This window comes from Dipodomys spectabilis, unplaced genomic scaffold (assembly GCF_019054845.1).
Source record: "Dipodomys spectabilis isolate Male_0828 unplaced genomic scaffold, ASM1905484v1 ptg000087l, whole genome shotgun sequence".
In the NCBI taxonomy this organism is placed as follows: Eukaryota; Metazoa; Chordata; class Mammalia; order Rodentia; family Heteromyidae; genus Dipodomys; species Dipodomys spectabilis.
Window position 1 is genome coordinate 1,474,369 of NW_024870764.1, and position 68,465 is coordinate 1,542,833.

Below are 68,465 nucleotides of genomic sequence, written 5' to 3' on the forward strand. Positions count from 1 at the left end.
TGAATCATTGGTGGAAGTCTTCACAGGTGATTTGTTGCAGGAGATATCAGTCAAACTCAGGAGTGATGCTTCCCAGATCCACCCATAGTGTTTGCACCTCTGCTCTGACTAGTCCTGGAGGATGGGTAGAATTTGAAGCTGTGAGTGGGTACTTAGAAAAGGAATCTCAGACATGGAAATGAACAGAAACATAGACCGGATTTCACTGATCACAAGCCATCCAGCAGTCAGGAAGCTTAAAAAAAAAAGTGCATGTTCTTTAAACTAAATATCTGTTGATAACTCAAGGTCCCGTGACAATCACTGTGGGATATGCTCTTTTGGGGGAACGTACAAAGCGTATACTCATTGTTCAACCAGCCTTGCTCCCTCCCTCCTCTTCTTCCTTTCTGTCTTTCTTCTTTCCTCCTCCTCCTACCTCTTTCTTTCATCTCCCTACTCCTACCTCTTCCTTTTCCTCCTCCCTCTGCCTTCCCCTCTTCCTCTTCTGCCTCTTCTTATCTCCCCTTTCCTCTCTTCACGATTCTGCATTATGTTGACATTAAGATCTTCCAAATGATATCCATGCACTCTCTAAGTTAAATCCCTGCTTCTTACTCTATTTTTCAAGAAAAACTGTACCACTTGTGGGATTTGAACTCAAGGTCCCAACATTGTTCTTCTCTGCTCAGGGTTACTGCTCTGCCTCTTTTGCTACAGCTACACTTCCAGCCTTTTGGTGGTTAATTGGAGATGGGCTCATGGACTTTCCTGCTTGAGTTGGCTTGGAACCGAAATTCCAAGATCACAGGCTCCTGAGTAGCCAGGATTACAGGGGTGAGTAACCAGTACAGAATTTTTCACATTTTTTATCTTTAAGAAAGTGATTCTCCTTTCCTCAAAATGAAGGGGCTTATTATCTGGATTACTCGGAAATCCAGTGATGCAGTTTGGGGGGGGGGGGACATTTCAGTTATTTAAGAGTCCCAACATGCAATGTATCCCAAAAAGTTTCAAGACATGATAAGGAAAGGGTCTCAAAGTCTACCATCTGTACATGGGTGCTCTTTTACAATGCAATGGAAAATGTCCAGAAGGAGGGAATTAGAACAAATCCTCAACTCAAAACTATTGCAGAAGACTGGTGGAGTCAGGGAAAGACACAAAATACTTGATGAGGCCATGAAAATGAGAGGATGGATGGTAGAGACAGTGAATTTCTTCTGCTCTGTTGCCTCAGAACAAAATTGGGACCATAACCTAAAAATCAATCTCACAGCAGAGGGTGGTACTGAACATCTGTAAAGTAGTTATTTAGCAGTCTGAAATCTGAGTGTTGTGGTTCAAAGCCACCCTGGGCAGGAAAGCCCTGAGACTCTTCCCTCCACTTAACCATCAAAAAAGCTGGAAGTGGAGCTGGGTCTCACGTGGTAGAGCAGTAGTAGCCTCAAGAAAGAGAGACGGAAGGAAGGAAGGAAAGGAGGGAGGGAGGGAGGGAGGGAGGGAGGGAGGGAAAGGGAAAGGGAAGGGAAGGGGAGGGTGGGAGGGCGGGAGAAGGAGGGAAGGAAGAAGGGAAGAAGGAGGGAGAGAAGAAAGAAGGAAAGAAAGAGAGATAAAGAAAGAGAAAGGAAGGAAGGAAGGAAGGAAAGAAAGAAAGAGAGAGAGGGAGGGAGGGAGGGAGGGAGGGAGGGAGGAAGGAAACCCATCCTTATGTTTCCAACATCAAACATTCCCTCCTTTTTTTGCAGCTGCTTGGAGGTCCTAAGTCTGGACTCTTGGTGCTAGATGAGTGAACATGTCATTTACTGAATAGTCTCCTTGCTCTCTCTCAAAAGAAAAACTGATGGGTTTTGTACAGCTTGTTAGACACAAATAATACTGATTTGCTAGTTTAGTGATTGTAATAAATGCTTGTTAAACATATGATATGGAACTTTCTTGTTGTAAAATAATTAAAATTACTATCTAGGAGGTGTGTGTCAGAAGTGGAGGCTTGTGATCCTAGCTATGCAGCAGGATGAGATCTCAGGATCCCAGTTCAAAAGAAGGCAAGACAGTCCATTAAACCCTTATCTCCAGTTAAACCAAAAAGGCTGAAAGTGGAGCTGTGCGTCAAGTGGTATAACACTTGCCTTGAGTAAAAAGCTCAGTGACAGTACCTTGGTCCTGAATTCAAACACTACAACCAGCACACACACACACACACACACACACACACACAATCTAGAAGGAAAAAAGCACAGAGATAAAAGTAGAGGAGACAGCTAAGTTGCAGAGAGTAAATGAGGGATTAGAGAATGTGGAGCCGGCCAAAGAGACTAAGCTTCAAAGAGGTAGGAAAGCTCAATGTATCATACACAGGACCTGTTGGAAGATGCAGTAGGCAGTGAATACCTACGTGGTGGGGTGTTTTGAACAAGGGTAACTGACAGTGAAAATGCCACAAGGAACAAATATATGCCTACCAAGTAGGTGCCAGTGGCGCACATCTGTAATCCTAGCTACTCAGGAGGCTGAGATCTGGAGAATAGAAGTTTAAAGCCAGCAAGGGGTTAGGAGAGAAAAGTCATAAGACTCCATCTCCAATTACCCAGCAAAAAGTAGGATTTGGATGTATGACTCCAGTGGTAAACCACCAGTCATGAGTGATCAAGCTAAACAAGTGTGAGGCCCTAAGTTCAAATCCAGCTGCCAGGTACCAGACATAAATCACAAAACCAAAAACACCTAAGGACCTTGACAAGATTAGAAGCCCCTTCTGAAGTACAGGTGGCATGGTCACAGATAGCATTCTTCTGAGAGGAAAAGGAAGAGGAATGCACATGAGCAGCCATGAAAGTTGTGCCAGCTGACTTGCTGTGTGTTACTGCTTCCTGACCCTTTATCATGGTGGACTTCACCCTCACCTCCTTTGGTCAACAAGGAAACTTCTTCCTCCTTGGGTCCCAGGGCCAGTCTATGGTGTCAGGTGAAAGGTCATCTGATGTCAGCTGTCTCTGATGAGAGGAAACTGATCCTCTTCCTGAATTCAGTTCCAATTAGTATTTAGAAAACTTTCCTGTCATTCTTTTTCCTAGACACTGAGACTCCTTTGTCTTTTGCTTGTCTACTACTTCTGTTTTTGTTAACATTAATTTTAAAAAGGAAATCTACTTACCCAGTTGAAAAACCAAGAGTCTATACAAGGTAGAAAGTTCCATTCCCATTTCTTTTTTTCGTATTTGTCATTGTCATTTCTGACCCCAGCTTGCTTCATACAAGTGCATGTGTTGGTTTCTGATTCATCCTCTCAGGGGTCTTTGTGCAAAATTAATCACACATACAATTGTTCTCTGTCCTTTTTTGCAGCTGGCACAGTGTTCCACTCTCTTTCTTTGTGTGTGCTGATACTGGGGCTCGATATCAGGGCCTTGAGCTCACACTTGCTGTTTTCACTCAAGCTTGCCTCTCTATCCCTTGAGCCACAAGCCACTTCCAACTTCTTTCTAGTTAATTGCATATAATGGCATACCCTAGTTAAATATATCCTAAGTCAAGTTGATTCCATCCTTAATAGACTCCCCAGTGCCTCACCTCAAAAATGTGTCCCTGTAATGTGATGTTAGGAAAACGAACCCTTAAATATGTATTTTAATGTTTTTTTTCTTTCATGCATGTGTTTCTAATGCATTTATAAGATTATTTCTTTGTTGCTTTGTATATCCCTCCCCCACAGTGTAACCCCCGCTTTCACTATATTTGATGTCAGTATAACTTGTGGAGGAGATGGGGACAAACAAGTCGTTTAAGGATTCAGGTGGACCTGTTGCAACAATGAGAAGTACAAAATGTCATGTCAAAAATGAGCTTTACAATGTCGGTGTGGGGGGGGGGAAGGATTGGGGGGGAGGGGGGAGGCTGGGAAGGGAGGTTAAGGGTAAACAAAGGAGGAGGCTGCAATGCTTGGTAAGAAATGTATGCATTATCCTGCCCATGTAATTGTAACCTCTCTGTACAGTATGTTCTCAAATAAAATAAAATAAAATAAAATTTAAAAAAAAATGTGTCCCTGAACAAAGGTCTTTCAGACTTTGCTGCCTAGGCTGCCTTTCATTTCCATCCTCATATCTCAGCATCCTTATTAAATAGGATTGAAACCCACACACTCTAAGCCCATGCTTGAAGATGGAACTTAACAGCCACATTTCTCTTCAATATGAAGAGATTGATCTGTAGCTTTGTTTTGAACTTGATGCTTATTTAATGATATTGTTCCCATCTTTAATCTGTTCTTTCACCTTCAATGCTTTGTATATACCACATCTGTAGGCTTTGTGACTTCCTGATTTAGATATATACATCCAAGAGTATTTGATACCTTGCTTCCTTTGTAGTGGTGGTGAAGAGGACAGACATTGGGGTACCCCATATCTCACAGAGTTACAGGCTCTGGTAATGCTGGTCTTTGGGGGGAAATGTAGTGGAGGAGTTCTCATCTCCTCTCCCCAGCTCCTTGCCCAAAGGGAACATTCAACTGGATTGGGAAGATGCCATTACTATAGAGTGAACCACAGTCATGGAGGGCTCAACTTTCAGAGGAATAAAGAGTGAATGCTGTCTCCATCTTCTGTATGGAAATGTCCTCTTGCTTAGCCTTTCCTTTGTATTCATTATGCTTAGAAGCAGAAGCACCTAGGCTTCAGGATAAATTTACTTTTCATTCTTTTTCTCCTTCTGTAGCACTCAATGTTATTGTCACCTTTATAGAGGAGGATTCACACTTAGAATGTGGGCTTTGCTGGCCTCAGGCTTCTCCAGCATAGGAGATAGCTATCACCAGTCTCACTCCCCATGGGTGTCTACTGGAATTTGAGACCATAGCTCTAGATAATGATCAAGGGTCTCTCCCTGAGGCCTCATGGAAATGGATGGAGTCAGGATTCACACTGGCTCTACAATACCTTAGTCAAATTTATCCTAAATCACTATGATTTCATCCTTTAATAGACTCCACAGTACCCCACCTCAAACATGTGGCCCTGAACAAATGAGGTTCTTGACCTAAGTTTCTGCCTCTTCAATTGGTAGAGTAGAACAGATACTATGGTCTTCACACTTTTGATAGGAAAGTTGAATGACTTACAATATAGTGTTTGACAACACCAAACGAATGCCTGGCTATTCTAGCAAGTGTTCAGTAAAAATCTGGAATTTGACTATTGTTACTCTAGAGAAGTCCAACAGAGTAGTTTCATGTAGGAGTTTTGGAGTAAAACTGCCCTTTCTGACTATAGGTCCAGTCTCTCTACTTAATATCTGTTTGGGCATAGACATCTTAGGTAACCTGTCAGAGTTTTAATTTCTTCAATTATAACAACATGAAGAGTAGTCATGCCTATTTGCTGAGAGATTGCAGAACTACAACACTTAACAAAATGCTGACATATAAGTAGCTACTGTGTATTAACAGCATTTTAAAACCTAAACCCAATTATCCTTAGATGCTTGCTACTCTTGCATCTAACGTGAAAGGTACCTCTTCACACTTGGAGGTGCACACTCACTTAGAGAAGTGAATTCATAGCATTATACACCAGCACATGTGCTGAGATCCTCTTTGTTTTTCCCAGAGGCAAGCACACTGGAAAGTATATGATCAGCAGCCTTAGCTGAACCCTGCCCTCAAGTACTTCTGCATTTCTGCACGTGGAACTTGGCCTGAAAAGACCACTGAAACAAACAGTATCCATGCCCTAGTTGTCCTAGCTGCTGTGTGAGTGTACTTACATTCTGACTGGGAAAATGGCAGACACCCCTCAACCCACTGTATTCTCTCTGTATGCTGATCTCCCTGTTAATATACAACAGGCAAGGGGCACAGAGACAGAAACCACACACTTTTGCTCATACAACTCAGTATGTTTTGAGGATGTGTCCCTAGATTTTACCAAAGAGGAGTGTGTTTTATTGAGTTTAGAATAGAAAAAGATATATGGGGATGTGATGTTCAAAAACTATGAGAACTTATGTCACATGGTATTTTACTTCAGCAAACCTGTCATGCTTAGTGAGAGTGAAGAACAGGACAGAATGGAAAGAGAAATTCTTTCAGGTTTCTATTCAGGAAGGATGAATCTCCTTACATCCCAACAAGCACAACTTACTCAAAATAGTTTGCAACCTGAAACACTGAACAGCAATCAAGAGTCAACACATGGACTCAATCCTCCCAAATGTAACTCCATTAGTGAAGCCCTGGGCACAGATTATACCATAGCTCAGAGTAGGAAAATGGGTAGTGGAGGGCAAAGCCATTCATGGGATGACTCTGAGACTGATTCTGGAGAGTCCTCCCATGGTTCACCATATAATAGCATTCATGATGAGGAAGAATCCAAAGAGAACAATGGAGATACAAATCCCTCTGGCGTAAGCCCTTTGGTAGATGAGCAGGAATAGGAACCAGATAGGAGAACAATGTTATGAATGCAGGGACTGTGGGAAACTCCTTCATAGAAACAACTTACAGAACATAAGAAATCACATACTAGCAAGGAATTGCTTAAATGTAGTCAATTTGAGAGAACATTTCAGTGTCTCAGAGCTTTGCAGTTGCATCTCAGAGTCCACACTGTTAACAAACAACATAGATATAATAGTTGTGAAAAATGTTTCAGCTCAAGCTCTAACCTTAAAAGACATGTAATGATTCATACCGGGAGAAACCTTATGAATGCCCAGAATGTAAGAAAACCTTTAGAGATATCTATCTTCTGAGACAAAACAAAGTAATTCTTTCAGAACACACACACACACAAAAATGAATGTAATGAATGTGGCAAAGCTTTTCATAGGCGTGCTCATCTTACCAGCCTAAGGTGATACATACTAGAGGAAAATAGACTGCCCTGCAATGTGTGTCCTAAAACATTCAAAACTGTTGCGTTCCTTAACAAACATAAGATATTCCACATCATACTGAAAAAAACTTTATTTAGCCACTGGTGAAACATTGTTAGCATTCCATCAAATCTTAAGAAACACCTGAAAATACACAAGGAGGGGAACACCTTTGATGTGTGTCCATTGTGGCAAAGCTTATTGAGCAAATTGTGATCTTTTTGTACACACAAAACATCATGCTGCATAGAGACCCCCATAAGAGATCCCATAAGTGCCCTTGCTGTTAGAAATACTTCAGGGAACACTGCCATGTTAGAAGACTCCTAAAATTCATCCTGGAAAAAAATCCCTTTATATGGAGCAGTGTGGGGAAGGCATCCAGTATAAGTCTTCCCTGACTTGTCAGGGAAAAAAAATCCATCAGACTGAAAAAGTGTCAAAGTATGTGTAAGTGTTCAGGGATCTTGTACCTCTCTGGGAAACAGAGCCTTTAGCAATAATGCACACTTTCTTTGAAAAATCACCCTGTCGAAGGTGGCTCAGTGGTAGAGCGCTTGCCTTGCATGCCTGAGGCCCTGGGTTCGATTCCTCAGCACCACATAAGCAAAAATCTGGAAGTGGCGCTGTGGCTCAAGTGGTAGAGCGCTAGCCTTGAGCTGAAGAGCTGAGGGACAGCACCCAGGCCCAGAGTTCAGGCCCCACGACCGAACCCCCCCCCCCAAAAAAAATTACCCTGTCATCTGTTGGTGAAAGTGGTACTGCTTACCAGAGAACATATCTTGAGGAAAATTCTCTAAGTGCAATATCTGCAGGAAGTTTCAGTAAGCCCTTTTATTTTGTTAGGAATCCCATGCTGGGAATAAAAACCCTTTGTGATGACAAAATGTGAGTGGTTAATTTTAATGATATGTATGAATGCTGATGGAAAACATGATTTATAGGTGAATGTGAGTTCATTGTTCTGAGAAGAGAAATTTCTGGGAAACTCCTTTCAAAACATACCTAGAAGAGTCCTTAACTCTAATTTTCTCCATGGGAAGCAAGACATGTTTTTATCTTTTTCTATTTCTTCTCCATTACTTTATCCTTACATTGAAAATCCTTAATTTTAAGGAAACAATACATGACGGTTCAATGAAAAATCCAATTCTTTATCACTAAAACTTTCTACCAGAGAAATTTAAGCCCTCAAATTTTTCAGTGGTTTTGAACGTGTGTGCTGTAGTCTGTGTGTGGGGGTGCATTTTTATTTCTTTTTTAAATTTTATTGTGAAACTGATGCACAGAGAGGCTAGTTGACAAGTGAGTACATTTTTTTTGAATAGTGTCACCCCTCACTCATTTTCTCAGTTTTTCCCTCCATACCCCCTACCCCCAAATTGTATAGTTAATTGCAACATAGTGTCTATTGTTCTTATGTTATTGTAGTCAAAAGCTAGTATACATGAGTTCAGGTTTTAAAATTTGTTATGTAGTAGATGTATGCTCTTGGCTCTCACTTGTAACTCTAGCTACTGAATAGTCTGAGATCTGGAGGATTGTGGTTTGAGGCAAGCCTGGAAAGGAAAATTCACTAGACTTCATCTTTAAAATAAATATCAAAAAGCCAAGCTGGATGCATGGCTCAAATGGTGGTGTTCCATGCATGAGCAAGGGTGAGATTCTATGTTCAAACTGCCACAAATAATACATACTGTTGATAAATTGGGTGAATTTGGATTTTATGTCTAGATTAAAACTTTTAAAATAAAGCATAACATGTTCCAGTCATCCCACTCCTGAGTGTATATTTGAAGAGAGATTTGAAGAGGGAATATGTAGGTTGTCTGGAAACGGGTAGAAAGGACAGTGAAGGGAAGCCTAAAAACCATTGTGCTTCAGGGACCTGATCTGAAAGAAAACTAGGACATGAGAGGGCTGGAGGAATAGTTCAGCAGTAGAAGCATAAGGTAAGGAACTCAAAACCACATTACTGCCAACCAAAGGAGATAGCAATATATTTATACTGAGGAAACAGAAAGGAAATCTAAATTAAAAGGGTAAATATAAGATTTTACTTTTAAATTTTGTGTATCTTTCACAGAAAGAAAAAAGTCATTTTTAATCATCATATGCAAGACTCCAAAGAAAAGCACCCTTCCCTAAAAGTTCATTGAAGCCACAGTGAACACTTTTGAGGCTAATTCTTTACAATTTATTGGTAGTACCTAAGCTTGAATTGGGCAGATGTAAATAAAGGATAATAATATCTGAGGTGATTGAGTGGCCCAAATGGCTCACATTCCTCCCCACAAGCCCACAACAATCAGCTGACTGCTTTTTATTTTACTTCTGTCCTAGCATTAACACATTTTGGCTTAGTGCAGTGTTTTCCAAGTGAATGAAAACAAGCTTATATATGAAAACACATTAGATGAGAATTTAAGCCAGAAAAAAAAATCTATTTTGAGTGACCACTACCAGATGTTCCTCAGTTTCCCCAGAATCTTAGGGGGAAATTTGCTACTTCAATAGAAAATAAGGAAACAGAAGCTTCATATTTAGGATTTTTTTTCATTCCAAAACCAATCAAGAAAAATATATGAATAGAGGAATTACACAAGTTTAAAGTCTGGTTTAGTATAATGAAGTACTGGGTTGTGAATAATTTCATTAACAAATTATTAAATATAGATATTACTGGATCCAAATCTCAGGAATATAGATTTCTGAATCCTGATTCTAGAGCTTCGAGACTAACAATAGAGGATGGATTTCTCAACCTTTAATGTGCACATGAGTTATATGAATATGTTTTAGTGAATGTGTAGTGAACAGATCTGGAGTAGATCCAACCAGTTTCTAGATGATGCTGATGGTGCTGGTCCCACTGTGCAGGGAATGGGCTTTTCATCCTCTGTTCAAAAAAAAAACAATGCACAGAAATGGGAGCCAGTGGTTCATACCTGAAATCCTAGCTACTCAGGAGGCCGAGATCGGAGGATGGTGGTTTCAAGCCAGCCTGGGCAGGAACGTCTATGACAATCTTATCACTGATTAACCAACCACAGAATAGAATTGGAGTTAAGGATCAAATAGTAGAGTGTTAGCTTTGAGTGAACCAGCTAAGGGACAGCAATCAGGCTCTGGGTTTATCTGCCTAGCTCAACTTTTGGAGAAAAGGTTTCTTTTGATCCACTGTTTCTGAGGTCTCGGTCCACTCTTGATCAGCTAACTACTTTGCCACTTGTGACATGAAATTTTTACTGGTTAGTTGGGAGATTTGTATTGCATGGACTTTTCTACACAGACTGAGGCAGTGTAAAGTGAAGCCAAATATCTCACCTCATGGTGGCTCAGAAGTGGAGTAAGACAGGATGAGCACACTCCCAATGAGCTAATCGCCTCCACACTTCCCAACAGTTCACAGACTGGTGACAATACTTTTAACACATGGAACTTTGCAGACCATCCCAGATCCAAACTATAGCACAGTGCTCTACTTCACATGAGCTTTAGCTTTTTTTATTGTTATATTTTGAATGAAAAACTGTTTCTAGAAAGGGTTTGTAATAAAGCTTGCTTCTGGATCTTGAAGACTTAACAGAATAGGATGAGCCTCTCAAACTTTAATGTATGAGCCAGGCACAGGTGATTTCTGCCTCTGAATCCTAGCTACTCAGGAGCTGAGATCTGAGTACCCTGATTCTAAACCATTCCAAGCAGGAAAGTACATGAGACTCTTATGTCCAATAGACCAGCACGAGGCCAGAAGTGGAGTTGTGGTTTAAGTGGTAGCCTTGAGCAAAAAAGCTCAAAGACAGTGCCCAGGCCCTGAGTTCAAGGCCAAGAATAGCAAAAAACAAACATCTGACAATTCCCTTTAATGTGTTTATGTGTCCCATTTTCTTTCTGTAAGAGAACTGTTAAAATATCTCATCTAAGAAAAACAAATTGTAGACACCAAGAATTAGCCAATAAGAAGTCATTTTATTGGAGTGCTGTGAGTTCTGTTTTTCCCAGTGCGCGCGCCAAATGTTCTCAATGTACATGTAGAACCTTTATAAGCGGAAATAAAAAACAATCCATGTTATTTACAAAACAAAACCTTCTGTACTTACAATATTTTTGCTTTATGGGCTAGGAGAGGGAGAAGGGGGACACAAATTTTCTCAGCATAATTCTTGTTTTAAATATAGATGAGAAAGATGCCTTATCTTAGCAAGTATTCCCTCAAAGAGAAATGTGACTTTTGTTTTTTTGCAAAGGAAACCTCATATTGGAAGTCTCTTAGATCTAAATCTTTTTGTCTGGCATTACTAGGAAGCATGTGGAGTCTTAGGCAAATTCTTTTCTCTCACACAGTCATTAGCACATGTTAATTGAACTATGTATGGGGTTTCTTCAGAGATGTATTGTATGTGTGTGTGTGTGTGTGTGTGTGTGTGTGTTGTGTGTGTGTGTGTGTGTGTGTGTGTGTGTGTGTGTGTGTGTGTGTGTGTGCTGTTTGAACTAAGGATCTGGGTGCTGGCCTTTAGCATCTTTGCTACCACTTGAGCTCTGAGTTCACTTATGGCTTTGTTCTGGTTAACAAAAGATAAGAATCTCACAGACTTTTCTGCGCAGGCTGGCTTCAAACCTCAGTCCTCAACCTCAGCCTCCTGAGCAGCTTGGATTACAGGTGTGAGCCATCAGTGCTTGGAAATAGGTGTTTTGTTTACTTAATTTGTACCTCTTCGATATCTTTCTCTCCTTCCTTCTCTCTCCCCCTCTATCTCTGTGTGTGATTCTATCTCAGTCACTCTCTGTCTCTCTGTCTCTCTATCTCCTCTTTCTCTGTCTCTGTCTCTCTCTCATACACACACCCATTTAGCTCATTTCTCATTAGTAGAAGACATAGACTAGAGCATTTATTCTGCTTTTAACATTAAAAAACATTCAATAATCAAGCCTTGGAATATTTGCCAACCTGGTGGCTCATGCCTGTAATCATAGCTACTGAGGAGATTGAGATCTGAGGATGGTGATTCAAAGCCAGCATGAGCAGGAAAGTCTATGTGATTTCTATATCCAATAAACTACCCCTGGGGGAACAATCCTGGAAATGGTTCTGTGCATTACGCAGTAGAGCTCTAGCCTTGAGAAAAAGAAGCTCAGGGATAGTACTTAGGCCCTTAGTTCAAGCCCCAGGGCTAGCACAAAAAAAATTGTCAAATTTTGGCACATGTTAGAGTCAATGTATGTCATAGAAGTGCTGTTCAAAAATTAGAATTAAGTGCTGTTCAAAAATTAGAATTAAGCCATTTTCATTTTTATATTTATTACAAATTACATTTTATAAACACTATATAATTTACATATGAAAGCTACATACATACATGGACTTATAATAAAAAAACAGTACCACTATTATAAAAGAACAAAATAGGATTTTAAACATCTATATCATCATAAAATCATTAAGTATTCATTGCTAATCATTTTTTATAATTCAAAAGCTATTCAGAAATGTCATACATTCTGATTTTTGCTACTGACATATAGAATTACAGAAAATCATCATAGCATGACTTAATTATAAAAATCTATCAAACATTTAGAAGCCAAATGACTAACTTTAAAGACAACTCACACTCGGGTTTAACTCATTCTAACTAAAGTATACAACATTTTATGTTTTTCTTAACAGATACTAAATTTAGTAAATAAATTGGAACTCAATGTTTCTGTTATGTGTTCTATTCCTGAGGTTTTTTGCTAAAATACCATAGAAAAAATTAATAACTCAATTTATAGCTTTGTATAACATTGTATTTTAGTTTGCAAAACAATTACTCTGATTATTTTAGCTGGGATCAGTGGTGTTCGATGATATAATTAACTAAGGGAAATGTTACCTCTGGCCACTATTTGCAAAGATTGTGTGTACAATATAATTAAAATTACACAAAATCTGTCAGCAATGTTTATTTGCACCTTATGAAATCATATTAACTTTATAGAACAGAATGCTTTTTCTAACAGTAATGGTGCAATGCTAACAGTGAGCCCAAAGCCAGGCTCAGAGAAGCTGCCAAAAGTCAAAAGTCTTACCAAGGATGATTTCTGTCCATGAATCAACAATTCAATGCAACAGTTACAGGTTCAATTTTAAATAACCTCAGAATAATTTCAGTATGAAAATACATTTTAACTAGCCATCATAAAAAGAAGTTTTACAAGTGTCCACTTTCAGAATAATTTTATCAAAATAGAATTGTGGACTCCTTTAAAATATCAGTCTCTAAAAGCTGTTTTCCCCATTAGCTGTCAGAATGCCATGCACAGTACCTGTTCATATGATCAACCTAGTGACACTTTCCAAATAGTTTACTTGGGATCAGACCACCCCCCTGTTAGTTTCCCCGGCAGACTGAGTATGAGCATGCCAGGGAGAAGCTCCAAGAACAGGCAGTTTTAAACAAGTAGTACTCTCTCCCCTGATTGGCAAAATGTTGTCATTATACAGAATTGAGGAAAAAATCCTTGAAGAAATCAAAATATTATACTTGAACTGTATTTGATATGAATGACAAGTCTAATCAGGTCTATCAAGATTTTTTAATAACCTGCATAGCTCATCATCATGATTAAATAACTTTGATATTTTTTATCTAAAAGTCACAACGTTTTTTCTAACTCTGTTTTGTGTGTGTGTATTTGTGTGTGTGTGAGAGAGAGAGAGTGGGGGGTTCTGGAGCTTGAACTCAGGACCAGGGTGCTGTCCCTTAGCTATTTTGCTCAAGTCTGGCACTCTACCACTGGAGCCACAGCTCTACTTGTGGACTTTTCCTGGTTAATTAGAGGTGAGAGTCTCAGGGACTTTTCCACCTGAGCTGTCTTGGATCTGATCCCACAATCACAGCCTTCTCAGTACTTAGGATTATAGGTTTTAGCCCTGTGTCTGGCTCTAATTTTCTTGATAGCCACAAAAGCTGATCAAACAATAATCACCTATGGAAAAACTGTTGGTGACTGGGCTTCTGATGTTTTCATATTGCATGCACCTTTCCTTTTCAGGAAGCAGAAGAGCCATTTGGTTGTATTTAAAAAAAAAAAAAAACTAAATAGTGTCAGGCACTGGTTGCTCACCTCTATAATCCTAGCTAATTTAGAAACTAAAATTGGGAGGATCATAGGCAAGCTGAGGCAGAAAAATATACAAGATCCCTTCTCAAGGAAGTGCTACACCTGGTGGTGTACACCTGTTATCCTAGCTACATTGGGAAGACTAGCACGGGTACATCATACCCAAGTGCACATCCAGGCAGGACATGACACCTATCCCAAATAGGGAGTCTCATATCTCAAAAATAGCCAGCAGAACATTGAGCTGGAGCCTAGCTCAACAGCAAGAGCATCAACCTGGCAAGTATGAGTCCCAGTGTTCAAACTCCAGTACCAACCAAAAGAAACCTAAATAGTGTGGAATTTATTCAAATAGCAATAAGCCTTCTGAAGTAGTTTTTACATAGCTACATTGACAGAGGTATTTGCAAAACTCCTTGTGAAATCCTTATTTCTTTTGAGATGTGGTCTCACTATGCTGCCCAGGCTGGCCTTGGACTTCTGGGTTCAAGTTCACACTTGCCTGTGTCTCAAAAGTAGCTAGCATGACAGGTGGATACCATCATACCCTGATTTCAAATGCCAAAAATTTCAAATAATGAAGTGAGTTGTGGCTCAAGTTGTAGAATGTCTGCCTGGCAAGCATGAGGTCCTGAGTTGAATCCCCGGTATGGCTCCTCAAAATTAGATGTGCAAAGTATTATGTCAACTCCATGTCTAAAATCTCATTAGGCATATAATAATGCAAGCAGGAAGCAATGATTATGTATTCCCAAAAATGTGCATAGATTTTCATTCTAATTCATTAACTAGTAATAAATCCAAGTGAAAAAATAATCAGTGAGATGGATTCTCAAACAAATATGGAGCACTGAGGAAAACTGGAGATTAAATTGTTAGATTTCAAAGAACATTTAATTGGGTTTAAAATCTTGAAGTGGCAGTCACTTCTATTTTCTAAGAAGAGTGTCCAATGAAGAGAAAAAAAAAAAACCTGTAAGCTAATTGGAAGTGGATTCAGTAGTTTGTAAGCTGATTAAAACTACTGAATTTAAATGAATTATTTTTCAATCAAGTTATTAAAATACCCTTTAATGACTTTAGCATTAGTAAAAAATCAATGATGCACAAAACCATATTATTAAACTCTGCATACAAAAGCTGAAAATTGCTGAATACCAAGTTCTTGGTCCCACTGCTTCACACTCCCATCTGAATGTCTGCAAAGTTGTAGAAGTTGTCTACATCTCCACATGCTGTGTCCTTCTTTTCTGACACAAACATCTATTTTAAATAGAAAACAAACAAATATTAAATATTGTGGCTTCATAATTTCAAAGCCCATGTGTCTAGGCCAGAACAAAGTCACAAGCTTATTTCTAAAAGAAATTCAAGTATATCATTTACACTATTTAAACTGTAGTATGTATTATTTGTTTGTTTGTTTGTTTTCCATACTCCCCCTGACCCCTTCAACTTTCAGGCCTTATCTTGTTTCATATGTACTTGCAATGTTCTCCAAAAATTTTCACCCTCTATCACTATTTCCTTTCCCCTTTTCCCTTCTCCTAAGTTGTCCCTTAGATTCTGGCTGTGCTTATCCACACATAGCATTATATATATGGATGTATGTATCATGTGTACATGTCCTTGAATATGAATTTGTAGGTTTTCTATACAATCAACATTTATAATGCAAATCAAGCTCTTTTTATTAGGGTTTTATTTATGTTGTGATAGAATAGGTGCCTGGAAAAAACACCAACACTGCTAAAAACAAAAAATAACTTTTACAAATGTGAGCCAAGAATTAGGGGAGCCCTGAGTGTTAGTCCAACTTTACCATATACTAATTTCATGATGTTGACAATTTTTTTTATCGGTCGTGGGGCTTGAACCCTGGGCTTGGGCACTGTCCCCGCGCTCTTCAGCTCAAGGCTAGTGCTTTACCGCTTGAGCCACAGCACCACTTCCGGTTTTCTAGTGGTTTATTGTAGATAAGAGTCTCATGGACTTTCCTGCCTGGGCTGGCTTTGAACCCTGATCCTCAGATCTCAGCCTCCTGAGTAGCTAGGATTACAGGCATGAGTCACCAGCGCCAGCTGATGTTGACAATTTAATAAATCTCTTGGGGCTCAAGTTCCACACTTATAAGTTGGATTAGGTAACTTTTAATTAACTATAAGAAGTTTGAAGCATACAATCTTTTTATTTCCCAATTTTCTTTTCTACTGAATCTTGTATTTGACATCTCAGGACAATTGTGATGATAAAATAAGACAGAATACCATGTACTTTAAAAATCTGCAAGTTTAACAGGCTACATGAGGGAGAGATTAGTAGGATTTTTGATTCAAGGCCAGTGGTTCAAAAATTTAACCAGATTCAATTTCAATAAACAGGCTAGGTATGGTAGTCCACACCTGTAATCCTAGCTACATCGAAGGGAGTAGGAGGATTATAATCCAAGGCATACCCTGGGCAAAAATCAGACCCTAGTTGAAAAATAACTAACAGAAAGAAAGAGCTAGATAAATAGTTCAAGTGGTAGCCTTGTAAGTATGAGTCTCTGATCACTAAACCCCCATACAACCCTAATATTTTTTTTTTGCAAATTTAGTCCAATGCAGATCAGACAAAAATCAAAAACATTTCCTCTCTTGTATTCATCAAAAATGGTCAATAATATGCTCACTTAGTCCTTTATATAGGTATGGTATTTAAGATATATAAAAGTATTTAAGTCTAAAATTCTTAGATGTAGCAACCTCAGTAACATATTTGGGAAGTAACCAAATGTAATAATTTCTAGGTCGACCTAAAGTTCAATTTTAGGCAATAAATTAAAGGAGCAAGTAAAACTGAATCTTGGACATCAGGATTCTCTTTCTGAAAATATAACATTAGAAGTAATTTTTCAACATATCACTGTTTAAAATAAGCAAGGCCTTGAAGAGACAGACACCTGAAAGCTCTTTGCTTGAGAACCTGTACTATAGGAGGTTGTTGGGATTTTTGTACCAGTACTAGAGCTTGAATTGAGAGTTTTGTACTCTGTTTTTTGTGTTTTTGTTTTGTTTTGTTTTGTTTTTTGTCGATCGTGGGGCTTGAACTCTGGGCTTGGGTGCTGTCCCTGAGCTTTTCAGCTCAAGACAAGCACTCTACTGCTTGAGCCACAGCACCACTTCCAGTTTTCTGGTGGTTAATTGGAGATAAGGGTCTCAGGGACTTTCCTGCCTGGGCTGGCTTTGAACCATGATCCTCAGAGCTCAGCCTCCTGAGTAGCTAGGATTACAGGCGTGAGCCACTAGTGCCCGGCTTTGTACTCTCAGTTTTTTTAGCTCAAGCTTAGTGTCTATCATTTGAGCCATACCTCCAGTTCAACATTCTGCTAGTTAATTGGAGATGAGAATCTCATGAAATTTTCTGCCTGGTCTGGCTTTGAGCCTTGATTCTCAAATCTCAGCCTCCTGAGTAGATAGGATTAAAGACATGTACCATTGGCAACCAGTTCTATATAAAGTATATATATATATATATATATATATATATATATATACTTTATATATATATATATATACACACACACACACACACACACACACACACACACACACACACAAACTATATATTTTTAATAAACAGATTCTTCTTTCCTAATTATTATGTCTGTGTGTGTGTGTGTGTGTGTGTGTGTGTGTGTGTGTGTGTGTGTGTGTGTGTGTGTTTCAGTTCCTGAGGCTTGGAGATAAGAGCCTCATAGACTTGCCTGCTTCCTAATTATTTTTTTTTTTTGGTCGGTCGTGGAGCTTGAACTTTGGGCCTGGGTGCTGTACCTGAGCTCTTCAGCTCAAGGCTAGTGTTCAACCCTTAAGCCACAGCACCCACTTCAGGCTTTTTCTGTGTATGTGGTGCTAAGGAATTGAACCCAGGGCCTCATGCATTCGAGGCAAGCACTCTACCACTGAGTCATCTTCCCAGCCCCTCCTATTTTTAAATTAGTTTTTTATTGTAAAAATACTGTACAGAGGGGTTACAGTTACATGAACAAGGTAATGAGTACATCTCCTATCAAGCATTGTTGCCTCCTCCTTTGTTTTTCCCCTACCATCCCTTCCCTCCCATCTCCACAACTATGCTTACCACCCCCACCCTCACACACCCCCATCCCCGCCTAATTGTAAAGTTCGTTTTTCAACATAGTGTCTTGTACATTTCAATGTTACAATGGGTCAACCTGTATCCCTATTTAAATGATTTTTTTCCCTTCCCCTCCCCAAATTTGATCTACATGAAATATAGTGAAAACATGGGTTATACCATGGGGGAGGACTCCTAATTATTTTTAAACAATTACACATTTTCCATTTGGCAAGGAAAAACCATAGCTTAGTTCCCAAATGTTTATTTTTTTTGGGGGGGGGGTCCGGTCGTGAGGCCTGAATTCTGGCCCTGGGCACTGTCCCTCAGCTCTTCAGCTCAAGGCTAGCTAGTGCTCTACCACTTGAGCCATAGTGCCACTTCCGGCTTTTTTCTTTTTGCTTATGTGGTGCTGAGGAATCGAAACCCAGGGCCTCATGCATGCAAGGCAAGCACTCTACCACTGAGCCACCTTCCCAGCCCCAAGTTTACAAATGTTTTAATATCATGATGTGCTAGGTTAAGTAAAGGATACAGCAGAGATAAAAATGCAAGTTGATGGTGAGGAAAAAAAGAGTAAGTGAAAGGTGAGATCAAGGTACAATGATATAATCTTATACCTTTGTCCCATTGAATGTTTCATTTACAATATGGTGGCATTCTTCCACAGCACCATCTCCATTAAACTCCAAGGCAATCACAGGACCTAGAAACAAAATCAAGAAGTCTTTTCTTAGCATGAACATGAATATCTTCTAATAGTAATCTTTGTATTCTCCCTGAAGAATAGGCAGCAGCTTTATTTTGGGGGCAAGGAATATAGAGAAAAAGGGAGGGGAAGGAAGACAGACTGGATACATCACCTTGGCTCCTTCTTCCTACTATAATCACAAACAAGCAGATTACTATCCCAGGAGAAGGGACTTTAAGGCTACTGTTTGGATTAATGACATATTTTTACAGTGCTGTAAATAGTCTGGCATCTCTAGTTTTCATTTCTCTATGAAACTCAAGGAATCTGTATTCATTTAGCAATAAAAAGAATAGTTGAAAAAATAGCAAAATCTAAAGCAATCCACATCAGCAGAAGTAGGTCCGGCCATCCAGTCTGGCTTCCAAGTCCCCTACTTACCAGCCAAATTCTGGACCAGCGACAATGGAGCTGAGCCAACCAGGTCAGGCACCTAAGTCAGGCCTGTCTCAAAGTGTTTGTCTTGAGTGTGTCTTAAAGGTAGTTTCTATTACGCTTTTTTTGTCCTCTAAACAGAAGTATTTTTGGCTCCTTTCCCATCAATTAACAAATACACATCAATGTGTGAATACTAATTTTTTATTTTGTATTCAAATATAATTTTGAATATGAATTACAGGTGTGAGAATGAGAACTGCAATTTTAAGCCAGCCTGGACAGAAAAAATTTTAAGACTGTTATCTCCAGTTAATACCACAAAAAGCTAGGCTAGTGATGTGGCCCAAGTGGTAAAGTGCCACCTGTGAGCAAAATGCCAGCTGTGAACAAAAATACTGAGTAGAAGTGCAAGAATGGGTTCAAGCCCTGGTACTGCCAACAAAAGAAAGAAAAAGAGAAAGAGAAGAAAGTCTTGAAAAAATTATCTATGCATATAACTTAGATTATATTCTTTGACTAGAATATGATAAACTTCTGATAAGTGACCTAACAATTCTTCAACCAAAGAATATACAAAATAATTGTAAAAGTATATCAATTTAGACTACAATGAGGATAATTCTAAATTTTGAAAAATCACAATGTTGAGGATGCATTTATTCTTTTAAACAGGGTCTTTTTATAGCCAGGTTGACCTCAGACTCTCTATGTAGCCTATGCTGACCACAAACTTTAGATTATCCTGCCTCCATTACCCACATGCTAGAATTACAAGTGTGCACCCTCATGTTCACACGTATTTTATTTTATATATTTATCTTTTCATTAACATATTAGTTGTGTAATGGAGGAGAGTTATGCTGTGACATTTTCACACATGTACAAATGTATTCTAGTCTTTCTTCTTCACTCTCCATTACACACTCCTACTCTCTTCTTAAAGCAATTTCACTGTTCTATTTTCATAAACACAAACTACTTAGACCATATTCATCCTCATTTACCGAGGGGTTGGCCCAACTAGTTCCTGCAGGTACCTCCCCCACCACAGAGCCCGTTAAATATTTTTAGCTAAATCAAAGGCCAATATACTTTGTAAAGGGCAAAATGGAAATATTTTAGGTTTGTGGGTTATACAATGTCTGTCACTAATCAACAACTAATCAACTCTGCTGCTGTAGCCCAAAGCAGCAAAATATAACAGGTAAAAGAATGAGTATAGGCATGCTCCAATAAAACCTAATTTCCCAGCTGGGAAACTATTGAAAATGCTAGCTGTAAGAGCACATTTTCATTTTTGTGCTAGTCCTGGGGGCATAGAAGTAGGTTCACTCATGTGTATGTTTGTGTGTATGTTGGTCTCTTAGGACTTGAACTCAGGGGCCTGGGTGATGTCATTGACCTTTTTTCTCCCAAGGCTACTGCCCAACCTCTTGAGCCACAGCTCCACTTCTGACTTTTGGGTGGATAATTGAAGAGAAGATTTTCATGGGCTTTCTTGCTTATGCTGGCTTCAAACTGTTATCCTCAGATCTCGGCCTCCTGAGTAACTAGGATTACAAACATAAGCCACTGGTATCCAGCAATCATAACACTTTTTGAACCATTCTTTTGAGGAGAGGTCTTAGAAATTTATGCTTAAGAAGCACCCTAGATGAACTAGTCAGTCAGGTTTGGAATGGGTTCTCTTACTAAGCAATCCACTGGCTTCATTAAGAAAAAGTAAATAACTTTGACTAGTTTACCTTAGAGGAAACATTTAGAAAGTCAGGTGCAAGCTGTGATAAAAGTGAAATTTTATAAATAAGTTAGAAACAATAGCAAGAAAGAAAAAACCATTTGAATCCTTATCTTGGGGTTCATTTCACCTAACATCAACTTATCTGACCTTTTCTGCTTGTCTCAGACATATACTAGTTATTGCAAATAAGGGAAACCATGGGACTTATGTTTCTTTGGTCCTGGCTTATTTCACTTAATAGAAGGGAAAAAACAAATTGTTTAAATAGGGATACAGGTGGACCTATTGCAACAATGAGATGTACAAGTCATTATGTCAAAAAACGAACTTTACAACTTTGGCCGGGGGGGGGGGGGGGGGGGGGGGGGAGAAGGAGGGGAGGCAGGAGATGGGAAGGGATGGGAAGGGGAAACAAAGGAGGAAGCAACAATGCTTGATAAGAAATATACTCATTGGGGCTGGGGAGGTGGCTCAGTGGTAGAGCGATTGCCTTGCATGCATGAGGCCCTGGGTTCCATTCCTCAGCACCACATAAGCAAAAAGAAAAAAGCCGGAAGTGGCACTGTGGCACAAGTGGTGGAGTGCTAGCCTTGAGCTGAAGAGCTGAGGGACAGCACCCAGACCCAGAGTTCAGGCCCCACGACTGGACCCAAAAAAAAAAAAAGAAAAAAAGAAAAAAAAAAGAAATGTATTCATTACCTTGCCCATGTAATTGTAACCCCTCTGTACAGTATTTTCACAATAAAAAAAAGTGAATTTTTCAAAAAGTTAAGTCCACTCTTAGAACATCGTTTGCAACTGGGAGTAATTTTGCCCTGTAGGAAATGCCTGGCAATAACTGGAAACTACCAGTGGAGCAACTGGTCAGAAATGCTATCCAACATTCTCAAGTGCACCCATAACAACAAATTATCTGACTTAAAAAGTCAGTCGTGTCATGATTGAGAAATTCTGCCTTAAAATGAGTGATAGCTACCTTCAGACAAGGACCAACTCCTGCTAGGGTATCTATTCAAAAGCCTGCTTATTATTCTGCATAAACCAATCTGGTTGATCACGCCTATAATCCTAGTTACTCAGGAGGCTGAGATCTACCTGAGTATTAAAGTTAATGCCAGCCTGGTCAGGAAAGTCTTTGAGATTCTTATCTCCAATTAGCCAACAAAAATCCCAAAATGGAGCTGTGGCATAAGTGGTAGAGTGCCAGCCTTGACCAGAAAAAGCTCAGGGACAACATCCAGGCGCTGAGTTCAAACCTTGGGAATGACATAAAATTAAAAAGAATCAAAACTAATAGAACACATAATAATGGCAGGTGACTTCTAGAATATAGAACAGGAAAATAATTAAGGCCTAATTTCTAGATGGTTCTATATGGCTTCTTGAATGATGTGAAAATTTGACATTTTAACCAGTAATGGAACAAATGATATAAAGAAATAGTAAAGATAGAATTTAATTGAGAAATAACCATAGAAGTAAACCAATCACCCAGAAGGTACCTTTGTTCAGAAGAGGGAGGAAATCAGAAGCTTTCTCTTGAAAAACCCTTTGAGCATCCTCAGGCTTCATAGTCACTTCCTTTGTTTGAACTAGGGAAAAGCCTTTACCAACCATCTGTAGAAAATAAAATTTCATTGAGATTTCAAAATGAGCAACAAAAGCAATAGGAAGACTCCTGCTAATCACTTTTCTGTACAAAATTCAACATAGCACTCTGAGTTTTATTTAGCTCTGATTCTAATTCAGGTCATTGACTGTAACACATTCTCACAAACACAAAATTCTTCGAGTTGGGTGCTTCTGGTTAAGAATTAGTTCCATAAGGCTGTGCAATGGTGACTCATGCCCATAATCCTAGCTAAGCTACTTAGGAGGATGAGATCTGAAGATTGCAGTTCAAAGCCAGCCTACTCAGGAAAATCATGAGATTCTTCTTCTTCTTTTTTTTTTTTTTTTTTGGTCAGTCATGGGGCTTGGGCGCTGACCCTGCACTCTTCAGCTCAAGGCGAGCGTTCTATCACTTGAGCCACAGCGCCAGCGTTTTCAAGTGGTTTATTGGAGACAAGAGTCTCACAGACTTTCCTGCCCGGGCTGGCTTTAACCACGATCCTCAGATCTCAGCCTCCTGAGTAGCTAGGATTACAGGCATGAGCCACCAGCGCCTGGCTGCATGAGATTCTTATATCCAATTAAGTGCCAAACTGCCAGAAGTGGAGATGTGGCTCAAGTAGTAGAGAACAAGCTTTCAGCATAAAAGCTCAGGGATAGGCCCAGGCCCTGAGTTCAAGCCCCAGAACGCTCCCCCTACCAGTGTTTCCTGCTCAGCTTGAGCCAAATAGACCTGGGCATAGTGATACATATATGCCTACAGTCCTAGCATTCACAAATCTAAGACAGGAGGATCACAAGTTCCAGGCCTGCCTGGGCTACATAGGAAGACCTTGTCTCAAAAAGATCAAATAAATGTGAATTATTCCTTAATTTATCACATAACAAATGTTTTCAATGAAACAACCAGATGGAAGCTTTATTTTGGTGATAATGTAAATGTCTAATGATACCAGTATGATTAAATAAATGATGGTACATTTACATGATGAAATACTAAGTTCATTATATTCATCACAGTTTATTAAAATAACAGATGTCACAGAGAATGGAAAATATTACATAATAATGTTAATCTTGAGCCAGGCCTCTAGTCCCACATTTAGCTGGTTAATTGGAGATGGAGTCTGGGAGACTTTTCTGCTTGGCATGGCTTTGAATTCCGATCCTCTAGGTCTCAGCCTTTCTGAGTAGCTAGGAATAGAGGCTTGAGCCACCCGTGCCAGGCTGATAATGTAAATCTTAAAAGGCACAATATAAACTGGGCACCCATGGCTCATGCCTATCACAATCCTACTCAAGAGGTTGAGATCTGAGGGTCAAGGCTCAAAGCTAGCTTGGGCACAAAAGTCCATGAGACTCAACTCCAATTAACCAGCAAAAAAGATGGAAGAGAAGCTGTGGTTCAGGTGGTAGAATGCTAGTGTTGAGCAAAAAGTGCTAAGGGACACTGCTCAGGCCCTGAGTTCAAGTCCCAAAGCTGGCACCAATAAAGGGAAGAGCATAATACAAATTTGTATGGTACAGCACAGCAATGATAGGTCACATTCATGGAGCATTTACTATGTATCATGTGTGGTAAATGTACCTTTCACACAAGATAGGTACTATTACTACTCTCATTGTACAGATAAAATGTTTAAGGCAGAGTGATCATTAAGTAACAGAGTTATGATTTCAACTCAGTCTGATTGCAGACTACAAAATTTAAATTTATTCTTATTTAGAATGGCAAACACATAAGGGAGTGTTTAGCATTCCTGGTCATAAAAGAATCATAAATCAAAACAACATTGAGATCTCATCTTACCCCAGTTAGATTGGCCAACATCAAGAATTTGAACAATAACAAATGTTGCCAGAGATGTCAGGAAAAAAGAATGCTATTGTACTGTTGGTGGGAATATAAACTAGTACAACCACTGTAAATTGTGGTTTGGAGTTGCCTCAAAAAACTTAACGTACAACTTCCCTACGATCCAGCCTTATCACTCTTAGGCCTCTACCCAGAACATCACAAGCCAAGATACAGTAAAGACACTTGCACTACCATGTTCATTGCTGCACTATTCACAATAGCCAAGTTATGGAAAGAGCCCAGATGCCCTACAATAGATGAGTGGATCAAAAAATATGTGATACATATACACAATGGAATTTTACTCATCTATTAGAAAGAATAATATTTGTCATTTGCAGGGAAATGGGTGGACCTAGAACAAATCATGGTAAGTGAGGTAAACCAAGCTCAGCGGATAAACAGTGCATGGTTTCTTTCATATGTGGAAGCTAGATCTAAAACACACCTAGTCATGACAATATTTTTTGTTTGGTTTTTTTTTTTGTCCTGGGGCTTGAACTCTGGGCTTGGGCGCTGTCCTTGTGCTCTTCAGCTCAAGGCGAGCGCTCTACCGCTTGAGCCACAGAACCACTTCCGGTGTTCTAGCAGTTTATTGGAGATAAGAGTCTCACGAACTTTCCTGCCTGGGCTGTTTTTGAACCTCGATCCTCAGATCTCAGCCTCCTGAGTAGCTAGGATTACAGGTGTGAGCCACCGGCGCCCGGCTTAGTCATGACAATTTATACAGAGCCATATGCAATTACAGACTAAAGAAAGATATACTTAGGGGAGGAACTCAAAGGCATAACTCACCTGGACTTCTAAAATATTACTTACCAAAATAAATTCCAGGAAATGGAAACATGGTGTTTTTTGTTGGTGGTGGTGTTGTTGTTTGTTTTTGTTAATCTTTTTAGAGATGGGCAAAAGGGGGACACCAAGAGTGGAGGGAGGAAGGAGGAACAAATGCAGTCATGATATTCAATATACACTATGTCAAAAAATAAACTATGTAACTTATAGGCTGGGACAGGAGGAGAAAATAGGGAAAAGCTCATTATTTGCTATTCACATACACAAAATGACAAAATTATGGTTGCTTCACAATACCTAAAATAAACCACAAACTATGACACAATATCTACTTCAATATTTTGCCCTACATATTTGAAGAGTCCTTCTCATGAAAATGTTCCTCCTTTTAAAGACCCAGGTAATTAATGAGCTTCATTTATGAAATATACTCAAATAATTCAAGCTACTTTTACTCTATTCTGAATACATCTGTGCTAAATATAAGAGCAAATAAGAAAACTGACTTTGGTGTGAGAAAACCAAATGTCTAGTTAGTAAGTTCTCTTAACTCGCTATGAAATCCGCTTTTTGCTTTAACCACTATTTCTAGAGTTTCTACCCTCTCAAGTTTTATACTTTCTACTAAAAAATATGATATGATAATTTACATAAAAAGTGAAATGAACCCAGATGCCAATGGCTCACACCTGAAATCTGCTACTCAGTAAGAGCCTAAAATCTGAAGATTTTAGCCCAAGAAGATTTTAGCCCAAGAAGAAAAGCCCATGTGACTCTTATCTCCAATTTACCAGCATAAAGCCAGAGATGTAATTCAAGTGGTAGAGTTCCAACCTTGAATGAAAGAAACAATAGAAACAAGAGTATAAGGCCCTGAGTTCAAGCCCAAAAAACAGCACCAAAAAAAGAAGTGAAATGGGATTTAACCAAACCAGAATTTGCAATCACATTTGGCCTGAAAACTGTCCTAAACTTAACATTATGATGGTATAATATGAGAAACTCAAATTTTATTTTTTTCAATCTGCGAATTAGCTAGTTTCTGTACATATTTCACTGGAAACTAACACTTCATTTCAAATAATATGTAATCTCTTTTAGATATGTCTTTTTATCTTTCCATATGTTTTGATACTTGCACATTTGCCTAACATTTGCCTCTCCAGTTTTTTTTACACCTTAATTGTGTGCTTGCAGAATTAGAGGACTACCTTTAGCCAGAGTCCCTGGGCTGAAAAGCCCTGACGACTCTGTGTGTTTTACAGCACATTTCCACCAGGCTTCTCTGGCTATTCCTTCATCATCAAGACAGCATGAGGGCCCCATGTTCAAGGTCAAGACAGGAGGACACAGAAGACCTGCCTGGGTATGAGTCTGCACTCTGCTGTTTACAAGCCTACTAACACTTTATGAGCTAATTATTCTCTGTGTTATTTTTTTCTCTGCAAATGGCACATAGATCATGGAGTTGTTTTCAACATTTAAATTCTTATAACAGTGACTGACATATAGTAGACACTATTGTGTTTACTGTTACTATTATTGCTGTGGGGTGTTTATTTTAACCTATTACATGTCAAAGGTCAAATGAAGAGTGTCTGATGGCCCATAAAGGGAAACTGACTTCATGCTTCTTTTTCATTAACCATGTTAAATATTTTTATGTCCATTCTTAATTATCTACCAGAAAAGAGTTTAATCTCCTGAAATCTTTTTGAAAATATGTAGATTTAAAAAGAAAAACTCCCAGCTGGGTACTAGTGGCTCACGCCTTAATCCCAGCTACACATGAGGCTGAGATCTGAGGATTGCAGTTCAGCCCTGACAGGAAAGTCCATGAGACTCTATTTCCAATTAACCACCAGAAATAGAAGTGACACTGTGGCTTAACTACTAGAGCGCTCACTTTGAGCTGAAGAGCTCAGGGACAGCGCCCAAGCCCAGAGTTCATGCTCCATGACTGACCAAAAAAAAAACAAAAAACAAAACAAAAAAAAAGCTCCCTACCCTGTATAATGAAAATATTTATCTCTCAGTTATTGAACTATCGTCTCATTATATAGTTCAAGGGCCAGAAATTCATTTTTGTATATTTTGCCAGAGTTTTCATGGCAAGGTATTATGAGAGTGGCATAATCATAAAAGAAAATACCCAAAGTCTTTAATTTTTGTTTTGTAGATGTCAGATGTGGAGATTTCTCTACGGTAGACGCATAGCTATAAAAATGTAGCCATTTTTAGTTTTTTTCCTCAAATCTTTAAGATGTCCCAACTGTGTGTGTGTGTGTGTGTGTGTGTGTGTGTGTGTGTGTGTGTGTGTGTGCCAGAGTTCTAGGGTTGGAACTCTTTGCCTGGGCACTGTCTTTGGGCTTTTTTGCTCAAGTCTAGCACTCTACCACTTGAGCCACAGCTCTACTTCTGGCTTTTTGCTATTAAATAAAGACAAGAGTTTCATGGATTCTTCTGCTTGAGCTGGCTTTGAACCACAATCTTTAGATCTCATCCTCCTGAGTAGCTAGGATTACAGGTGTGAGTCACTAGCACCTGGCCCAATTTTTTTAAAGTCCCTTCAAGCCAGGTAAGGTGGCTCATACCTATAATCCAAGCTACTTGAGGGGCAGAGATCAAGACATTTGAGTTTCAAGGCCGTCCAGGGCAAGAAGTTAGCAGAACTTCCACTTCAACCAATGGTGGTGTGTACTTGTCATCCTAGCTATGAAGGACATACAAATAGGAGGCTCTTAGCCCAGGCCAGCCACAGCAAAAAATATGATCTTAGCCAAAAAATAAGTAAAAATGAATAAGAAGTGTGGCTTAAGGGGTATAGCACTTATTTAACAAGTGTTCAACCCCTAATACTGCAAAAACAGATAAACTAACTAAATAAAATTTAAATCCCATGAAAAGGAACTGGATACGTTTTCCATTTACTACTTCTGGGAGCTTGATTTTAACTTTAAAAAGATTTTTTTCTGAAGAAATCCTGGTTAATAAGTAGCCAAGATGTCCTACTGCAGACTCTGACCAAAACACCCACCTATAAAGGAACTGATGCTCGTGGAGCCAGGATGGATAATTTTTCAGGCAGAAGTTGCTACCCAGAGAACTGGTGCTCCCTAAGAGCTGTTACTCATAGCCACATAACTTTTCCCATCTTGACTAACTCATTCTTTTGTTGCAATCTCTGGTCCACAGCAACATGAAAATAGAAAGTAAATTGCCTAGTGGGGACAATGCTCACACAGCCATAACTTCTTCAAAAGCTGTATCTTGCATTCAGTTCCTATCCTTTAAGCAGTTAAAATGCCAAAGACATTTTTCTGGTAAATTATTATAAAAAGCTGTGCTTTACTATCTAGTGATGTTGTTGTGAGCTCCTCTGTAAATACTTCCTTATAGAGAATGAAAAGTCTTAAAGGGAAGAGAATTTTGTCTATGTGTCTCTATTTCTAGCAATATTGTTTTTCATTATTGCCAAGATGCAATTGATTATAAGCTATCTGCAAGGTAAACAAAGGTGGGCAGTGGTTGCTCAGGCCTGTAATCTTAGCTACTCAGCAGGCTGAGGTCTGATGATCCTGGTTTAAAGCCAGCTGGGGCAGACAACTCTATTAGACCTTTATCTCCACTTATCCAGCAAAAAGCTGAAAATAGGTCAGTGACTCAAGTGGTAGAATGCCAGCCTTGAGCAGAAAAAGCTAAGGGACACCATCTAGGCCCAGTGTTCAAGTCCCAGGACTAGCACGCGCACACACGCACACACACACACACACACACACACACACACAAATATGTGGGAAACAAATATGCATCATCACCGAAATATATTAAGAATAACTTGCACATAGCCGCTAGTTAATAAATGCTTACTGAATGGAATTCTATGTTTCAAAGGCTTCTTTGGTTAAGTATTTTAAAGCCCAAGCATCCTGCTTCCAGATAAGTCTTGTGGGTGAGGAGACAGAGAGTTACAAATATTTCTACCAGGCAATTTGCAAAGAATAAGTGCTTTCTAGAATGTCATGTTTCTAGTCAGTTCCATATCTGTTTCTCTCCTCTCTCTCCTTACCTCATCAATTAATTTCCTGGCATTTGCAATAGTATAATCCCCAGCAAATAACACCACCAAACATGATTCATCACTGTTCTTCTGTCTCTGACCCCGGGATATTGGAACGATGCTTCTATTGGCTTCTGTGGAAACTCGAATAGCTTTGAACTCTTCCGTTGTAGGGACAGGAACAAAGTCCTGGATCTTGGCATTTTCTGGAAGAAGGCTCCAGTTGAGCTCTCCTGCCACAGGGGTAAAGTCATGAATGTTACTCCATGTGTTATTGAAGATACTCAGCCCTGCATCTTTAAACTGGAAAGCTAATTCAGGGTAATACCACTGAAAACAGCCAAACTTGATGTTTGTGGAAGACTCGATGATAGGTTGAGTAGCACAGCACAGAAAGACTTCCAGCTTTCTGCAGTCTCGCACACGAAATTGTTGGCAGGCTAACAGGCACCTACAATCTCTGCAATTCCGGAAAAACACACTGGTTTTCACTGGCCCCAGAAAAATGACACAGCTAGTACAGTCATCAATGGTAACTGTAGCACTGTGATCAAAAATATAGATTTTACAGTTCTCACAGTCTTGAATGATAAATTGTTGTCCTGCCACCTTTCCAGGTAAACGACCTACTGTTTCATTCTTCAGCCCACTGAACATGTAGTCTTTCAGGTCAACCTGCAAGGACAAAACACAGACCTTGAGTATTATTAACATTAATCAGCAAAATTCAACGATGCATCTGTAGGTGCTAGGAACAGTTCTCAAGGCTAAAATGGAAGTTCTTAATCTTATTGACTTTGTAACATAATAAGAAAATAACCAGGAGGTTTTGTTTTTCTCCCAATAAACAGAAGGCACAAAGGAGGAGGGGAAAGAAAAGGGAACTATTCAAAATTCAAGGACATATCCACCACAAAGTTTGTCTAAATTATGTTTCAAAAAAGTCACTGCTGGTGGCTTGCACTACCAGCTACTCAGCAGGCTGACACTTGATAATTTAGAGCCATTCTAGTAAAGAAAGTCCAAGAGACTTCATCTTTAATTAACCAGCAAAAAGCCTGTGCTGGAAGTGTGGCTTGAGTGTCCAGTTCCTCTGGCAACTATAGCTCTCATTATAGTAGAAAACTGAGGCTGTGGAAATACCTATGCAGTTCACAAGAGACCCCACTCTAGACAAGTACCATCTTCATAACAGTCACAGCCTTGGTCAACTCTGGTATAGTAATAGTATTGTATAGTTTCTTTCCTGGGTGTGGCTCTAAGAATGGTGTCTCCACGAGTCTAGCCCTGGTCTCATTGGATATTGGTGAGCCTGGGATACCATATCCTCTCCATCTCCTTCTATCTCTTCTTGTGATTTCTACAAGGGAGTTTCCTACAATATCTGTGAATTCTTTCCTGTACTGGACTATAGTTTTTTGCTTGCTTCCCTTAAGCACTTATGTAGTACAACATGAAGGATCCTCCCCAGAATCTTTACAGGACCACATGCATTACAATATCTGGCTGTTCCTAGCTCAAATTACTAACAGCTCTAACTTTTGTCTAAAACAGGAATCAAAATTAGGACATGTGCTTGGGTCTTGCTTACTCCCAGTATGCAAACCCAAATTAGATACACAAAATTTAACTCTTTTCTCCTCCAGCCAAATTAATAAACCCTTACTTATGCTGATTCTTATAGCTGGGGAACACCATCATATATAAAGGCCCCAGAGGCAATGATGTTATATTACCCCCCCCAGATTATAATCCCAGAAAACACCCATCTGTGGTCAAATTCAAAATTGTACTTACAAATGTAAGCAAATAAAAAGGGGTGATTTAACTTGTGCTAATTATGAACCCATTTGATACATAAGCCACATTTCCCTGCCAACTGGCTGGTTCTTCACTTGTAAAAGATCTTTACTTACATCCAGTGTCAGTCTGTCCCATAATTCTCATTGCTGTTTAAGTCATTTGGCCATTGTACTACCCCAGAGGAAAATTTTTGGGCCTCACCAGACCCAACAGACATTGGAGGAATCCTGCGTTGATGAGCTACACTTGTTATCTGAAGCAGAATATTATGCCCTCACTTTTTCTCTGGTGGGGATACTGGGATTGGTAGTCGGAGCCTATAAAGGTGTCATGTGCCTGGCATGTATAATGTAAAAATCTATTAACTACACCTCTTCTGCCATTGCACTGTACCAAGAATAGCATAGACAAGCCATTCTGGACAACTGTGATGCCATCAATTATTTACTCTTACTACACCAGTAGAGGTGTGAGGAGATAAAGGACATGTGCTGTTTTAATCTGACAGATAACAGCTATACCATCCTAGAGGAAATCAAACATCTTAGAAAGCTTGCAAAAAAGATTCAACAGGGGCTGGGAAGGTGGGTCAGTGGTAGAGTGCTTGCCTTGCATGCATGAGGCCCTGGGTTTGATTCCTCAGCACCACATAAGCAGAAAAAGCCAGACGTGGCACTGTGGCTCAAGTGGTAGAGTGCTAGCCTTGAGGTGAAGAGCTGAGGGACAACGCCCAGGCCCAGTGTTCAGGCCCCATGACCAACAACAACAACAAAAAAGATTCAATAGGATAAGGGAGGATGGAACCTATTTGGATGGATTACTTCCTGGTTTATGTCTCTCTTGAGCCTGCTAACAGCAATTTTTTGCCTTTTACTAATTGTGCCTTGCCTACTAGGTACCTGCTAAACATTCTTATGGGAAAGATGAGGATCTTCACCAATCAGACTGTCAACCAAATGTTCCTAAGAGGGTATCCTAGGAACAAATCAGGGACTCCCACTTCACCCCTTTACAGCGGGAAGTAGCTCCAGAAGAAACGACCTCTGCCCATACTCCCGGCCCAGAACCTGTACCTATTAAACAACAAAGGTGGGGAGGGTAATGTTAGTATGTTCTCCTCCATTTTGGGCTTGACAGTCTCCATCCTAGGCCTTCCCCCAGCTGCATCAGTGGAATGATCTCTGCCCAGACATGAACTCCACCCTGCCCTTCACAAAGAAAAGAGAATGCTTGCTCCCAGGGGCTCTTGCACTCTACCCAGACCAGAATTCTGCCCTGCTTATGAGCTATTTTCAGTGTCCACTAGCAGCAGGCAGAGTACTTCCCGCCCCTAGTCCCCTGTATAAAAATGTCCCTGAACAAAGACAGGTACCATTTCTCCCTCTCTCCCATGAAAGAACTGGTCTTGTCAGCCTAGCTGGCAATAAATTCTCTTTGCTCAACGTTACTATGTCCATATGGTCTTCTGGGCTGGTTACTTTTGTTTCAAGTCTCTCTGTCTCTCTTTCTTCTCTCTCTGTTATTGAACTATATTTATGGGCATACACAGCTAGTCTGCATGGCACTATGGTTTAAATTTTACCATGGCTAACCCAGGAGATAACAACATAATCATTGCCATAATCAATGGCTTTTGGCCTATTTAGAATCTACACAATCAAAACATTTATATGCATAGATCAAGTAAGTGTGTGTGTTTGTGTGAGAGAGGTGGGGAGGGAGAGGGAAAGGAAGAGGGAGAGAGAGAGAGAAAGAGAGAGAGAGAGAGAGCAAGCACTGGTACTAGGACTTGAATTCAGGACTTCATATTTTCTTGACCTTTTCAATCCTAAGTGGCAGTCTACTATTTGAGCCACAGCTCCAGTTCTGGCATTTTGCTGCGTAATGAGGGTTAAGAGTCTCTCTGATTTAACTACTTCGTCAGGCTTTGAACCTTGATCTTCATCCTTCTGAGTACTTAGGATTACAGGTATGAGCCACCAGCACCCAACTAAAACCTTTTTTTTTTTGTTTTCCCACTATCCCTTCCCTCCCTATTGAAACCAATTTTTAAAAACAATTATTCTAGCAAGTGTCTATCAAATCCTATATATCAATCCTAATCTAAGAATATACTATCACAAGCAAGGGGTAGTTCAGTGGTACAGTATTTGCACAGCATACACAAAATGTACTATTCCAGTTTTCTAATGTGTATGTTTTCTCTGATATACATTCTATTTTTAATTTTGAGGGTTTGAGCTAAGGACCTTATGCTTGCTAGGCAGGCACTCTACCATTTGACTCATATACTTAGCCCTTCTTGTTTTAGTTTTTTTGTGTGATAGGGTCTCATGTTTTTGCTTGGGCTTGCCCTGAACCTTGATCCTCCTACCTAGCTTGGCCCTAGAAGAATCATGGTCAGAGGCTTTTACAGGCAAAAGTATGAGATGCTATCTGAATAAAAACAAAAGCAATAAAAGAAAATCCTGGAGGCATGGCTCAAATGCTATAGTTCTTGCCTACTGAGGCAAGGGCCCTGAGTTTAATTACCAGTAATGCAAAAAATTCTAACCTGACCTATGAGCATTTGTGAATATAAATGTGCGTGTACGTGTGTGTGTGAGAGAGAAGTTCCACAAAGCAAAAAAAATACATATACTTTGTGCTATGCTCCCTAATATTTTCTATCATCTCTACCCAACTCACAGGTTTGATAAGACATAGCTTTGGCTTATGTGATTGGATATTGGGGGTGCCATGAACAAAAATGACAAATATAGGGGACAAAACAGTCCCATGTAGGAAGAGGTGTTTGAGAAGTGTCATATCTAAGACTTTATGGGTGATCTACAAATACAGAGGAATGGTTTTCCTGTTTGGTCTCCACTAAGAACAGTGAGCTAGCATAATTGCTAGTTCCACTGTCTGAGATCAAGCCTAAGAGAACCAAATAAGAAAAACACCAAGTCTGTACCTTGTGTCTTATATAAGTTTATTGTACCTGTGGAAGGGAAAGGGAATCACAGAAACAGTAGAAGGAAGGATGAATGAATGCAACATTGATACTCATTTGATACTATGTTGGAAATGAACTTAAAACTGAGGCAGGAAGGGAGAAGGGAGGGGTAAGTGGGAGAAAATGAGGGATAGGGTAAGAGTGTTTAAAAACAAATTTACTCATTACCTAACTTATGTAACAAAGACTTTGTTAAAAAGAAGGAAACAACAACAACAACAATAAAAGAAAAACACCAAGAAGAGACTGGCTGGAATCTACTATAAGTATGTGGGGAACTGTAGCAACAAAACCCTGTTCTATATAACTATATAGTGTAGCCTAATTTTAAAATGCTTTTAAAAAAAGAAAAAACAACAACAACAAAAAGGAGTTCATTATGAGCAACCACTGTGGTAATGTGGGAGAGGATAAAACATAAAAGAAAAGCCCTAGGATTTCTGTTCTTCCCCCTCCTTCAAATCTGAAAACAATGTGTCTTCCACACCTTCTGTGCTTTGGACCTTTGGTTCAGGACAGGGTAGAAATGTGCTGATGGAAAGCTAAACAGGTACAGATTAAGCAGGACAATTGCTTCCCCTCCTTGATCACTCTAAGCACATTATATCTCGAGTTCTGCAAAAGCAGTAGAAGGAACAGAAGACTGTAAGGAAGGGAAATGGATTCATTACTTGACTCATCTATCGATACATCACCTTTATAATTACAGTAAAATTTAAAAAATAAAAGTCATAACATAAAGGGGATCCAAATAGGGAAACATGAAGTAAAACTCTCCCTCTTTACAGATGACATGATCTTGTATTTAAAGAATCCCATGGACTCCACTCCCAAATTACTCGAGCTGACTTGAAATTTTGGCAAAGTAGCAGGGTATAAAATTAACCCTCAAGAAATAAAGGGAGCAACCCCATTCACAATAACCTCCCAAAAAATAAAATATTTAGGAATTAGCCTAACCAAAGATGTAAAAGAACTATTTAATGAAAACTATAAAAAGTTAAAGAAAGAAATTACAGAAGACACTAGGAAATGGAAAGACCTCCCATGCTCTTGGATAGGCCGACTTAATATAGTAAAGATGGTAATACTGCCAAAATTAATATACAAATTCAATGCAATTCCTATTAAAATCCCAATGACGTATATCACTGAAATACAGAAAACAGTCCAAAAATTCATATGGAACAACAAAAGACCTAGAATAGCCAAAACAATTCTAGGGAATAAAGACAACATGGGAGGGATATCCATGCCGAATTTCAAACTCTACTACAGAGCTATAATAACAAAGACAGCATGGTACTGGCACAAAAACAGACCCGAAGACCAATGGAACAGAATAGAAGATCCAGAAATAAATCCACAGGCCTACAGCCAGCTGATATTCGACAAAGGAGCCAAAGACATACAATGGAAGAAACACAGCCTCTTCAACCACTGGTGCTGGGAAAACTGGGCGGCCACATGCAGAAAACTAAAAGTGGACCCCAGCTTATCACCATGCACCAACATCAACTCAAAATGGATTAAAGACCTTAACATTAAACCTGAATCTCTGAAACTACTGCAGGACAGAGTAGGAGAGACACTTGAACTAATAGGCACAGGAAGGAACTTCCTGAACAGAGTCCCAGGGTCACAACAAATTGGAGAGAGACTGGACAAATGGGACTACCTTAAAATAAAAAGCTTCTGCACAGCTAAATCTATTGCAACCAAGCTAGAAAGACAACCAACTAATTGGGAAAAAATATTTACCAGCAATATATCAGACAAGGGGTTAACATCCTGTATATACAGGGAACTCAAGAAACCAATCCCTCCCAAACCTAACAAACCAATTACTGAATGGGCAAGGGAACTAAAGAGGGACTTCTCAGATGAAGAAATAAAAATGGCAATGAAACACATGAGGAAATGTTCATCATCCCTGGTGGTGAAGGAAATGCAAATAAAGACAACCCTGAGATACCACCGTACCCCAGTCAGAATGTCCCACATCCACAAATCAGCCAACGACAAATGCTGGAGGGGATGTGGAGAAAGACGAATCCTATTACACTGCTGGTGGGAATGTACACTTATACAACCACTTTGGAAAGCAGTCTGGAGGGTCCTTAGAAAGCTAAGATTGACCTCCCTTACGACCCAGTCATACCATCTACCCTGAACAATACACAACCCTGAACCAATACACAAGGACACGTGCACCTCCATGTTTATTGCAGCACTGTTCACAATAGCTAGGATATGGAAACAACCCAGATGCCCCACCACAGATGAATGGATCCAAAAATTGTGGTATCTATACACAATGGAATATTATGCAGCCATTAGAAATGACAAAATAATGACATTTGCAGGGAAATGGATGGAGCTAGAAGGAATCATGTTGAGCGAGGTAAGCCAAGAGCAAAGAGACAAACGGTACATGGTCTCCCTAATAAGTGGATGCTAAACCCAAAATGTTAGGTGATATGACAAAATTAACAGGACTTAAGAAACAAAGAACTCCCACTCATCTGGTCGAACCACTACTAAATATCCCCATGCTGCTGATCACATGTATGGTGTATATGTGTACACCATTATATGTTATAGACTGTGATAGACAATTTGCTCCAGGAAAGTTAGAATGAACTTGTGACTTTAAATGAGCATCATTATTCCACAATACTGTGAAATTCGGGAAATTATGTAGTCACTTAATCACAATTAAAAAAAAAAAAGAACCTCGGGGAAGGTAGGGAGGGCAGGGATGGTAGGGGGAAAACAATGGAGGGGGTAACAATGCTCAATAGGAAGTGTACTCATTACCTTGCTCATGTAACTGTAACCCTCTGTATAGTATCTTTACAATAAAAAATTTTAAAAAATGAACCCTCAAAAATCAATGGCTTTTCTGTATGCCAACAATGAGAAAAGTGTGGCTGAAATCAGGAAAACAACTCCTTTTGTAATAGCCCCACAAAAAATAAAATACCTAGGAGTTAACTTAACTAAAGAAGTAGAAGACCTCTATGATGAAAACTTTAAAAACCTAAAAAAGGAAATTAAGGCAGAACTTAGGAAGTAGAAAAACCTCCCATACTCCTGGATTGGGAGGATTAACATCGTGAAAATGGCAATACTGCCAAAGACTATCTACACATTCAATGTGATACCTATCAATATTCCAGTCTCATTCTTCAATGAAATAGAAGAAGCAATCCTAAAATTCATATGAACATTAAAGACCCTGAATAGCAAAAACAATCATTAAGAGAAAGCACAGTGCTGGAGGAATATCAATACCAAATATCAAACTCTACTACAAAGCCATAGTAATCAAAACAGCTTGGTACTGGCACAAGAACAGACCTCAGGACCAATGGAATAGTACTGAAGTCCCAAAAATGAACCTACAGACCTATAGCCATCTAATCTTCGATAAGGGAGCTAAAAAAGTAAAATGGAAGAAATACAGCCTCTTCAGTAAATGATGCTGGCAAAATTGGCTAACTACTTGTAGAAAACTAAAACTAGATCCTTATATATCACCCTGCACCAGAATCAACACCAAATGGATCAAAGACCTCAGAGTCAAAGCAGACACTCTGAAAACATTACAGGATGGAATAGGAGAAACCCTAGGTCTCCTTGGCGCAGGCCGAAATTTTCTTAATAGAGACACAGAAACACAACAAATCAAAGAGAGGTTGGACAAATGGGATTGCATGAAGTTGCAGAGCTTCTGCATGGCAAAGGACATAGCTAGCAAGATCAATAGAAAGCCCATGAATTGGGAGAGAAGATCTTCACTAGCCATACAACGGACAAGGGTCTCATATCTAAAATATACCTGGAACTCAAAAAATTAAATCCCCCAAGAACAAATCTTCAAAGAAACAACTGCCCAATAAATAACTGGGCTAAAGACTTAAAGAGAAACTTCTTTAAAGAGGAAATAAGAACGGCCAATAGACACATGAAGAAATGCTCAACTTTTCAAGCCATAAAAAATGCAAATCAAAACAACATTGAGATTCCACCTCACCCCGTTTAGAATGGCTATAATAAAGAAATCTAATAGCAACAGATGCTGAAGGGAATGTGGCCAAAAGGGAACCCTACTGCATTGTTGGGGGGAGTGTAAACTTATTCAACCACTTTGGAAAGCAGTATGGAGGTTCCTCAAAAGACTCCACATAGAACTCCCTTATGACCCAGCAATCCCACTTTTGAGCATTTACCCAATCACAAACAAGGCTATACTAAAGTTACCAGCACAACTATGTTTATCTCAACACTATTCACCGTAGCTAAGAAATGGAACCAACCCAGATGCCTCAGTGGATGAATAGCTCAAGAAAATGTGGTATATCATACACACACACACACACACACACACACACACACATATTTAAAATGGAATACCATGCCTCCATCAGAAAGAATGACATCGCCCCATTTGTTAGGAAATGGAAAGACTTGGAAAAAATTACATTACGTGAAGTAAGCCAGGCCCAAAGGAACATAGGTCCCATGGTTTCCCTTATTTGCAATAACTAGTATATGTCTAGGACAAGCAGAAAAGGTCAAAAGCTATGTACATATGACCATATAGGATGATGTTAAGTGAAATGAACCCCAAGACAGGGACACAACTTGTTTTTTCTTTCTTACTATTGTTTTTACCATATTTATAATGTACTATGTGATTTTTTTTTGTTTCTCTTGTATGTTCTTTCCCCACAGTATAACCCCTGTTTTCACTGTATTTGACATGAGTGCCCTGCATCTTGTATATATTTTTCTAATTTGGGGGGGGGAGGAGGGAAATAACAAAATGCTGAAATAAGGACATAGGTTTACCCATTGTAAAAATGAGATGTACAAGACACTATGTTGAAAACAAACTTTACAACTTGAAGGGGAGGGGAGAGTTTGGGTGGTAGGGAGGGAAGGGATGGTAGGGGAAAACAAAGGAGGAGGTAATGCTTGATAGGAAATGTATTCATTACCTTACTCATGTAACTGTAACCCCTCTGTACTCTATTTTTGCAATTAAAAAACATAAAAAATAAAAGTCATTCTTTCTAAAATTAAAAGAAATAAAATCTAAAATAAAATATAAAGTTTTTTTATAGTACTGGGATTTAAATACTGGGTTCACACTTGCTAGGCAAGTGCTCTCTGCCACTTGAGCCACACATCCAGTCTTTTAAAAATGGTTTTGAGCTGTTTTTTCAGGTATGATTGCAGGTATGAGTCACTACATCCAAAAGGCATGTTTTGTTATTGTTTTGTTTGTTTGTTTTTTTGTGAGAGGGTCTTAATAGTAGCTGAGGCTGGCCTGGAACTTACTACTCAACCCAAGTTTTCCTCAAACTCACAATCCTCTAAGGACTACTTTCTAATGCTGCTTCTCTCAACATTTTTTTCCAGTCACAGTGCTAGAACTCAGGGCCTGGGCTCTGTCCCTGACCTTCTTTTACCCAAGGCTACTTCCCTTTTTTTCAGAGTAGTTTATTGGAGATAAGAGTCCCATGGACTTTCCTGCCTGGGGTGGCTTTGAATTGCATTCCTCTGATCTCAGCATCCTGTGTAACTAGGATTACAGAGTGAGCCACAGGTGCCTGATTTCTCTCAATTATTATTATTATTTATTTTTTTTGTCGGTCGTGGGGCCTGAACTCTGGGTCTCGGCGCTGTCCCTCAGCTCTTCAGCTCAAGGTTAGTGTTCTACCCTGGAGCCACAGCGCCACTTCCTATTTTTTTGTTTTTGTTGTTGCTGTTTTGTTGTGGGGGTTTTTTTGGTCGGTCATGGTTCTTGAACTCTGGGCTTGGATGCTGTCCCTCAGCTCTACCACTCAAGGCTAGCACTCTACCACTTGAGCCACAGCCCCATTTCCGGCTTTTTCTGTTTATATGGCGCTGAGGAATCGAACCCAGGGCCTCATGCATGCAAGGCAAGCACTCTACCACTGAGCCACCTTGCCAGCCCTTTCTCAATTACTGATAGGTCAAATAGACTCAAAAATTAAAATTAACAAATATAGAAGTTCTGAACCAGTCAATAAATAAGTTTCACTTCCACATCCAACAACTACAGTAAACTTAAATTTTTCCAAGCACTTTTTTTAATCAAATCAGGATGGGAGCTAGTGACTTTTGCCTATAATCGTAGCTACTCAAGAGGCTGAGAACAGGAGGATGAAAGGTCAAGGCCAGGCTGGGTGCCATTAGTTCACACTTGTAATCCTAGCCATTCAGAAGGCTGAGAGCTGAGGATCCCAGTTCAAAGCCAGCCCAGGCAATAAAGTCCATGAGACTATTATATCCAATTAAGATGTAAGTGGAGCTGTAGCTCAAGCACTAGAGTGCTAGCCTTGAGTTCAAGCTGCAGTACTCACACACACACACACACACACACACACACACACGGGTGGAGGGGGGGGTTCCAAGGGCAGAATCAGTAGCAACGCTTTCTTTCTCCACCCATAGGTGGGTGTAGTAGTGTCTATCTGTCATCCCAAGCTTTATGGAAGGCTGAAATCAAGAAAATTACAGTGCCAGGCCAACACTAGAAGAAAATCCATGAGAGTCCATCTCCACAAAAGCTAGAGGGAGAAAGTGAGGGAGACGGTAACACTGACAAGAAATATACTCATTACATATGTAACTGTAACACCTCTCTGTACCTCACCTTTACAATAAAATAGCCAGGCTCTAGTAGCTCACTCCTGTAATCCTAGCTACCCAGGAGGCTGAGATCTGAGGATCACGGTTCAAAGCCAGCCCGGGCAGGAAAATCTGTGAGACTCTTATCTCCGATAAACCACCAGAAAACTGAAAGTGGCACTGTAGCTCAAGCAGTAGAGTGCTCACCTTGAGCTGAAGAGCATAGGGACAGCGCCCAAGCACAGAGTTCAAGCCCCTCAAACAAAAGCAAACAAAATAATAAAATAAAGTAAAATAATAAAGGGGGGGGGGGGAAGGGAAGCTGGCCTGTGCCACAAGAGTTCTAAAGTTGGTAGATGGCAGCTCAGGTACATATATAGGTATAAAATAAGACCCTGTCTCAAAAAGAGCCAATAAAAAACTGGACTGGAGGTGTGGTTCAAGTGGTACCACACCATCCTCACAAATGAGGCTGTGAGCTCAAAACCTCAGTACTATGAAATAATGAATTAAATTAGTCTTAATGATGCATGCCTATAATCCTAGCACTCAGAAGGCCAAGACAAGAGGACTGGGAGTTGTAGGCTAGCCTGTGCTAAAAGTAAGACACTATCACAGAACTAATGGTACTAGACCACATACAAAGCCTCAGAAAAAATTATAACTTACAGACCATTATCTTGGATTAATATTTAATCGAGGTAGAAGTTAATAACAAAAGCAACTTCAAAAAAATCCTTGAAGCCAGGTGCTGGTAGCTCACACCTGCAATCCAAGCTGCTCAGGAGGCTGAGATCTTGAGAATCATGGCTCAAAGTCAGCCCTGGCAAGAAAGTCTGTGAGACTCTTATCTCCAATAAACTAGTCAGAAAAAGCCAGAAGTGGCACTATGGCTTAAGTGGTAGAACACTAGCTTTGAGCACAAAAAGGCTCAGGGACATAGCCCAGGCTCTGAGTTCAAGTCCCAGGTCTGGCAAAAAACAAAAAAAACAAAAATCCTTAAGCTTGGTGCTGATAGCTCATGCTTGTAATCCTAGCTACTAAGAAAGATCTGAGGAGCCTGGTTCAAAGCCAGTTCAGGAAGGAAAGTCTGTAAAACTCTTATCTCCAATTAACCACCAAAAAGCCGGAAGTGGAGCTGTGGCTCAAGTGATAGAGTGCCAGCCTTGAGCAAAAAAAACTCAGTGTTCCAGCACCAGAATTGGCACACCAAAAAAACATCCTTATCATCATCAATTTGAAATCACCAAATGCTGAATAATTTACAGGTTAAAGAAGAAATCACAAAATCTAAAAGTACCTTCAATTAAATGTTAAGATATCACAAGGGAGTGGCTTGGCATGGTTCCAGTTCACATAATAGCATTCTTTCTAGATTTCTTTTTTTTTTTTCAATTAAATCCCCATGTGCCAACATTAAAAAAAAAGATATCACATACGATAAAATCATATCAGAGATTAAGGGTTTAGAAATCAAATATAATAGAGAAGATCAGCAAAGCCCAAAAATGTTCCAATAAAAAATTCCAGCAAAAAGATTAAGAAGCAAGAAAACTCAACAACATAATGAGTAAAAAGGTGAATACAATTATAAATAGAGATCAACGAGAGTAACTAGCCAGGCACTAGTGGATTACACTAATCTTAGAAACTTGAGAAGTGGAGATTGGAAGGATCGTAGGCCAAGGACAGCACACGCAAAAAATTCTATCCCCATCTCATCAAATAAAAAGTTTGATGTGCACCTACAATCCAAGCTATGCAAATATAAATAAAAAGATCATGGTCTATTCTAGCCTAGGCAAAAGCACTTGCCTAGTAAGTTCAAAGCATTAAGTCAAAACCACAGTAACACACACACACACACACACACACACACACACACACACACACACACACACACACACACACACACACAATGGAAAATAAGAAATGTGGGCAACAGCTGTGCTCTGATGCCGATAATCCTAGCTACTCAGGTGGATCATGGTTTGAAACCAGTCTGGGCAAGAAAATTTGTGAGACTTAACCTCCAATTAACAACCAAAAGGCTGGAAGTGGATCTGTGGCTCAAGTGGTAGAATACCAACCTTGAATGAAAAAGCTAAGGGACAGCTTCCCAGCCCTGAGTTCAAGCCCCAGTACTGGCACCAAAAACAAAACTAAACAACAGTATGAATAACTATATACTGATAATTTTGACAATATTTTGTTCATGAACAATTCCCTTAAAATAGGTTATTATAAATAAGAAATTAAAAGCTTAAATAAAAGCTAATACAAATTGAATATTTCTTATCTGAAACACTGAGAATGAGTGTTTTTGGATTTCAGCATTTTTCAGGTTTAAAAATATGCATATCACCTGGCACTGGTGGCTCACAGCTGTCATCCTAGCTAATTAGGAGGCTGAGACCTGAGGATCAAGGTTTGAAGCCAGCCTGGGCAAAAAATATGTAAAGGGGATGGGAAGTTGGCTCAGTGGTAGAGTGCTTGCCTCACATTCATGAGGCCCTGGGTTCGATTCCCCAGCACCAATTAACCAGCAAAAAGCCAGAAATGGAGCTATGGCTCAAGTGGTAGAGCACTACCCTTAATAGAAAATGCTCAGTAACAGTGCCCAGGCCCTTAGTTCAAGTCTTAGGACAGCCACAAAAAGGGGGAGGGAGACAAAAGAAAGGAAAACAATTCTAACCCATGCTACCATCCTGCCAAACAATTGCCTGAGATAGAACAAAAGAAGAGAATTTCTACTTTGTTTGATGTATACTCATATATGAAAAAAACAGCAAATTAATCCTTTTCAAAAGAAAATACCACACCAATTGGACATATCCCAGATTGTGTGAAAATGATCCAGGATTGGGAAATCTTTCCATGTAAATCATCACTATGTGATAGTTACTTAACCTAACTAACCCCCATGAAAATATCATTGTTCAGTCAAGGTGGAGAACTTGCTGAGATGTACATGCTCTCTGATTCCTTTTCCCAGAAGGCCTCTCTTAGCTCTATCAAACATTTTTGGATTCCATCAACAAAAAACATGCTCCCTTTTCTCAATTATCTGTGGTATATTAACTAGTCATTGTCCCCTATAGCACCATAAATGTTTGGCTGGATCCTGTACCCAGTCTATTGCAAACTAAAACATTTCTCCCAACATGATCTCTTTACCTACTTTTCTCCAAAACACTTAGCTTTCTTAAAACTTACCAAGTACAAATTCTGTTTAGTCTATCCTCTCCCTCCACTAAAACATAAGCAACACAAAGGAACCTACAACAGTGCCTGCCACCACCCCATCCCCAAGCATTCTTCGCATGCCAGTAATCCAATCTTGCTTAGCTGGGACAGGTGGTTTAAGGTTGTTTTATGACTAATAAGTAAGTTTGATAATCATTCATTCAGTTAAAGGGGAACTTGAGGCTTCTCTTTACCCCACCCCATTCCCCACTCTATCTCCAAAACAATGGAACTCTGGTAATGATCAAGAATAACATGAGAAACTGGACACCAGGTGCTCATAATCCTAGCTACTGGGAGTCTGAGATTGGATGCATCACTGTTTGAGGTGAGGCAAGGAAGAAAACGTCATGAAACCTCTTCTAAACAAAGAGCTGGACATGGTAGTATGTACCCCTTGTCATAGCCAAACAGGAAGCCTGCATGTGGATCATGCCCAGGCACACACAGGCAGGAATTGAGAACCTTTCCCAAAAATAATAAGCAAAAATCAGAGCTGGAGGAGTGGTTCAGAAGTAAGAGCATCTGCCTAGCTGCTCAGGGCCACACATAAAATAACAAAATAGGAACTGGGAGTTGTAGAGCACTTGCCTACCATATACATGGCTCTGGGTTCGATAGCACTAAAAACAAAATTGTCTTCTTATAGATGCCTGGTTGGTGGTACTATCCAAGTTGTCCAACTTCTGAGTGGGAAAATAAAAGAAATGAATATAAAGCCTGGCAGATTAATTCCTTTTAATCTATGCTCTCAGTCATTTTTTTAGTGGTACTGGAGTTTGAACTCAGGGTCTCACAAGGACTAGGCAGACTCTACCATTTGAGCCATGCCCCAACTCTCCATTTTATATCATCTTCTTTCCCATACATGAAATAAAAAGAGGTTAAGGCTTCCATGTGCAAAAGTCAGCAGAGGAGGGTGGGCCAATAGGATCTTCATCTAGTCCAGACCTTCAAGTTGGAAAAAGGAACAGGAAAGAGTGGTTTCAAGTCAGTTCTGCTTTAGACCTTAGAGAGGGTAAAAACATCTTCCAGTCGTTTTCTGCTTGTCTTCCTGGCACCAATCCATGCCCCATAGTATGGATAAGATCAAAAGGAGTTGGGGAGGGGGGGACCTTGACATTGGCCTATCTCTACAAAGGCCTTGTTTATTTCACTGTACCAGAAATTTCTTAAAATTTTTTGTTCCAGTCCTTGGGCTTGAATTCAGGGCCTGGACATTGTCCTTGAACTTTTTTGCTCAAGGCTAGTATTCTACCACTTGGGCCACAGCTCTGGCTTTTGGTAGTTAGTTGAACATAAGAGTCTCATGGACTTTCTTGCCCTAAGTGGCTTTGAACCTACCTTTCGTTTTTTTTTTTTATACTGACAGGCTTTCATTCTCCCAGCTATGGAATTAGCCAAAGCAAGTCCCATAGCCACTCTCCAAGTAATGAATTAGGGATGTTTAATTCTTTAATGAAAAGAACTGCAAATTTGCATGACAAAAAATAGTAGAGCAGCAGTAGAAAGATGAACAATTGGAGCCAGTAAGTAAGTTTACCTTGATTAGCAAATGCATGAGTAAAAAAAAAGTTTTATATTTGCTGGAGTACACAATTGGGGGAACAGGGAAGCAGGAGAGTTGAATATTGCAGTGAATTACTTTGCATCATCATTTCATTATCCTTTGAACCTTGAGTCTCAGATCTCAGCCTCCAGAGTAGGAAGGATTACAGGCATGAGCCACTGGTGTCTGGCTTCTTAAAACTGAAGCAAAATTATGTGTCTATCTTCCTTGGGTTTGATTTGGAATTCAAGACTCTGGCCAAATTATCTTTGCATAAAGCACACATAAATTTTAACATTTACATGCATATTTATTTGAGAATTGGGTAAATAAATAGTGCTAGGATAAAAATAAATCATTTATATTATTAGTAGGGGATCACAATAGCCTTATTGCTAGGTGCATAGGACTATATATAATGAAGTATATTAAAATGAACCCCAAGAATTGGAAACAAGAGGTTCTTTTTAAGTCATATATGCAGTTATTTCTATTTTTTCTTTCTATTTTAGTTTTTTGTACCCTTTGTCTTGTATATAAGCTTATCTGATCCATGGAAAGGAAAGGGACTCACAGAAACAGCAGGACAAAGGATGAACTAATGCTACAATGATACTTACCAGACACTATGTTGGAAATGAACTTTACAACTTGGTGGGGAGTGGTAAGTGGGAGAAATTGAGGGCGGAGTAACAATGTTTAAAAGGAAATGTACTCATTAACTTACTTACCTACTTACATTACTGCAACCCCCCTGTTCATCACCTTTACAATAATTTTTTTTAATTCTCAAAAAAATCATTTAATAGTTGTTACATATAGGGGAAACAAAGGAGGAGGCTACAATGCTTGATAAGAAATGTACTCATTATCTTGCCCATGTAATTGTAACCCCTCTGTACAGTATTTTCACAATAAAAAATAACTAAAAATTTAAAAAAATAGTTGTTACATATAAGAATTTAACTAATATCAGCATAGCAAGTGATACAACCCATATTGTAACCCATATTTAACTGATAAATTTCAACTATAAAAATTACTTGGAGTTAAGGCTTTTTTGTTTCAAATACAAAAATAAAATCTATTACTTTTTCAATTATCCTTAAATAGTGGTACAAAGGAGTTTCAATTTAATATGTTCATTCATGTGTACAATGTACTTTGACCCATATCACCCTAAAAATCTATTCTGGAATTACTGAGCTGGGTTATGTTATGGGTTAGTATTCTTACAAGATGCAGAAAAGATGTGAGATTCTCTCTCTCCTATCCTCTTTCCCTTGGAGCAACAGAACACTCATATAGAGAAAAGCTCATCATAGGGCAGAGCAAACACCAGGAAGAGTCTTGTTCACTCAATTTTCTGGCATGATGAGCTTGGGATTTCCAGGCTCTAGAACTCTGAGAAAACACCTTCTGTTGAGTTATCTAGTCTGGGGTATTTTGTTATGGCAGTCTGTGTTAGCTCTGACTGTAAAAGTCTTCTCTTTGTCTTCACCAGGACTTTCCTCTATGTATGTGTTCAATCTCTGGTTAGCCTTCTTATACAGACACTAATTCTATCAGATCAGAGCCCCATCTTATGACCTCATTTAATCTTAACTATTTCCTTAGAAGGCTTATCTCCAAATCCAACCATAGAGGGGTTAAGATCTTTAACATATGAATCTGACATCCATTCCCTAACAGCTGCCAGTGCTGAAGTTAGTAATTTACTATTCTTCTTATTTTCTCTGGACATTCCCAGTTTTCCTAGATCATAGGGAGAAACTCCTCATACATCAAAATAGTCCAAGGTTAACAGTTTTGTACTATAAAATTATTTGGATTTTCAACCTAGTCTTCAAAAGAGAAACTCAAGATTTATGTTGCTCTACTTTCTCAACAATTCCTTAGAGTTCTTCAAAACAAAAATATAACAATCAATCTAAAGCTTAGATCCATAACTTTGCAAAAGTTTCTCACTCTCAAAATGTCTAAAATTACAAGAAGTGAGTTTAGTTTAGGCTATATTTAGTTTTTTAATATATATTTTATTATAAATTGTGTGTGTGTGTGTGTGTGTGTGTGTGTGTGTGTGTGTGTGGTACAGGGATATGAACTCAGGGCCTTGTTTTTGCTAGAGTAGCACTCTACTATTTGAGGCGTGCTTTCGGCCTTCAGCCATGCCTACAATCAGCTTTTTGCAGGTTACATTGGAGATGGACTTTTCCCTCTTTTCTGCTCAGGCTGGCCTCAAACTGTTATCTTCTAGATCTCAGGCTTTTGAGTAACTAGGATTACACAGGGGACTTCTTACAATTCTTAAAAAGTGATGGATATACTTTCAAAACAAAAAAAAATGTAGGGGCTGGAATTCATGTGGTGTTAACTTAACGTCTTAAAGTTACTAAACTAAGTTAAGCATTATGTTCCTAACAGAAGACAAAAGTAAATCTCTTATTCTTTGGCTGAGCAGCAATAAAAAATTTTTTCTTAAAATTCATCTCACAGTTTGACTTCCATGAAAATCTACGATAAAATCATGAAATTTATTATTTGTAATAAAGAAGCTGCTAGTGCAGCTTCTGCCAAACTCTCTGGTGCCATTTGACCTTGGACCCTAGCCATTAGGCTGTAAGAAGGCCCAGCTACATGGACAGCATATAGCACTTAGTCCAAGCTAGCATCCACTTGCCAACCAGCTCTGTGGATAAGCCATCTTGAAGGTAAGGTCTTGAGTCTCCAAGTAAGCTGCCCAGAGTTGATGCCATATTGAGCAGTCACCCTTGCTTAACCTTACACAAAATGTAGAGTTCTGAACAAAATAAATACTTGTCATTGTTTCACAGTTTTTTATTAGCTGACATTAGTTATACAGGGAGTATTTCATCATTACATTTCCACATATGCCATTATTTTACACTATTAAGTTTTGGGATGGTTTAATATTCAACAACAGATAACTAGACTATCTTACATACTTAAAAGAAGACTAATATAGCATCTAGCCTCCTTCTCAGTGCAGACACTTTTTTTTTTATTCTAATGGTTACTGTCTTAACCTATGGATATTCTAACAGAGATCATTTCTTCACAAAGTTACCCCTTCTGTTGATGAACAACTCTGGGATTTCTTTGTGCCAGAGCTTGAACTCAGGGCCTTGTGTTCTCGCTTGGCTTTTTCGATCATAGCTGGAGTTCTACTGCTTGAGCCACGCCTCCAGTCTGGCATTTTGCTGGTTAATTGGAGATGAAGTCTCAAAGACTTTTCTGTCCAGGCTGGCTTCAAATTTGATCCTCCAAATATCAGCCTCCTGAGTAGCTAGGATTATGGGTGTGAACCACTACACCCAGCTAATTCTGGGAACTATGACCTGCGTAAAGCTCTGTCCTTGAAGATGAACATGGCCGTCTAACCTCTTCTCTTCAGGACAGGCCTTTACCTTATTCAACAGTGAAGGATTCTTTAGCACAGCCCCACTTGATAGGCAAGGAACCTGAAATGCACAAATTTGTGGCTTTACCCAAAGTTAAACAATAGACAATTAAATGTCTAATACAAGATTTTTGTTAACTGTTATGCTTATAAAGTATAAGATAAAAATTCAAGTATGAGACATAGATACAATTATGTAGAAAATATAATTGTATCCTTCATACTTAGATCACAGCTTTTACACTCAAGCTATCATTTAGAGAACGAATCCTCATTTCTATTGTTGAGGAAGAGTATTGGGATAAAGAACTTCATGTTAACTTAAGTGTGTGTGTGTGTGTGTGTGTGTACCAGGACTTAATTCAGGGCCTTGTGCTACCCCTTGAGCCAATCCAACATTTTGCTGGTTAATTGGAAATGGAGTCTGCAGACTTTTCTGCCCAGTTGGATTTTAACCATGGTCTTCAGATTTCAGCCTCCTAAGTAGCTAATTATAGGTGTTGAGTACTGGTGCCTAATAATTTCTTACTTTATCTTTAAAACTCCAGTAAGCTCTTAGAGGGCTGGAATATGTTCTATAATTTTGGATTTTCCTTGGTATTTGAATATATACGTGTTAAATAAAATTTTAACTAATGAATGCAGAATATAAATACCAAGGATAAGAGCATTTTTCCAAATGATTTAGTACAGTAACCCTTTTTCAGTACTGGGTTTTGCACTCAAGTACTCTACCACCTGAGCCATACCTGCATCAATGATTTCAACATCTAAATGCATTTCCCATCATGTCAGGATAGTAATTTACAGTAAGTTCTTTTCCTTTTGGAAGTCAGCAGCAACAGAAAATGAACTGTTTCCACTGTTGACAACAGTATATCAGTTGCCATGACAACACATGTCCCCAAACATTCTTTCTAATTGAGGCTTTTTCTCCTTCCTTCAGTCCCCTAAGGCTGACCCAATTACTCAACTGAGAAGCCAAAACCCAAGGGATGCCCTTTAATAAAGTTATTCTGTTTAAACCGTATCAGAAATATTTAAACACTACTTTTCCAAGTTGTAAGGAATTTCATTTTGTCTTTATATCTAAAGTTTTATAAGTTGAATGGTAACTGTCTGGTCTAGCTTTAAAACTGTGTATGTTAGACTATGTAGCTCAATGTAAAGCACTTGCCTAGCACAGAGCACTGAGTTTGATCCTGAGCATCACACACACACAAAAAAACACTGTAACTGTTATTATACACACACTTAGAAACATGAGATTTTTTTAACCTATTCAGTAACATCCGCTATGTCTCTACAACTTCAGTTCCTAGTAGCAATTTCAAAAATGTTCCCTCTTTATAGTAGAAAGGTTATTGTACACTCATCTAGGGGAGAAAATCTTGGTGTTGAAGTACTGTATTTTTTTCAATGTTTCCAGTTAGTCAGCGAGAGAGAGAATAAATAACAGAACAACACATCCATTAATCTAAAAGACAGATTAACATGAACAATTCCAAACTACAAGACCATTTATTGTGAAACAATGAATGAATCAGAGGCTTTAAAAATCACTTTAGCTTTAGCCTGTGATTTTAAAAACAAAAACTAAAATAAAAATGAAAACAGAACTTTCTCTGTGGCAGACAATGCATGTTTAAAGAGCTTTGTCGGAAATCCTAAGGCTGAGTAAATAAAATCTTTCAAAACTCATTCAATAACTTTGATAAGTACAATCTCATATAATACAACAGTAAACAAGTCATTTCCTTTCTTACTTAAAAAAAAAAAACCAGAAAACAAAAAACAAAAACAAGCTCTGAAGCTTGGCTAAGAGAGATTAAATATCTCACATGACCTAAGAAGGGGCTGAGAATCAGAGACAGATAGGCCTAAGAATTCTGCAGAAAGTTTCCAATTTGTTAAATCTGACACTTGTAGAAAATTGTTTACATAAATTAAGTGTGCTAGGGCTTGGAATTCAAGCAGGAAGGTTTACAGGATGAAAGTATTGATAACAAATACAATAAGGTTTTTTTGGTTCCAGATACACTGCATTAAGCAAGAGTTCACTGTTCCTTTGCACTCGCTAGGAAATAAATCTCTAGTTTTGTTTGAAAGAGAAAAACAATAGATAAGTCTATCAAAAAAAGTAAACGGCAAGTAAAAAGTGCTTATTTTACTAACCAATTTTTACAAAGCCCAACTGAAGAACTATGTAGAAAGAGGAACCATTATGAAATGTATGACTAAGTGTGTTTTGTGCAAGACTATGGGCTGTTTTAAAAAAGGCTACTTAGTTTCTGACTAAAAGTAAAAATAAGGGTGTTTTCATTCATAAAATGGAATAATAAACATTGCTTGGTTTATGCCGGGTAATTCGACTTTATATATAGCCTTAACACACATTTTAAGACTTGATTCCTTATTCCTTTCGAGAAACTGGAGGAGGGATAGCAAAGGTGTACATTGAACAATCCACTTAGCAAGTGAGAAAATTGAGCATTGGAAACGACCACGAGGCACCAAAGAAATTTGCCAAGGAGGTAGACAAAAGAGAGTCACAGAAGAGAACTGGCGGAAAAGAAGAGAATCGTTCCGTGTGTGTAACTCGACCACCGGACCAAACTCCGCTGAGCGCTGCCTGTGTGAAAAGAAGGTGATTTGAGATCCAGCTCATTCTCTCGGCTCCCTCCCTCCCTTCCTCTTGCCCGATCCTCGGACAGGAAGTCAGCCCAAGTGAGGGTGCAGAACCCAGGGAAACCCTCCAAGAGGATTCAACTACCTGGACAAGATCCCGTTCATTACTGCAAAGTCCCCTAAAATTACCCACCCCCAAAGCCGTGTACCCCAACTTCAGCTACTCGCGTTGGAGAGAAAAGCAGTGTTAGTGGGCTTCTTCAGTGATCGCCGGTCCATAAGGGGCCTCACCGGGCAGCTAGAGAGGGCTGAAATTAGGACGGGAAGCTACAGGAGTTTACCTTCTCACGGTGGTCCCAGCTGTACTGCCTGGGCCGCTCATCCTCAGTCTCAGGCTGCGATTCTTTGCCAGCCTTCCGCCTCTTGGAGAAAAAGCAGCCCATGGTCCTGGCTTGCGGGTGCTGCTGATCGACGCACGCTATTAGACACTTCCAGAAGTGTGTAGTGAACCCTGGGCACCTCAAACCCACGGTTTTCCCGACAAAGCCCCGCTAAGCTTCCCAGCCGCCCGCAGCCTGGGTTTGCCCGCCAGGCCTAACACCCCTTCTTCTTTTCTCATCGGTCTCCCTGACAACCAATGATCGCTTAACGTCCAGACAGCCAATCAAAAGCCAGAGTGCTGCTCTGCGTAATCCACTAACAGAGGCCTACGTAGTCTTACACCAATCACGCTTAACTCTACGTCAGCTTTTAGAGGCGGGGCTGCTCAGCGGGAGTGAAAGCTTGGCTGACCCCGCCCCAGTTCTGTCATGTCTAGCTCTTAGCTCCGCCCCTCCTGGAACTAGGTGAGAAGTTGGACTTATCATCTTGGCTCTTTGCCCCTGGCTCTGTTTCTAAACCATAGTCCTGGAAAGAATGTCTAGCTGAATATTCGACATGTTTTGTGATTTCTGTCATGAGGTTACAGAAATGCATTTTGATACCAGATGGCCTTGAAGTCCTCCTCCCAGCTATCACCCCTCCAGTTTACACTGTATCTCCTGGCTTGGGCACCCTTCCAAAACCTTCAGCTACAACGTGTCTCATCTACTTCTGTACTTTCTTAAAATTCTGACTATCGATCTAAAATTGCACAAATACTTGGCCAAATAATTAATTGGTACCGTCTTCATATTAGTAATATGATTTTATACTTATTTTATGAGCATACATTAGTTATACAAGTCTGGTTCCAATATGACATTTCTGCATTGCATACGTACACGTGTATCTGAATCAACTATACTTTTTTGTCACTCTCCCTTCTCCCCTTCTTAAAACAATTCATTATTCTATTTTCATACACGCAAATAAACTAAATCATATTCATCCTCATTCACCCCTTTGTTAACCTAACCCCTCCTGCAGTTATCTTCCAAACAGAGCCTGTTTTACTATCCTGCCTTTCATTTTAATGTGTATTAATTGCTCCGTGTATTAATTCACCATGGTATTTCATAAGTGCATATGTTACATTTTATTCAGAATAACTCTCTCTATTGCTTTCTCTTAGAACTGTGATTCCTCAGAACCAAAAAAACATATAGTAAACATATAGTAAAGGGCAAGTAACTTTGAGTTTCCTATCCTGTCCCAAATCCATGCTGTGTGCTCAATAAAATGTTTGTCAGGTAAATGAATGAATAACATAAATTTTCCCTCTCCCTACTCCTCCCAGAGAGTAGGGGAGAGAACAGAGTTATAGCAAAGGGATTTTCAAAACTCAAGTTAGAGGTACAAGACACTATGTTGAAAACGAACTTTACCACCTCAGTGTAGGGGGGTTGGAGGGAGGAGTTGGGGAGGGGAGGTGGAGAGGGAAGGGATAGTAGGGGAAAAACAAAGGAAGGGGTAACAATGCTCGATAGGAAATGTACTCATTACATTACTCATGTAACTGTAACCCCTCTGTACAGTATCTTTACAATTAAAAAAATGTATTAGCCAGGTGCTGGTGGCTCACGCCTGTAATCCTTGCTACTCAGGGGACTGAGATCTTCAAAGCTAGCCGGAGGAAGGAAAAGCTGTGAAACTCTTATCTCCAATAAACCATCAGAAAACCGGAAGTGGTTCTGTGGCTCAAGTGGTAGAGGGCTAGCCTTGAGCTGAAGAGCTGAGGGATAGCACCCAGGCCCAGAGTTCAAGTCCCATGACTGAAAAAAAATATTAAAAAATCTCAAGTTAGTTGTAGCCTAGTGGAAGATATACCATTTCCAAATCATATATGTTCAAAGCAAGTGGTATGGTATAAGGTTTGTCTGAGGCTATTAAAAAAATTTACACCAACCATTAATGTTTATTCTACTGGAGCAAATGTTACAACACAAATGTATTCTTTATGCAATAGAAAAGGTAAATTGGTGTTTCTGCAGCACAGTATTTTGTTATTTTTGTATAATACAGAATGAAGAGCATTTAAGCTTCATTTTTTTAATGTTCTCACGCTTATTCCCATCTAGTGTGAATCCTAAATAATACTCTATTTTGAGCATTAAGAATGTTCCCCTTGGGCTGGGAAGATGGCTCAGTGGTAGAGCGCTTGCCTTGCATGCCTGAGGCCCTGGGTTCGATTCCTCAGCACCACATAAGCAAAATGAAAAAAGCCGGAAGTGGCGCTGTGGCTCAAGTGATAGAGCACTAGCCTTGAGCTGAAGAGCTGAGGGACAGTGCCCAGGCCCAGAGTTCAGGCCCCACAACCGGACCCCCCCTCCCCCCAAAAAAGAAGGAAAGAATGTTCCCCTGTTTACTAAGGAGGCTGATATTTGAGGATCATGATTCAAAGGCAGCCCTGACAGGAATCTCCATGAGACTAACTGCCAGAAAACTGAGAAAGCGGTGACTCAAAGTGATAGAGCAATAGTCTTGAGCAAAAGAACTCAGGGACAGCACCCAGGCCCCAAGTTCAAGACCCATGACTGACAAAAATAAAGAATGTTCCCCTTTTCACTTCTGGTGCTCCATTGCACAACCAGGAAGAAAAGTACAGTGTTTCAGGACTGGAAATTGCTGCAAATTGCAGTTCCAGATATTAGGCAATAAAATCTTTTCTTCTTTAGAGTGAGATGAAATTTCTATAGGAGGATACATTGGGATTTTATCACCTTTAGACATTTTATACTTGTAGAATATTGAAATTTGATCACTATATACTGCAGCAGAGATTCAGAGAGATCCAGAGAATATCTGTGGTCACAATGCAAGTGACTAAGCAGGACTAGGAGGAAAAAGACAGAGCTAAGCACTGGTGGCTCATCCCTGTAATTGTAACTACTCAGGAGGCTGAGATCTGAGAATCATGGCTTGAAGCCAGCCTGGGAAGGAAAGTCTGAGAGACTCTTATCTCCAATAAACTACTCAGAGAAAGCCAGAAGTAGTGCTGACTCAAGTGGTAGGGCACTATCCTTGAGCAAACTGAAGCTCAGGGACAGTGCCCAAGCCCTCAGTTCAAGCTCCAGGACTGTATATATACACACACACACACACACACACACACACAGTGCAACTTCTTAAAGTTATTTATTCTCCTCTAATTCATCACAGATAAATATGTAACTTTGGTTTTCTGATTCCTATGGGAGTTCTTTCCCATAGTTGATAATGTTCTTCATCATGAGCAAAGAATACAATTTGTGGCCATCTTGAAAACTCCCATTTTTTTTGTAATAGGCATTAATGAAGAAATCAAGTCTGAAACAAACCTATACACAGCATTCATATTTTCAGGAATTATTTTTTTAATTAATAAGTTTTTTTATTGTGAAAATATCATACAGAGGGGTTACAATTACATGAGCAAGGTAATGATTACATTTCTTATCAAGCATTGTTGCCTCCTCCTGTTTCCCCTTACCATCCTTGCCCTCCCATTCCCACCCCCCTTAATTAAAGAGATCAAGTCCTCTTTATGTTAATTCCCATCTCAATATGTATCCAAAATTAAATGAGAAAGTAAAACTAAAATTTGAAAGGGTAGAAAGCCAATGAGCAGAGCTAGCCCTACTGTTTTCTCTCCCTCCCTCCTTCCCCCTCATATATTTTTCCTCTTTTGCCCCACCCCCTCATGAATTCTCATTACTTTTTCCAAACCAGCTCTGTGTTTTCTCATTCACAAAGCTGGCAGCTACTACACAACTTCAATTCTTCTTGGCTTTGAAGCCAAGTGCTTGCTACAGATCCTTTGTATGCTAATTAAGACTCTCAAGGGATATAGTGAAATAGATTGCTGGTTAATCAATAATTGTAGCAACTTCAAGCTTAAGTTTCAGATTACAAAATCAGGTGAGGAACAGGCTCTGTAAAAAGGCCTTGCTTGCAGCATAATTCTACAATGTCTGGCAGTGGTAGGCCTTCTGCTTGGATCCTTCTGCCTCTTCCTCCTAAATACCCTCTCCTGATACGTACACTCTGTGATTTCTTTACCATAGAAGGCTACCCTTCGTGTCAAACTTAATGTCCATATCCATCTGGATTGAAAAGGTAGGTTGTGGGTTTGTGCCTGCCCACAAGCTCTCCAGATGGTTCTAGATCCCCTATATCTTGACCACATAGTCACTTCTCAAAGACAGTCCCAAAGCAGTATATCTCTATAGTATCAATAAGTCAATAGACCCAGCAACATAGGCTGAAATTTTTCCCATGCTCATTTGGCCTGGCACATCTTTGCCCACTCTGCAATCAGCAAGGGATGAGTATTTTTTCAATTATCTATTGCTGCAAAATCACCAGAAACTTAAAATGGCCTAAAATGTACTCATGAATCTACATTTTGAGCACAACTTGGGAGTACCAATTCAACTGTGTTCCATACTACATCCAGAGCCTCGGCTGGGACCAGTCAAATAGCTGGGAGGGAGTGCTATTTGGGAGTCATTCTACATGAAATCTTCATGCTATCTTTCCAGTGTCGTAGACTCCATATGTTGTTCTCAGGGGTCCAAGACTGAATGTTTCAAAAGACAAGGCAGATCTATGAGGCCATTTATGGTGTTGGCTTCAGAAGCTATACATTGCTTTCTCTGCATTTCATTGGCCATTGGGGACCACCCTGACTTCATGTGAGACCAAACAAGAACAATAACTAATGTGAAGTACAGACCTCCAAGGCCATGTTAATATTAGTAACTTTCACATCAAAGTAGTTCAATGGAAGCTATACCTAAAGGATAGTTTCTGAACTACAAACTTTTTTCTATTAAAATTTCCATTTCTAAATATTTAATACTTTTCAGGAAACGGATAAACTGATGAGCCAAAATAAAACTCACAGAGTCAATCAGAGTATGTTAGAAAATCTGATTTGATCCTTAGGATTTTATTAAAAAAGAGATTCCAATTACATTCATTAGGGATTCAGCTACTTTCATCTTTCCATGTGTGCCAAAAATAAGCACCCCATCTTACATCTCAAAGATCTCAACTCACATAATTGAGACTCATCAACATTTATGTTAAATTATATAGAAATAATTTCAAAATAGTATTGTAAGCCGGGCACCAGTGACTCACATCTATAATCCTAGCTACTCAGGAGGCTGAGCTCTGAGGATTGTGGTTCACAGCCAGCCTGGGCACTGAAAGTTCATGAGACTTTTATCTCCAATTAGCCAGCAAAAAAGCTAGCAGTGGAGCTGTAGCTCAAGTGATAAAATATACTAGTGAAAAAGCTAAGGGATGAAGCCCTTCCACATTGTCCTTTCAATGAGCCAACTTGATCTTAACCTTCCAACCTCCAGATCTTCAGGGTAAGAAGCTTTGTATACAGTTATGAGAGGAGCCATGGGACCTTTGAGATTAGACTTTTGGGCTTAACAACTTTCCCAAGGGACACAGAATATTTTCACAGCAACTTTCAGCTTGATAGAAACAGGGCCGGCAGGAAGAAAACATAAATGTATCTAATAAGGATGGTGCTCATACTTTAACATCTTGCTTCAGTCTGCTTTTGTAACAAAGAAATTGTTTCCACAGTATATCAGCATGTTGTGCTCCTTGTGCCACCTCCTTCAAGATAAGCCTATTTTTCTCAATGGACACCATTAGTGAGATGACATGGGCCTTTGTAAGGCTAACAAGATATGGTCATCTCAGTGTCAACTCATGTTCCTGTTCCTGGGTGTTATTATGATTCAAATCCATAGAAGGATCTGGCTGGGTGCCCGTGGCTCACGCTTGTAATCCTAGCTACTCAAGATGCTGTGAACTGAGGAGCATGGTTCAAAGGCAACTCGGACAGAAAAATCCCTAAGACTCTTATCTTCAATTAATCACAGAAAAAGCCAGAAGTGGTTCTGTGGCTCAAGTGGTAGAGTACTAGCCTTGAGCAAAAGAGCTCAAGAAAGCACCCAAGCCCAAAGTTCAAGCCCCAGTGTTGGCAAAAAAGAAAAAAAGAAAAAAAAAACATAGAAGGATCTGATACTTAATGTTCAAGATCTCCCTGGAAACAAAATAGTTACTATTGGTGTGAGGTTTATATTGATTTTCTTGGATGTAGTGAAGAAAGTGGCTTATTGGACACTTAATGAAACTCCTAAGTTGAAAAGCAATATCTATACAGAACCCTAACACTTCTCTGTAGAGCATGAGGGAATCACTCCACCATGATGGTCCAGAAATTTTGCTTGTCCTAAGTTTTGACAGAATGGACAATTATCCTTCCAGGACTTAGGAACATGGGAGTTGTGGGAGGAGCCACTACTAGAAAGCCATCTCCTACTCACCTCTCCATCTTTTCTGGAGGGTAATCATGAAACAGACACAGCTTCTTGGATTTTGATGAGGTAGGTGGCTTTCTGCCTCACTTCATAGGGCACAGTTGCAGGCATTAAAGTCATGGTGCTATAGTCTGGAATGGGCAACCCAGCAACAGGGTATCCTAACCTATGTTGTAGTCATCTGGCCCTTTTGTTTCAAGTTGCTCTGCTTAAGGGTCATGGGAAATTGGCATGTTTGGCTATGCTTCTTTGGTTCTATTGGTAACCAACAAGGGTCTGAACCTTGAAGGGTTTGTTATTCTTCTACCAATGCAATCCAATGCAATGTAGCCTGACCAGGAGCTTGATACATGTTTGAGCTGCTGTTCTGGTGCATACAAAGGCCAAAAATTTGAAAGAACAAAGGTCATGGAAAGTTTTTCTGAAGCAAATCACAGTGTGTTCTCCAAAAGATCCCAAATCCAAAGCACTCCAAATCTACCACCACTCAGTTCTTTAATTGCTTTTGTTTGGGTGACAATTTACTCAAATTAGCAGCAACAAACAGGCTAAAGAAATGAATAAACAATTTACAACCATGGAAATGAAAAGAGGTAGTAAATATTTTAAACTTGATAATCTCCCTATTAATGGAAAAAAATAAGGCACATTAACACCATTTAGCATCACAAGTTGGCAAAATCCTGGCAAGATATAGGGTGAAGCAAACAAGTTACTCTTGGGGGGAAAAATAAACTGGTGGTAAGTATTGAGTGAGCCTAAAAAGTATCTATTCATCCAGGTGCCAGTGGGGCATGCCTATAATCCTAGCTACTCAGGCGGCTGAGATCTGAGGATCACAGTTCAAAGCCAGCCCTGGCAGGAAAGTTCATGAGACTCTTGTCTTTAATTAATTGCCAAAAAGCCAGAAGTGGAGCTGTGGCCCAAGTAGGAAAGTACTAGCCTTGAGCAACAAACCTCAGGGACAGTGGCCAGGCCCTGATTTCAAGCCCCAGGACAGGCACACACACACACATACACAACTGTCTATTCTTGGCAACTATCCCTGTTTTAGCTTATTTTCTGGAATTCCACAGATGGGATTGTTTGACTTCATACTTCCACACCCATGTGCATTGCTGCACTATTCATTAAGTTAATGAGAACAGTCCCAGATGCCCTAAATGAATCAAAGGAACATGAAATATAAAGATGCATGTGTGCGCGCGCACGCGCATACACACACACACACACACACACACACACACACACACACACACACACGTGTGTGAGATGGAATTTTACCTATCAGGAAGACTAATATTGTGCCATTCACAGGGAAATGGAAAAGACCTAGAAAAAATTACATTAGGTGAAGTAAATCAAGTTCAGAGAGACAAAGGCCACATATTTTATATGTGAAAGTTAGATCTAAATTATAAACATATATACAAATATACAGTGTAATATGCAAATATATATGAATTGACCAAGGTATGAATACAGAGGAGGAGTCCAATAGTGTAACTCCTCTGAGCAACAAACACTGTTCAACAAAAGCTGGAACATGTGCTGTCAGGGAGGCGGTCCAGGAGGAGGGACAGACAAATGGAGAGAGGAAGGGTGGGCAAAAACAGTAATAATCTTCAATGTGCATATATGAAAATGGAATCCCCCACCTAAGGGGATGGGTGGGGCCAGGAGAGATAGGGGAGCTCTCTACTCAATATCACAAGGGATGTCATTGATCAAGATTCATTGTATTCCTAAATTGACATGTTGATTCAGAACCCCTTTGTACAACTACTTAAATATAATCATAAAAAAAGAATAAAGAGCTTGGCAACAGTGGCTCATGCCTGTAATCTTAGCTACTCAGGAGGCTGAGATCTGAGGATCATGGTTCAAAGACATCCTGGGCAAGAAAGTCCATGAGAATCTTCTCTCCAATAAACCACTCAGAAAACCGGAAGTGGCACTGTGGCTCAAGTGGTAGAGTGCTTTCCTTGAGCTGAAGAGCTGAGGGACGGCGCCCAGGCTCAGAGTTCAAGCCCCACAACCGACAAAAAAAGGAATAAAGGTTTATTCAAATAATGGTTCTGGAGGCTGAGAATGTCCAAGTTCAAGGAGACATATCTAGTGAGACCCTTCTTGGGGGTGAGGCTTCTCTGCAAAGTCCTAAGGCAGCACAGGACATCCCACTGTGCCAAGAGGCAGAGCTAAACTCACTTTTATAACTGCTATCATTCAAATCTGATATCTCCTCCAAAGACCATGTGCTCTTGACTTGGTTGCCAGACTACAGTGCTACAAAAGGTGGTGTAAACCTTTAGGGGCAGGCCTAGTCATAAGAAGTAGACCATTGTGTATGCAATCTTGAGAGCATATCAGAACTCCAGCTCCTTTGTTTTTCTTCTTTTTTGCTTCCTGTCAAGACAGAGTATCTGCCTCTGTCAAACACTCCCACCACAATGATGCTCTGCTTCATCCTAATCCTCAATGCAACGGAGCTAGCCAGCCATAGACTGAATTGTATTGAAACAATGAGTGAAAATCAAACTTCCTCCTTCTAAGTTGTTTCCATCATGTATTTTGCTATAACATTGAAAATCTGATTGACATGGGAAGTAGGTAGTAGAAATGGAGTCCTTGGATGTAAGGCTCATGGACTTTTTTGCCTAGGCTGGCTTTAAAACATGATCTTCTGATATCAGCCTCCTGAGTAGCTAGGATTACAGGTGTGAGCCAATAGCACCTGGCTCTGCATGTGCTTGTTCTGAGAGGAGAGTGTATAGTATAGGCTCATGTACCCATCACCACAATCAACACACAGAATTGCTTCATTGCCACAGAAGGCCTTCCTACTTTAGACCTGTGTCAGTTAGCTTTTCATTGCTTTACCAAATATCTGAGAGAAATCATGTGAAAAGTGCATAGATGGGCCTGGAGTTATAGTTCAGTGGCAGAGTGCTTGCCTAGCATTCATGAGTCTCTGGGTTAAATGTCTACATGATACTGATTTTGCAGGGATACATAATACAAGACTTGGGAAGCTATGGAGGTTTCCACCTAGATTTTAAAGAAGGACTAACAGGCCAAGCTTTATGGTTAGTTACTCGTTGTCACACAAATATCTATATGTGTTTTTGTCATTGGCTTCAATGAATTGTCTTAGAAATTCTGGGACCAGTGAAAAGTTAGGAATGAGTAGGAACTGTAACTGGCAAAAAAGCAAGTTTCTTTTTGAATCTGAAGATGTCTTTCTGAAGAACACGTTTGAATCATAAGCACATATATCCTTGGTTGTTGCCATAGACAACACTTTTTCCTATTCCAAAGACTTCTAAAGATTTCCTATTCCAAGACTTCTAAAGATTCCACCTCTGTAATTGCTTGGTTCCTGTTTTCACCACACATGAAATTTGTAAATTTCTCTTTGTGGTGTTAGTTTGTAAATAGAGATGCATAGTAAACAATTAGTCCAAATATCATTATAGCTTGGTAATTATTCAGTTTTAAAGAATCATTGACATTCAACTCTTCATAAGAAGTTGAAATGAAAGAGTTGAGTATCTACTGTGTGTGCTACGTGCTGTTCTAAACATTGGGTATATAACAGTGAGCTATTGAAAATATCTCTTGGTTTCACGCATCTTATCCCAGTGATATAAACACATGTGAATAATTGTCAGATGGTGACAAGTGCTGTGGCATGTAATCTGTAAATGCAGTCATGGCCATCATCAGTCAGTTCCTTCCTTCCTGCATATGTATGCTGTTCTTTCTATGAAGAACTGAAATCTAGTTCTCTTTCCTTCTATATAGACTAATCTTGTTACTTTCTTTAACCAATAAAGTGTTGCAAGGTCTAGTGGTGTGACTCAAGTGGTAAAGTGCTTTCTTATCAAGTGTAATGCCTTGAATTCAAATTTCAATATAGGAGGGGAGAGAAGAAATGAAGAGAAGAAGAAGAGGGGAAGGGGAGAAAAACAGGGAGAGACAGAAAGAGAGAGACAGAAAGTTGCAGAGTACTGCTATATCAACTCTGGACCCAACTTTTTTATTATGTCTGTCCTGGGGCTTGAATTTAGGGCCTCTGTCCCTGAGCTACTTTTTCCCAGGGCTAGCATTCAACTCAAACCACAGCTCCACATCTGACTTTTTGCTGGTTAATTGAGGATAAGAGTCTCATAAACTTTCCTGCCCAGGCTGCAACTGTGATCCTTAGATCTCAGCTTCCTGAGTAGCTAAGATTACAGGCATGAGCCACTGGCACCTGGCTTGGACCAAACTTTTTAAAAGCCTGAAAATTCCCATTTTATCTAAGAGAGAAGCTGCCCTTGAGCCAGCCACATCATGGAGTCCATTATGGAGGAAAACTGAGTTACCTGGCCCATAGCTGGAAGTGAGGCACTAAATGTGTGTGGCTCATCCCAGCTCTCAAATCCTCCACAGCTGCCTAACCTTCTAGCCCACAAAATGTTGGATAAATAAAATGATTTTTTTAAACCACTATGTTTTGTGGTGATTTGTTCCACAACAATAGAAATTCTCAGGAGAAAACTCAAGGCAAAGAGACAGACAGAAGAATACTAGTAAGGATAGTCAAGAATGGTCTTTCTGATGAGTTTAGGCACAGATATGAGGTCAGTAAAGGATCAGACCACATGTAGAGAAAACAGCATTTGGAATGCTGACACTTAAAGGGAAGAAATGTTATCTTGTTCAAAGAACAACACCAAGACCAGTGTGGGTAAAGGATAGTGGACAAGAAAGAGATCAGTAGGGAATCTAGGCAAAAGATTGGTAGAGCCAGATCAAGTTGGGGCATGATAAGACTTTTGGAGCTGTACTCCAGAACTTTGGGTTTTTTTTTTTCTGTGACAGTACTGTGGCTAGAACTCAGGGCCTGGGCACTGATTCTTAATTTTTCACTTAAGGCCAGCGCTGTATCACTTGAACCATAGCTCACACATGTAATCCTAGCTATTCAGAAGATGGAGATCTAGGGATCTCAGTTTGAAGATAGCCTGGGCAGGAAAATTCATGATACTCTTTTCTCCAATTTACCAGCAAAAGCTAAGTGGTAGAGTACTAGTCTTGAGCAAGAATGCTAAGGGACAGTGTCTAGGCTCTGAGTTCAATCCTCAACACTGAAAGTAACAAAAGGCAGTCCCCTCAAATTCAATTTGTCTAATACTCTTAAATGACAATTTTTTAGTGCTGAGATTAGTGGTTGCCAAGGGTTGTGTAGGATATGATTTCTGTTTTAATACATGATCCCATAAGGATCATGTATTAAAAGCTTAGTTACCAGTGCAAGCAATAATCAAAAGTGGGACTTCAAGGAAGTGAGTGGATCATGAGAGCTACTCATCCATGCACTGATGGGTTCAGAATCTGTATGGACTGTTGGGAGCTGGTGGCACTGTAGAAGTTTGGGGCCTTGTTGGAGGAATTGGGTCACTGGGGGAGTATTCTTGAAGGTGTTTAAACAAAAACCAATGTAAAATAGCCAAGTGCTTGTGGGTTATGCTTGTAATCCTAACTTTTCAGGAGGCTGAGATCAGAGGACAAAAAAAGTGTAAAATAATGAGTTAAGTAGAAGCCTGAGGTGAAAGAGGATTCTTACGTTACTCAAGTGACATAGGCTTTGCCTGTGTAGAGATGTTTGGGGACTTAGACAAGACCAGTTCTCAAGCAGAAGTAAGACTGAATTTGTTAAAGAGAGACTGGAAGGAGAGGAACTGGAAACAATAAATACAGTGTGAAACAGTTAAAATTAAAAAAAGCAAACTGAAAACAGAACAACTCATGAATTTCCATCTTACTGTTTCTTTGTTTCATAAGTTACATGTTAGTTTGCAAGTCACCATTAAATTGTCACCAAAGAGTTGACTAACTTTGTAAGTTAGTGTTCTCAAATATAGGCTACTTTCCTGCCTTGTTTTGTAGTTCTGAATTGTGTCACTCTGAGAACCTCAAGGGGATCAATTATCCTACTTGGTAATAATCAGGATAGCAAGGGACTATGTTTGAAGGCAAGATGGAAAAATAACGCAGTAGATTAATTAATAACATGACATATCTGGATGTTTTCAGCTCTTGGACTGCAGTAATGACCCCATCTCCTTGACTACAAGCAGTTATTCATTCTTTTCATCGAAAACAGAAACAAACTCTTGTGGTAATTTAAAGTTATCCCAGCACAGAGAAAATTGTCTCTTCTCTGCAATAAATTAAACAAAAAAGTTCCACTAAAATATCTTCCCCCATCAGAATAAGTGTGTACTACAGATAAGTAAAACTGAATCCCTGACAAATGACAAAATTAATAGTTTGGTGTGCCACTTTTAGAATTAAAATTTACTCAAATCTCATTTACAGCAACTATATTGGAATAAAAATGTCAAAATCAAAAGCCTATAATCAAAGTCCAACACTACAATCCTATCTATTTATGATCCTGACTGTAGCAAATGGAGGTAACAAGTACCTAAAGCTCTGTTCTTAAGAAATGAGGTCAACATCACCCCATATGCTTAGGGTTTGCATGCGCATGAGAGCGTGTGTGTGTGTGTGTGTGTGTGTGTGTGTGTGCGTGTGCGTGTGCGTGCGTGCGCACGCGCGCGCACATGCCAAATTCAGAGTTTAAACTTGGGGCTTCACACTTGCTGGGCTTACTTGCTTAGCTGGGGTTCTACCAACCACTTGAACCATGCCTCTAGTCAGGTATTTCGCTGGTTAGTTGGAGCTCTCCAGTTTTTCTGCCTGAGCTAGCTTCAAACCTTGACCTTCCAAGTCTCAGCCACCTGAGTAGCTTGGGTTAGGTGTGAGCCACCAATGCCTATCCATGAAGGAAGTTTTTTATAGGGGTATGGCTTATAGCTTCAAGTGTCTAAGGGTCTCAGAAATTGAGAAAATGTTGGTTACCATTTAAAAATAAGGGGAGCAGTTGATAAAGATGATAGATTGTATCAATGTGCTGCATCCTGCACTGGTGGGAGGGAGAGGTCAGGAACTGGACTCACTTCCAGGCAAGGGGTCAGCCCTGAGTATGTGGAAATCTCTCTCAGCAAGGCTGAACTAAAGAAATAAACAAAAATAGGTAAAAATTCTATTGTCTATGGCCTAAGAGCTTTGCTGAGACTTGAAAGCGGCATCAAAATTATGAATGGGAAATAAGATCAAAGTGTCCACACGCATATATCAAAACAGAATAGTGAAAAACATTAAAATTGTGTCAAAAGGCTGGAGGGGGATAAAGAGGAGTAATGGAGTGAATCTCATCCAAGTACAATATATGCATGTATGGAAATACCACAGTGAAACCTTTTGTACAAATAAGATACACTATAAAACATACCACCACCACAGTAAAAAAGATTAGAGTGAATGAAGAGTGGGTGATGCTGGGGGCAAAAGCATAAAGTTTTACCAGAAAAATAACTAAATCCAAAAATGCTGTGGACTGGCCCAAATGGTAAAGCACTTTGACTAACAAGCTTACGATAGTGAATTCAAAACCCCTATCACCAAAATAAAACAAAAAAGGATGACAAGTGGGGAGCCAATTTACAAATATTGTTTTAAAAGGTGAAATAATGAGATAAATATAAAAAAATGTCATTATAGGGTAGAGCTGGGGATGTGACTCAGTGGTAAAATGCCTGTTTAGCCTGCATGAGAACCTGGATTCCATCCCCAGCACCACAAGGAGAAGAATTTAGTTATTTTCCTGGCAGAATCTTGTGCTTTTGCCTCCTACATCAGCCTGGACCAAGATCCTTCTATCTATCCCTTCCATGTAGCTAGAACTGTAGATGTGTATCACTATGACTAACTTCTACCCACTATAATCTTTTTTTAATTGTGATGGTGGTGTTTTAGAATACATTTTTACTCATGTATATTAATTGTATAAAAGGCTTTCATGGTGGTATTTCATTTTTTGGGGGGGTTGGTCATGGGACCTGAACTCTGGGCCTAGGTGCTGTCCCTCAGCTCTTCAGCTACCACTTGAGCCACAGCACCACTCCCGGCTTTTTTCTTTTTGCTAATGTGGTGCTGAGGAATCGAACCCAGGGCCTCAGGCATGCAAGGCAAGCGCTCTACCACTAAGCCACCTTCTCAGCCCTGGTATTTCATTTTTTAATTTAATTTTATTGTCAAGGTGATGTGCAGAGGGGTTACAGTTACAAACATAATCAGTACATTTCTTGATTGTTACCCCCTTCCCCATTTTTTTCCCACTTTCCTTCCCCACTTCAATTTCTATAATGTATTTGGATGAAATTCAGCCAGCCTAGATTTGGTTAACTCTCAAGTGGAGAAGGCCAAGCAATCGATTCATCCATGACCAGATAAATAAATGTCTTTGTTGTTCTTTCTATAGGAAATGATGAAGATGGTGATGAGACTCTTCAGTTATTTGCCTGAATGCATGTCAGTACTTCAAGGGGAAAACAGATACCAATGGACTGAATCCAGATAAAACAGCCTAGGAAATTCTGTCAAATCTCACTCAATAAAGAGCAATTCTTAACCAAACTTAACATCACAAAACACCTTTCTTAATTCCCTAATGGCTGACTTGGTAATGACTTTGAGCACTTAGACATACTCTGCTGCAGAATGCAGTTCCATGGGATCCTTCCAAAACCACCTGAAATATGCAGCACATTGAAAAATCCTCTCCTTGCACAGGTAGTAAGTGATGTTCAGGAGCACAAACTTGCCTGCACTCACAGGTTCCTGGGATTCAAATGCCAGTGGCTAACTTCAGAGCTCATGTTGTGCAATACTGCTCTTCTATGGCTCCTTTAATCATGTACAAAACTTTAAAAGTACTTTTTCAAATTTATGTTTTAAATTATCTGTATTTATACAAGTAGATTCAACATAGCAATTTATGAGTACAATGCATGTTGATTGATGCCACTCCTTCCATCATTCCCCCCATCTCTCTCAACTCCACCTATTCCCTCAAGTTACCTGGTTCCATTTGTAACATTACTTGCAAAGATCATTCCAATACATTTCCTTCACATTAACCTCACTTTGAAATAAGGACTGCAAGGTCCCAGCAGCCAGTGTAAATACTGGAAGCAGAGGGTAATGCCAACGCACCTGTTGGGGTCAGTACCTTGACCTTGGCCTTCCCAGCCCTTAGTTCTTTATAAATAACCCAGTAGCTACAGCTTTTACAGCACCATAAATGGACACAGACAGTTTTTAAATGGATATGAAATCCAGAAGGAAAAGTCTCACCAGGTTTTATTTCCCTTAGCAAACTGGTATTGCCAGGTTTATTTTTAGAGTCTATGCAAATGCAAGCAAGTTTACAGTTATTCATTTTCCTTTTTTCCCTCTTGATATAAATGCTGGTACACTGTACACACTGTTCTGCACCTTACTTGAGGCATCAAAGAATATTTTGAAGAAATCGTTCCAGATGGGGGTACAGCTCAATGGCAGAGTACGTGCCTGACATGTGCAAGGCCTTAGGGTCTATCCCCCGCAGGCAAAAAAAGCAAAATCTCCTCCTTGCAGAATACTATTTCCATCCATTGAGACTGCCTAAAGATCTATTGCTATCACATACTGTATGAGTCAATTTGTATGAAATTTGAAATACTATAAGCCATCTAGTGATGATGCAAAGCAGATTAGTGATACCTTGGATATTGGAGACCTCCAATCCTTTGGAAGAACATGAATATTATGCTATCAAGTCATTGAATTGTGAAGTTCAAGTTCAGTATGGCAACACACAGCTTAAATTCAGCTAGCCACCATTTTTGTGCTCTGGGGATAAAGCAGTGATTGAAATAGAGAGTATGTTCTGTTCTAAAAGCACTGAGTGAAGTAGATGAGACAAGTAACAGATGAATAATTAAATAAGCAAATGAATAGGTTTTTATTTCATGCTAAAACTATTCTTACAAAAAATTAGCTAGCTGAGCCAGGCCCCAGTGGCTCACACCTGTAATCCTAGCTACTTAGGAGGCTGAGATCTGAGGATCACGGTTCAAACAAGCCTAGGCAGGAAAGTCCATGAGACTCTTATCTCCAGTAAACCACTAGAAAACCAGAAGTGGCACTGTAGCTCAAGAAGTAGAGCGCTTGCCTTGAGCTGAAGAGCA

General features: G+C 39.6%; 1 protein-coding gene across 2 annotated transcripts; it reads right to left on the bottom strand.

Annotated features, from left to right (window-relative positions):
- Positions 1 to 10,814: 10,814 nt before the first annotated feature.
- Positions 10,815 to 52,206, bottom strand: Rp2 (RP2 activator of ARL3 GTPase). 2 transcript variants are annotated; one of them, XM_042684466.1, is made up of 6 exons: positions 51,934 to 52,206; positions 29,291 to 29,956; positions 22,460 to 22,574; positions 18,708 to 18,793; positions 15,127 to 15,231; positions 10,815 to 10,899 (listed from the first exon to the last, which is right to left on the bottom strand). In XM_042684466.1, the coding sequence occupies exons 1-5, from the start codon at positions 52,033 to 52,035 to the stop codon at positions 15,148 to 15,150; spliced, it is 1,053 nt and encodes a 350-aa protein (XP_042540400.1). In that variant the 5' UTR covers positions 52,036 to 52,206; the 3' UTR covers positions 10,815 to 10,899; positions 15,127 to 15,147. The 2 variants fall into 2 exon arrangements, with proteins under 2 accessions (XP_042540400.1, XP_042540399.1); XM_042684465.1 differs by lacking the exon at positions 10,815 to 10,899 and having other exon boundaries at positions 13,634 to 15,231.
- Between the last annotated feature and the right edge of the window lie 16,259 nt (positions 52,207 to 68,465).

Coding starts and splice junctions, on each gene's coding strand:
- Rp2 (XM_042684466.1), bottom strand. CDS start 52,035: ATGGGCTGCTTTTTCTCCAAGAGGCGGAAGGCTGGCAAAGAATCGCAG. Junction 29,957..51,933: donor GCTGGGACCACCGTGAGAAG/GTAAACTCCTGT, acceptor TTGTCCTTGCAG/GTTGACCTGAAAGACTACAT. Junction 15,232..18,707: donor AAACATTCAATGGGACAAAG/GTATAAGATTAT, acceptor TATTTAAAATAG/ATGTTTGTGTCAGAAAAGAA.